Source organism: Durio zibethinus, chromosome 1 (assembly GCF_047325235.1).
Source record: "Durio zibethinus cultivar Kanyao isolate XHJ-2024 chromosome 1, ASM4732523v1, whole genome shotgun sequence".
Classification (NCBI taxonomy): Eukaryota; Viridiplantae; Streptophyta; class Magnoliopsida; order Malvales; family Malvaceae; genus Durio; species Durio zibethinus.
In genome coordinates this window covers 21,618,545-21,690,633 of record NC_143162.1, presented here as the reverse complement: position 1 = coordinate 21,690,633, position 72,089 = coordinate 21,618,545, and positions in this window count along the sequence as shown.

The following is a 72,089-nucleotide window of genomic DNA, read 5'->3' as shown; positions in this document are numbered from 1 at the left end:
ATCCCGTCTCTCTGGCCGACGTAGTGCCCGCCCGCCCGCCGGCTCATTTTGTCGGTTGGCTTACGTATACGAAGTTCATTCCCAGTCTAAGATTGGACCAGACCGAGGGTTACGGTAGCAGGATCGATAGCACGTAGAAGGGGACTCGACTGATCCCCGACTTGTGCATGCCGCCCCTCTGGTCGGTTGAGCGCCCGCACGCTCGTTTCGTGGGTTGACTTAGGCATACGGAGTTCATTCCCAGTCTAAGCATACGGAGTTCATTCCCAGTCTAAGATCGGACCGGACCGAGGGTTGCGACAGCACATGCTGGGCTCAGGCATATGCTGGTGCCGCATTTTTCTTCGTCGGGGCACCATCGTAGGAGCATCGCCAGAGAACCTGAATGGCGGCATTGGGGTTCCGACGATCGGGGGGGCCGGGGGAGGTGTGCGCACATGATGTGTGATGGGTGCTGGTACTTGGCCCTTATATTGGCCCTCTATCCCTCATCAAACCTCAAGAAGTCACACCTCCTTAAAGAGCATTTGAGATTTTACAGGTTTGCTGCCAGTAGCCATTAAAGTGTCTGAAATGGGGACACTTTTTTCAAATGGTCACAAAATCTTGTACACTTCGAGTTTTTAGTTGAATTTTTTTGTGCATGCCAACAAAATACAAGGATCACGTCTACCAAGTTTGGGACCAAAACTCCTGTCGAAAAAACTTTAAAAAATCCCGAAAAGGAAAAAGTTTCAAAAATTGTGAAAAATAGAAAACGAGTCGTCTTGCCATTGAACTTCACGTGATGGCTTAAAGGACCATTGTATGAATTTACAAGCCATAAAAATGACATTGTCACACAGAAATATGAAGATGTGCCAAAACCCACCTACCACCCTATCGATCCACGTCTTGCGTATCCCGTCTCTCTGGCTGGTGTAGTGCCCGCCCGCCCGCTCGTTTCGTCGATTGGCTTAGGCATACGGAGTTCATTCCCACTCTAAGATCAGACCGGACCAAGGGTTACGGTAGTAGGATCGGCAGCACGTAGAGAGGGACCGGCCGATCCTTGGCTTGCGCATCCCGCCCCCTTGGCCGACTGAGCGCCCGCACGCTCATTTCGTGGGTTGACTTAGGCATACGGAGTTCATTCCCAGTCTAAGCATACGAAGTTCATTCCCAGTCTAAGATCAGACCGGACCGAGGGTTGCGGCAGCACATGCTGGGCTCGGGCATGAGCTGGTGCCATATTTTTCTTCGCCAGGGCACCATCGTCGGAGCATCACCGAAAAAGCTGACCGACGACATTGGGGTTTCGGTGATCGGGGGGGTCGGGGGGTGTGTGCGTACATGAAGTGCGATGGGTGCTGGTACTTGGCCCTTATATTGGCCCCCTATCCCTCATCAAACCTCGAGAACTCACACCCCCTTAAAGAGCATTTGAGATTTTACAGGTTGCTGCCAGTAGCCATTAAAGTGTCTGAAATGGGGACACTTTTTTTAAATGGTCACAAAATCTTCTACACTTCGAGTTTCTAGCTGAATTGTTTTGTGCAAGCCAACAAAAATACAAGGATCATGTCTACCGAGTTTGGGATCAAAACTCCTTTCGAAAAAATTTTAAAAAATCACGTATCGCAAATAGTTTCAAAAATTGTGAAAAATAGAAAACTAGTCATCTTGCCATGAAACTTCACGTGAAGGCTTAAGGGACCATTGTATGAATTTACAAGCCATAAAAATGGCATTGGCATGCAGAAATATGAAGATGTGCCTAAACCCACCTACCACCTATCGATCCATGGCTTGCGCATCCCGTCTCTCTGGCCGGCATAGTGACCGCCCGCTCGCCCGCCCGTTCGTTTCGTCGGTTGGCTTAGGCATATGGAGTTCATTCCTAGTCTAAGATTGGACCGAGCCGAGGGTTTGGCAACAGGATCAACAGCACGCAGAGGGGGACCCGACCGATCCCGGGCTTGCGCATCTCGCCCCTCTGGCCGATTGAGCACCCGCAAGCTCGTTTCATGTGTTGACTTAGGCATACGGAGTTCATTCCCAGTCTAAGCATACGGAGTTCATTCCGAGTCTATGATGTACACTTTTTTCAAAGGGATCATTGTATGAATTTGCAAGCCATAAAAATGGCATTGGCACGTAGAAATATGAAGATGTGCCTAAACGCACCTACCACCCTATCGATCCACGGCTTGCGCATCCCTTCTCTCTGGCCGACGTAGTGCCTCCCAGCCCACCTGCCTGCTCGTTTCATCGGTTGGCTTAGGCATACGAAGTTCATTCCCAGTCTAAGATCAGACCGGATCGAGGGTTACGACAGCAGGATCGGCAGCTCGCAGAGAGGGACCCAGTCGATCCCCGACTTGCGCATCCCGCCCCTCTGGCCGATTGAGCACCCGTACGCTCGTTTCGTGGGTTGACTTAGGCATACAGAGTTCATTCCTAGTCTAATATCAGATCGTACCAAGGGATACGATAGCACATGCTTGGCTCGGGCAAGTGCTGGTGTCACATTTTTCTTCATCGGGGCCCATCGCCAGAGAACCTGACCGGCGGCATTGGGGTTCTGATGATCGGGGGGGGCTGCAGGGGTGCGCACATAATGTGTGATGGGTGCTGGTACTTGGCCCTTATATTGGCCCCCTATCCCTCATCAAACCTCGAGAACTCACACCCCCTTAAAGAGCATTTAAGATTTTACAGCTTTGCTGCCAGTAGCTATTAAAGTATCTGAAATGGGGACACTTTTTTCAAATGGTCACAAAATCTTCTACACTTCGAGTTTTTAGCTGAATTGTTTTGTGCATGCCAACAAAAATACAAGGATCACGTCTACCAAGTTTGGGGCCAAAACTACTTTCAAAAAAATTTTAAAAAATCCCGAACCGTAAAAAGTTTCAAAAATCGTGAAAAATAAAAAATGAGTCGTCTTGCCATGAAACTTCACGTGAAGGCTTAAGGGACCATTGCAAGATTTTACAAGCCATAAAAATGGCATTGGCACGCAGAAATATGAAGATGTGCCTAAACCCACCTACCACCCTAACGATCCACGGCTTGCGCATCCCGCCTCTCTGACCGACGTAGTGCCCGCCCGCCCGCTCGTTTCGTCAGTTGGCTTAGGCATATGGAGTTCATTCCTAGTCTAAGATTAGATCAGACCAAGGGTTACGGCAGCAGGATCGACAGCACATAGAGGGGGAACCGACTGATCCCCGGCTTGTGCATCCCGCCCCTCTGGCCGGTTGAGCACCCGTTCGTTCGTTTCATGTGTTGACTTAGGCATACGGAGTTCATTCCCAGTCTAAGCATACAGAGTTCATTCCCAGTCTAAGATCAGGCTGGACCAAGGGTTACGGCAGCACATGCTGGGCTCGGGCATGTGCTGGTGCCGCATTTTTCTTCATCTGGGCACCATCGCCAGATCATCACCGGAGAACCTGACCGATGGCATTGCAGTTTCGACGATCGGGGCGGCCGGGGGGGTGTGCGCACATGATGTGCGATGGGTGCTGGTACTTGGCCCTTATATTGGCCCCCTATCCCTCATCAAACCTCGAGAACTCACACCCCATTAAAGAGCATTTGAGATTTTACAGGTTTGCTGCCAGTAGCCATTAAGGTGTCTGAAATGGGGACACTTTTTTCAAATGGTCACAAAATCTTTGTACACCTCGAGTTTTTAGCTGAATTTTTTTGTCCATGCCAACAAAAATACAAGGATCACATCTACCAAGTTGGGGCTAAAACTCCTTCCAAAAAAATTTTAAAAAATCTCGAACCGTAAAAAGTTTTGAAAATCGTGAAAAATAGAAAACGAGTCATCTTGCCATGAAACTTCACGTGAAGGCTTAAGGGAGAATTGTATGAATTTACAAGCCATAAAAATGGCATTGGCATGCAGAAATATGAAGATGTTCCTAAACCCACCTACCACCCTATCGATCCACGGCTTGCGTATCCCCTCTCTCTGCCGTACGTAGTGCCCGCCCGCCCGTCCGCTTGTTTCGTCAGTTGGCTTAGGCATACGGAGTTCATTACCAGTCTAAGATCGAACTGGACTGAGGGTTGCAGCAGTAGGATCGGCAGCACGCAGAGGGGGCCTTGGCCGATCCCCGGCTTGCGCATCCCACCCCTTTGGCCGACTGAGTACCCGCACTCTCGTTTCGTGGGTTGACTTAGGCATACAGAGTTCATTCCCAGTCTAAGCATACAGAGTTGATTCCCAATCTAAGATCAGACTAGACTGATGGTTGCGGCAGCACATACTGGGCTCGGGCATGTGCTGGTGTAACATTTTTTTTCGCCGGGGCACCATCGTCGGAGCATCGTCGGAGAACTTGACCGACGGCATTGTGGTTTCGACACTCGGGGGGGCCGGGGGGTGTGCGCACATGATGTGCGATGGGTGCTGGTACTTGGCCCTTATATTGGCCCCCTATCCCTCATCAAACCTCAAGAACTCACACACCCTTAAAGAGCGATTGAGATTTTGCAAGTTTGCTGCCAGTAGCCATTAAAGTGTCTGAAATGGGGACACTTTTTTCAAATGGTTACAAAATCTTGTACACTTCGCGTTTTTAGCTGAATTTTTTTGTGCATGCCAAAAAAAATACAAGGATCACGTCTACCAAGTTTGGGGCCAAAAATCCTTCCGAAAAAATTTAAAAAAATTCCTGAACCGTAAAAAGTTTCAAAAATCATGAAAAATAGAAAACGAGTCGTCTTGCCATGAAACATCACGTGAAGGCTTAAGGGACCATTGTATGAATTTACAAGCCATAAGAATGGCATTGCCACGCAGAATTATGAAGATGTACCTAAACCCACCTACCACCCTATCGATCCATCGCTTGCGCATCCCGTCTCTCTGCCGGTGTAGTGTCCGCCTGTCCGCCCGCCTGCTCGTTTCGTTGGTCGGCTTAGGCATATGGAGTTCATTCCCAATCTAAGATCAGACCGAACCAAGGGTTGTGGTAGCAGGATCGACAGCACGTAGAGGGGGACCCAACCGATCCCCGACTTGTGCATCCCGCCCCTCTGGCCAGCTGAGCGCCCGCACGCTCGTTTCGTGGGTTGAATTAGGCATACGGTGTTCATTTCCAGTCTAAGCATACGAAGTTCATTCCCAGTCTAAGATCAGAGCAGACCAAGGGTTGCAACAACACATGCTGGGCTCGGGCATGTGCTGGTGCCGCATTTTCTTCGTCAGGGCACCATCACCGGAGCATCACTGGAGTACCTGACCCACGGTGTTGGGGTTTCGACGATCGGGGGGGCCGGGGGGTGTGCGCAAATGATGTGAGATGGGTGCTGGTACTTGGCCCTTATATTGGCCCCCTATCCCTCATCAAACCTCGAAAACTCACACCCCCTTAAAGAGCTTTTGAGATTCTACAGGTTTGCTGCCAGTAGCCATTAAAGTGTCTTAAATGGGGACACTTTGTTCAAATGGTCACAAAATCTTGTACACTTCATGTTTTTTGCTGAATTTTTTTGTGCATGCCAAAAAAAATACAAGGATCACGTCTACCAAGTTTGGGGCCAAAACGCCTTCTGAAAAAATCTTAAAAATTCTCGAACCATAAAAAGTTTAAAAAATCATGAAAAATAGAAAACGAGTCGTCTTTCCATGAAACTTCACGTGAAGGCTTAAGGGACCATTGTATGAATTTACAAGCCATAAAAATGGCATTGGCATGTAGAAATATGAAGATGTGCCTGAACCCACCTACCCCCTATCAATCCACGGCTTGCGCATCCCGTATCTCTAGCCGACGTAGTGCCTGCCCGCCCCTCGCCCGCTCATTTCGTCGGTTGGCTTAGGCATACGGAGTTCATTCCTAATCTAAGATCGAACCAGACCGAGTGTTACAGCAGCAAGATCGGCAGCATGCAGAGGGGGACCCAACCGGTCCCTGGCTTGTGCATCCAGCCCCTTTGACCGACTGAGCACCCGCGCACTCGTTTCGTGGGCTGACTTAGGCATACGAAGTTCATTCCCAGTCTAAGATCGGACTGGACCAAGGGTTGCGGCAGCACATATTGGGCTCGGGCATGTGCTGGTGCCGCATTTTTCTTCACCGGACCACCATCGCCAGAGCATCGCCAGAGAACCTGACCGGCGGCATTGGGGTTCCGGCGATCGGGGGGGTCGGGGGGGTGTGCGCACATGATGTGCGATGGGTTCTGGTACTTGGCCCTTATATTGTCCCCCTATCACTCACCAAACCTTGAGAACTCACACCCCCTTAAAGAGCATTTGAGATTTTACAGGTTTGCTGCCAGTAGCTTTTAAAGTGTCTGAAATGGCGACACTTTTTTCAAACGATCACAAAATCATGTACACTTCGAGTTTTTAGCTGAATTTTTTTGTGCATGCCAAACAAAATACAAGGATCATGTCTACCAAGTTTGGGGCCAAAACTTCTTCTGAAAAAATTTTAAAAAATCTCGAACCATAAAAAGTTTCAAAAATCATGAAAAATAGAAAACGAGTCGTCTTGCCATGAAACTTCACGTGAAGGCTTAAGGGAGCCTTGTATGAATTTACAAGCCATAAAAATGGCATTGGCACGCAGAAATATGAAGATGTTCCTAAACCCACCTACCACCCTATCGATCCACGGCTTGCGCATCCCCTCTCTCTGGTCTGCGTAGTGCCCGCCCGCCCACCCGCCCACTTGTTTCGTCAGTTGGCTTAGGCATACGGAGTTCATTGCCAATCTAAGATCAGACCAAACCGAGGGTAGCGGTAGCAGGATCGACAACACGTAGAGGGGGACCCGGTCAATCCCTGGCTTGCGCATCCCACCCTTCTGGCCGGCTGAGTGCCCGCACGCTCGTTTCATGGGCTGACTTAGGCATACAGAGTTCATTCCTAGTCTAAGCATACGGAGTTGATTCCCAATCTAAGATCAGACCAGACCGATGGTTACGGCAGCACATGTTGGGCTCGGGCATGTGCTGGTGCAGCATTTTTCTTCGTCGGGGCACCATCACCGGAGCATCGTCGGAGAACCTGACTGGCGGTATTGTGGTTTCAGCGATCGGGGGGGCCGGGGGGGGCTATGCGCACACGATGTGCGATGGGTGCTGATACTTGGCCCTTATATTGGCCCCCTATCCCTCATCAAACCTCAAGAACTCACACCCCTTTAAAGTGCAATTGAGATTTTACAGGTTTGCTGCCAGTAGCCATTAAAGTGTCTGAAATGGGGACACTTTTTTCAAATGGTCATAAAATCTTGTACATTTCGAGTTTTTAGCTGAATTTTTTTGTGCATGCCAACAAAAATACAAGGATCACGTCTACAAAGTTTGGGGCCAAAACTCCTTCCGAAAAAATTTTAAAAAAATCTCGAACCACAAAAAGTTTCAAAAATCATGAAAAATAGAAAATGAGTCGTCTTGCCATGAAATATCACGTGAAGGCTTAAGGGACCATTGTATGAATTTACAAGCCATAAAAATGGCATTGCCACACAAAATTATGAAGATGTACCTAAACCCACCTACCACCTTATCGATCCACGGCTTACGCATCCCGTCTCTCTGGCCGGTGTAGTGTCTGCCCGCCCGCCTGCCCGCCCGCCCGATCGTTTCGTCGGTTGGCTTAGGGATACGGAGTTCATTCCCAGTCTAAGATCAGACCAGACTGAGGGTTATGACAGCAGGATCGACAGCACGTAGAGGGGGACCCGATTGATCCCCGACTTGCGCATCCCCCCCTCTGGCCAGCTGAGCGCCCGTACGCTCGTTTCGTGGTTTGAATTAGGCATACGGTGTTCATTCCCAGTCTAAGCATACGGAGTTCATTCCCAATCGAAGATCAGACCAGATCGAAGGTTGCAACAGCACATGCTGGGCTCGGGCATGTGCTGGTGCCGTATTTTTCTTTGTCGGGGCACCATCGCCGGAGCATCGCCAGAGAACCTGACCGACAGCATTGGGGTTTCGACAATCGGGGGGGTCGGGGGGTGTGCGCACATGATGTGCGATGGGTGCTGGTACTTGGCCCTTATATTGGCCCCCTATCCCTCATCAAACCTCGAGAACTCACACCCCCTTAAAGAGCATTTGAGATTTTATAGGTTTGCTGTCAGTAGCCATTAAAGTGTCTTAAGTGGGGACACTTTGTTCAAATGGTCACAAAATCTTGTACACTTCAAGTTTTTTGCTGAAGTTTTTTTGTGCATGCCAAAAAAAATACAAGGATCACGTCTACCAAGTTTGGGGCTAAAACATCTTCTGTAAAAATCGTAAAAATTCCCGAACCGTAAAAAGTTTTAAAAATCGTGAAAAATAGAAAACGAGTAGTCTTTCCATGAAACTTCACGTGAAGGCTTAAGGGACCATTGTATGAATTTACAAGCCATAAAAATGGCATTGGCATGCAGAAATATGAAGATATGCCTAAACCCACCTGCCACCCTATCGATCCACAGCTTGCGCATCCTGTATCTCTAGCCGGCGTAGTGCCTGCCCACCCCCCGCCCGCTCGTTTCGTCGGTTGGCTTAGGCATACGGAGTTCATTCCCAATCTAAGATCGGACTAGACTGAGTGTTGCGACAGCAAGATCGGTAACATGTAGAGGGGGACCCAGCTGATCCCCGGCTTGTGCATCTAGCCCCTCTGGCCGACTAAGCACCTACACGCTCGTTTCGTGGGTTGACCTAGGCATACGGAGTTCATTCCCAGTCTAAGATCAGATTGGACCAAGGGTTGCGGTAGCACATACTGGGCTCGGGCATGTGCTGGTGCCGCATTTTTCTTCACCGGAGCACCATCACCAGAGCATCACCGGAGAACCTGACCGATGGCATTGGGGTTCCGACGATCGGGGGGGCCGGGGGGTGTGCGCACATGATGTGCGATGGGTGCTGGTACTTGGCCCTTATATTGTCCCCCTATCACTCACCAAACCTCGAGAACTCACACCCCCTTAAAGAGCATTTGAGATTTTATAGGTTTGCTGCCAGTAGCCTTTAATGTGTCCGAAATGGGGACACTTTTTTCAAACGATCACAAAATCATGTACACTTCGAGTTTTTAGCTGAATTTTTTTGTGCATGCCAAAAAAAATACAGGGATCACGTCTACCAAGTTTGGGGGCAAAACTCCTTCCAAACCGTAAAAAGTTTTGAAAATAGTGAAAAATAGAAAACGAGTCGTCTTGCCATGAAACTTCACGTGAAGGCTTAAGGGACCATTGTATGAATTTACAAGTCCCAAAAATGGCATTGGCACATAGAAATAGGAAGATGTGCCTAAACCCACCTACCACCCTATCGATCCACGGCTTGCGCATCCCATCTTTTTGGCCGGTGTAGTGCCTGCCCACCCGCCCACTCGTTTCATCGGTTGGCTTAGGCATACGGAGTTCATTCCCAGTCTAAGATCGGACCGGACCAAGGGTTACGACAGCAGGATTGGCAGCACGCAGAGGGGGAACCCGGTCGATCCTCGGCTTGCCCATCCCGCCCCTCTGGCCGGCTAAGCACCCGTACGCTCATTTCATGGGTTGACTTAGGTATACAGAGTTCATTCCAGTCTAAGCATACGGAGTTCATTCCCAGTCTAAGATCAAACCAAACTGATGGTTACGGTAGCACATGCTAGGCTCGGGCATGTGCTGGTGCCGCATTTTTTCTTCACCGGGGCACCATCGCTGGAGCATCGCTGGAGAACTTGATCGGTGGCATTAGGGTTCCGACGATCAGGGGGGTCGGGGGGGTGTGCGCACATGATGTGCGATGGGTGCTGGTACTTGGCCCTTATATTGGCCCCTTTTCCCTCATCAAGCCTGGAGAACTCACACCCTTTTAAAGAGCATTTGAGATTTTACAGGTTTACTGCCAGTAGCCATTAAATTGTTTGAAATAGGGACACTTTTTTCTAATGGTCACAAAATCTTGTACACTTTGAGTTTTTAGTTGAATTTTTTTGTGCATGCCATTACGTCCACCAAGTTTGAGGCCAAAACTCCTTCCAAAAAAGTTTTAAAAATAGTGAAAAATAGAGAACGAGTCGTCTTGCCATGAAACTTCACGTGAAGGCTTCAAGGACCATTGTATGAATTTACAAGCCACAAAAATGGCTTTGGCACATAGAAATAGGAAGATGTGCCTAAACCCACCTACCACCCTATAGATCCACGGCTTGCACGTCCTATCTTTTTGGCCGGCATAGTGCCTGCCCACCCGCCCACTCGTTTCATCGGTTGGCTTAGGCATAAGGAGTTCATTCCCAGTCTAAGATCGGATCGGACCGAAGGTTACGGTAGCAGGATTGGCAGCACGCAGAGGGGGACCTGATCGATCCCCGACTTGCGCATCCCGGCCCTCTAGCCGGCTGAGCGCCCGTACGCTCGTTTCATGGGTTGACTTAGGCATACGGAGTTCATTCTAGTCTAAGCATACGGAGTTCATTCCCAGTCTAAGATCGGACCGAACCGATGGTTGCGGCAGCACATGCTGGGCTCGGGCATGTGTTGGTGCCACATTTTTCTTCACCGGGGCACCATCGCTGGAGCATCGTGGGAGAACTTGATCGTCGGCATTAGGGTTCCGACGATCAAGGGGGCCGGGGGGTGTACGCACATGATGTGCGATGGGTACTGGTACTTGGCCCTTATATTGGCCCCCTATCCCTCATCAAACCTTGAAAACTCACACCCCCTTAAAGAGCATTTGAGATTTTACAGGTTTGCTGCCAGTAGCCATTAAAGTGTCTGAAATGCGGACACTTTTTTCAAATTGCCACAAAATCTTGTACACCTCGAGTTTTTAGTTGACTTTTTTTGTGCATGCCAACAAAAAAACAATGATCACGTCTACCAAGTTTGGGGCCAAAACTCCTTCCGTAAAAATTTTAAAAAATCTCGAACCGTAAAAAGTTTCAAAAATTATGAAAAATAGAAAACGAGTCGTCTTGCCATGAAACTTCACGTGAAGGCTTAAGGGACCATTGTATGAATTTACAAGCCATAAAAATGGCATTGGCACATAGAAATATGAAGATGTGCCTAAACCCACATACCACCCTATCGATCCACGGCTTGCGTATCCTGTCTCTCTAGCCGGTGTAGTGCCCATCCGTGTGCCTGCCCGCTCGTTTCATCGGTTGGCTTAGGCATACTGAGTTCATTCCCAGTCTAAAATTGGACCGGACTGAGGGTTGCAGCAGCAGAATCGACAGCATGCAGAGGGGGACCTGATCGATCCCTGGCTTTCTCATCTCGCCCCTCTAGCCTGCTGAGTGCCCGCGCGCTCCTTCCGTGGGTTGACTTAGGCATACGGAGTTTATTCCCAATCTAAGCATACAGAGTTCATTCCCAGTCTAAGCATATGGAGTTCATTCCCAGTCTAAGCATACGTAGTTCATTCTCAGTCTAAGATTGGACCGGATCGAGGTTTACGGCAGCACATGCTAGGTTCGGGCATGTGTCGGTGCCGCATTTTTCTTCACCGGGGCACCATCACCGGAGAACCTTACCGGCGGCATTGGGGTCCGGCAATCGGGGGTCGGGGGGCTTTGTGTGCATGATGTGCGATAGGGGCTGGTACTTGGCCCTTATACTGGCCCCCTATCCCTCATCAAACCTCGAGAACTCACACCCCCTTAAAGAGCATTTGAGATTTTACAGGTTTACTGCCAGTAGCCATTAAAGTGTCAGAAATGGGGACACTTTTTTCAAATGGTCACAAAATCCTGTACACTTCAAGTTTCTAGCTGAATTTTTTTGTGCATGCCAATAAAAATACAAGGATCATGTCTACCAAGTTTGGGGCCAAAACTCATTCTGAAAAAATTTTAAAAAATCCTGAACCGTAAAAAGTTTCAAAAATCACGAAAAATAGAAAATGAGTCATCTTGCCATGAAACTTCACGTGAAGGCTTAAGGGACCATTGTATGAATTTACAAGCCATAAAAATGGCATTGGCATGCAGAAATATGAAGATGTGCCTAAACCCACCTACCACCCTATCAATCCACGGCTTGCGCATCCCGTCTTTCTGGCCGACGTAGTGCCCGCCTGCCCGCCCACCGCTCGTTTCATCGGTTGGCTTAGGCATACGGAGTTCATTCCTAGTCTAAGATGAGATCGGATTGAGAGTTACGGTAGCAGGATCGGCAGCACGCAGAAGGGGACTCAGTCGATCCCTGACTTGCGCATCCTGCCCCTTTGGCTGGTTGAGCGCCAACACGCTCGTTCCATGGGTTGACTTAGGCATACGGAGTTCATTCCCAGTCTAAGCATACGAAGTTCATTCCCAGTCTAAGATCAGACCAGACCGAGGGTTGCGGTAGCACATGTTGGGCTCGAGCAAGTGCTGGTGCCAAATTTTTCTTCATCGGGGTACCATCATCGGAGCATCACCGAAGAACCTGACCGACGGTATTGGGGTTCCGACGATCGGGGGGGTCGGGGGGTGTGCGCACATGATTTGCCATGGGTGCTGGTACTTGGCCCTTATATTGGGCCCCTATCCCTCATCAAACCTCGAGTACTCACACCCCCATAAAGAGCATTTGAGATTTTACAGGTTTACTGCCAGTAGCCATTAAAGTGTCTGAAATGCGGACACTTTTTTCAAATGGTCACAAAATCTTGAACACTTCGTGTTTTTAGCTGACTTTTTTTGTGCATGCCGACAAAAATACAAGGATCACGTCTACCATGTTTGGGACCAAAACTCTTTCCGAAAAAATTTTAAAAAATCTTGAACCGTAAAAAGTTTCAAAAATCGTGAAAAATAGAAAACGAGTCGTCTTGCCATGAAACTTCACGTGAAAGCTTGAAGGACCATTGTATGAATTTACAAGCCATAAAAATGGCATTGGCACACAGAAATAAGAAGATGTGCCTAAACCCACCTACCACCCTATCGATCCACGGCTTGCGTATCCCGTCTCTCTGGCCAGCGTAGTGCCCACCCGTCCGCCCGCTCGTTTTGTCGATTGGCTTAGGCATACGGAGTTCACTCCCAGTCTAAGATTGGACTGAACCGAGGGTTGCGACAGCAGCATTGGCAGCAAGTAGAGGGGGACCCAGTCGATCCCCGACTTAGGCATCCTCAGCTTGCGCATGACGCCCTTCTGATCGGTTAAACCCCCGCACGCTTGTTTCGTGGGTTGACTTAGGCATACGGAGTTCATTCTCAGTCTAAGATCGGATCGGACCGAGCGTTGTGGTAGCACATGCTGGGATCGGGCATGTGCTGGTGACGAATTTTTCTTCGTCGGGGTACCATCGCCGAAGGATCACCGGAGAACCTGAGAGACAGCATTGGGGTTCCGACGATCGGGGGGGCCGGACGGGGTGTGTGGATGTGATTTGCCAATGTGCTGGTACTTGGCCCTTATATTGGCCCCCTATCCCTCATCAAACCTCAAGTACTCACACCCCCGTAAAGAGCATTTGAGATTTTACAGGTTTGGTGCCAGTAGCCATTCAAGTGTCTAAAATGCAGACACTTTTTTCAAATGGTCACAAAATCTTGTACCCTTCGTGTTTTTAGCTGACTTTTTTTATGCATGCCAAAAAAAATACAGGGATCACATCTACCATGTTTGGGCGAAAACTCCTTCCAAAAAAATTTTAAAAAATCTCGAACCGTAAAAAGTTTCAAAAATCGTGAAAAATAGAAAACGAGTCGTCTTGCCATGAAACTTCATGTGAAGGCTTAAGGGACCATTGTATGAATTTACAAGCCATAAAAATGGCATTGGCATGCAGAAATAAGAAGATGTGCCTAAACCCACCTACCACCCTATCGATCCACGGCTTGCGTATCCCGTCTCTCTGGCCGGCATAGTGCCCGCCCGTCCGCCCGCTCGTTTCGTCGGTTGGCTTAGGCATACGGAGTTCATTCCCAGTCTAAGATCAGACCGAACCGAGGCTTACGGCAGCAGGATCGACAGGACACAAAGAGGGACCCGGTTGATCCCCGACTTACACATCCCGCCCCCCTGGCCGGTTGAGCGCCCGCATGCTCATTTCGTGGGTTGACTTAGGCATACGGAGTTCATTCCCAGTCTAAGATTGGACCGGACCGATGGTTGGGACAGCACATGCTGGGCTGGGGCTTGTGCCGGTGCCGCATTTTTCTTTGCCGGTGCACCATCGCCGGAGAACTTGACCGGCGACATTGGGGTTCCGACGATCGGGGGGGCCGGGGGGGTGTGCGCACATGATGTGCGATGGGGGCTGGTACTTGGCCCTTATATTGGCCCCCTATCCCTCACCAAACCTCGAGAACTCACACCCCCTTAAAGAGCATTTGAGATTTTACAGGTTTGCTGTCAGTAGCCGTTAAAGTGTCTGAAATAGGGACATTTTTTTCAAATGGTCACAAAATCTTATACAGTTCGAGTTTTTAGCTGAATTTTTTTGTGCATGCCAAAAAAAATACAAGGATCACATCTACCAACTTTGGGGCCAAAAATCCTTCTGAAAAAATTTTAAAAAATCCCAAACCGCAAAAAGTTTCAAAAATCATGAAAAATTGAAAACGAGTCGTCTTGCCATGAAACTTCACATGATGGCTTAAGGGACCATTTTATGAATTTAGAAGCCATAAAAATGGCATTGGCATGCAGAAATATGAAGATGTCCCTAAACCCACCTACCACCCTATCGATCCACGACTTGTGCATCCCGTCTCTCTAGCCGGTATAGCCCCGCCCGCCCGCCCGCTCGTTTCGTCGGTTGGCATAGGCATACGGAGTTCATTCCCGGTCTAAGATCAAACTGAACTGAGGGCTACGATAGCAGGATCGGTAGCACGTAGTGGGGGACCCGGTCGATCCTCGGCTTGCGCATCCCGCCCCTCTGAACGATCGTTTCGTGGGTTGACATAGGCATACAAAGTTCATTCCCAGTCTAAGCATACGGAGTTCATTGCCAGTCTAAGATCGAACCAGACCGAGGGTTACGACAACACATGCTAGACTCAGACATGTGCTGGTGCCATATTTTTCTTCGTCGAGGCACCATCGTCGGAGCATCGCCGGAGAACCTGATCGGCGGCATTGGGGTTCCGATGATCGGGGAGGCCGAGGGGAGTGTACGCACATGATGTGCGATGGGTGCTGGTACTAGGCCCTTATATTGGCCCCATATCCCTCACCAAACCTCGAGAACTCACACCCCTTAAAGAGCATTTGAGATTTTACAGGTTTGCTGCTAGTAGCCATTAAAGTGTCTGAAATGTGGACACTTTTTTCAAATGGTCACAAAATCTTGTACACTTCGAGTTTTTAGCTAAATTTTTTTATGCATGCCAACAAATATACAAGGATCACGTCTACCAAGTTGGGGCCAAAACTCCTTTTGAAAAAATTTTAAAAAATCCCGAACCGCAAAAAGATTTGGAAATCGTGAAAAATAGAAAACGAGTCGTCTTGCCATGAAACTTCACGTGAAGGCTTAAGGGACCATTGTATGAATTTACAAGCCATAAAAATGGCATTGGCATGCAGCAATATGAAGATGTGCCTAAACCCACCTACCACCCTATCGATCCGCGGCTTGCGCAACCCGTCTCTCTAGCTGACGTAGTGCCCGCCCACTCGCCCTCCCGCTCGTTTCGTTGGTTGGCTTAGGCATACGGAGATCATTACCAATCTAAGATCAAACCAGACCGAGGGTTGCGGTAGCAGGATCGGTAGCACGTAGAGGAGGACCCGACCGATCCCCGGCTTGCGCATCCTGCCCCTCTGGCCGGCTGAGCGCCCGCACGCTAATTTCATGGGTTGACTTAGGCATACGGAGTTCATTCCCAGTCTAAGCATACGGAGTTCATTCCCAGTCTAAGATCGGACAGAACCGAGGGTTGCAACAGCAAATGCTAGGCTCGGGCATGTGCTAGTGCCGCATTTTTCTTCATCGGGGCACCATCGTCGGAGCATCGTTGGAGAACCTGACCGACGGCATTGGGGTTCCAGCGATCGGGGGGGCCAGGGGGTCTGCGCAGATGATGGGCAATGGGTGCTGGTATTGGCCCCCTATCCCTCATCAAACCTCGAGAATTCACACCCCCTTAAAGAGTATTTGAGATTTTACAGGTTTGTTGCTAGTAGCCATTAAAGTGTCTGAAATGGGGACACTTTTTTCAAATAGTCCCAAAATCTTGTACACTTTGAGTTTTTAGCTGAATTTTTTTATGCATGCCAAAAAAAATACAAGGATCATGTCTACATTGTTTAGGGCCAAAAATCCTTTCGAAAAAATTTTAAAAAATCCCGAACCGCAAAAAGTTTCAAAAATCATGAAAAATAGAAAACGAGTCGTCTTGCCATGAAACTTCACGTGAAGGCTTAAGGGACCATTGTATGAATTTACAAGCCATAAAAATGGCATTGGCATGTAGAAATATGAAGATGTGCCTAAACCCACCTACCACCCTATCGATCCACGGCTTGTGCATCCCGTTTCTTTGGCTGGCGTAGTGCCCGCCCGCCCTCCCGCCCGCTCGTTTCGTCGGTTCCCTTAGGCATACGGAGTTCATTCCCAGTCTAAGATCGAACCAAATTGAGGGTTGCGATAGCAGGATCGGCAACACACAGAGGGGGACCCGATCGATCCCTGGCTTGCGCATCCCGCCCCTCTGGCTGGCTGAACGCTCGTACGCTCGTTTCGTGGGTTGATTTAGGCATACGGAGTTTATTCCCAATCTAAGCATACGGAGTTCATTCCCAGTCTAAGATCGAACCGGACCGATGGTTGCGGCAGCATATGATGGGCTCGGGCATGTGCTGGTGCCACATTTTCCTTCGCCTGGGCACCATCGTCGGAGCATCGTCGGAGAACCTGACCTGCGACATTGGGGTTTCGACGATCGGGGGGTCGGGGGGGTGTGCGCACATGATGTACGATGGGTGCTGGTACTTGGCCCTTTTATTGGCCCCCTATCCCTCATCAAACCTCAAGAACTCACACCCTCTTAAAGAGCGTTTGAGATTTTATAGGTTTGCTGCCAGTAGCCATTAATGTGTCTGAAATGGGGACACTTTTTTCAAATGGTCACAAAATCTTGTACAATTTGAGTTTCTAGCTGAATGTTTTTGTGCATGCCAACAAAAATACAAGGATCACATCTACCAAGTTTGGGGCCAAAACGCCTTTCGAAAAAATTTTAAAAAATCCCAAACCGTAAAAAGTTTCAAAAATTGTGAAAAATAGAAAACGAGTCGTCTTGCCATGAAACTTCACGTGAAGGCTTAAGGGACTATTGTATGAATGTACAAGCTAGAAAAATGGCATTGTCACGCTGAAATATGAAGATGTGCCTAAACCCACCTACCACCCTATCGATCCATGGCTTGCGCATCCCGTCTCTCTGGCCGGCGTAGTGCCCACCTGCCCACCCACCCATTCGTTTTGTCGGTTGGCTTAGGCATACGTAGTTCATTCCCAGTCTAAGATCAGATTAGACCGAGGGTTGCAGCAGCAGGATCGACAGCACGTAGAGGGGGACCTAGCCGATCCCCGGCTTGCGCATCTCGCCCCTCTGGCCGGCCGAGCGCCCGTATACTCGTTTCATGGGTTGACTTATGCATACGAAGTTCATTCCTAGTCTAAGCATACGGAGTCCATTCTTAGCCTAAGATCAGACCGAACCGAGGGTTGCGGTAGCACATGCTGGGCTCGGGCATGTGCTGGTGCCGTATTTTTCTTCGTCGGGGCACCATCGTCGGAGAACTTGACCGACGGCATTGGGGTTCCGACGATCGAGGGGGCCGGGGGGGTGTACGCACATAATGTACGATGGGTGCTGTTACTTGGCCCTCATATTGGCCCCCTATCCCTCATCAAGCCGCGAGAACTCACACTCCCTTAAAGAGCATTTGAGATTTTACAGGTTTGCTGCCAGTAGCCATTAAAGTGTCTGAAATAGGGACACTTTTTTCAAATGGTCCCAAAATCTTGCCATGAAACTTCACACGAAGGCTTAAGGGACCATTGTATGAATTTACAAGCCATAAAAATGGCATTGGCACATATAAATATGAAGATGTGCATAAACCCACCTACAACCATATCGATCCACGGCTTGCACATCTCGTCTCTCTGGCCGACGTAGTGCCCGTCCGCTCGCCCGCTCGCTCGTTTCGTCGGTTGGCTTAGGCATACGAAGTTCTTTCCCAGTCTAAGATTGGACCGGACTGAGGGTTACGGTAGCAAGATCGGCAGGATGCAGAGGGGGACCCGGCCGATCCCCGGCTTACGCATCCCACCCCCTTGGCCGACTGAGCACACGCACGCTTGTTTCATGGGTTGACTTAGGCATACGGAGTTCATTCCTACTGTAAGATCGGATTGGACCAAGGGTTGCGACAGCACATGCTGGGCTGGGGCATGTGCTGGTGCCGTATTTTTCTTCACCGGGGCACCATCGCCAGTGCTTTACCGGAGAACCTGATCGCCGACATTAGGGTTCGGGCGATCGGGGGGGCCGGGGGGTGTGCACACATGATGCGTGATGGGTGCTGAACTTGGCCCTTATATTGGCCCCCTATCCCTCATCAAACCTCGAGAACTCACACCCCCTTAAAGAGCATTTGAGATTTTACAGGTTTGCTGCCAGTAGCCATTAAAGTGTCTAAAATGGGGACACTTTTTCCAAATGGTCACAAAATCTTGTACACTTTGAGTTTTTAGCTGAATTGTTTTCTGCATGCCAACAAAAATACAAGGATCACGTCTACCAAGTTTGGGGCCAAAACTCCTTCCGAAAAAATTTTAAAAAATCTCGAACCGTAAAAAGTTTCAAAAATCATGAAAAATAGAAAACGAGTCGTCTTACCATGAAACTTCACATGAAGGCTTAAGGGACCACTGTATGAATTTACAAGCCATAAAAATGGCATTGGCATGCAAAAATATGAAGATGTGCCTAAACCCACCTGCCACCCTATCGATCCACGGCTTGCGCATCCCGTCTCTTTGGCCAGCGTAGTACCCGCCTGCCCGCCCGCACGCTCATTTCGTCGGTTGGCTTAGGCACACGGAGTTCATTCCCAGTCTAAGATCAGACTGGATCGAGGGTTACAGCAGCATGATCGGCACCATACAGAAGGGGACCCAGCTGATCCCTGGCCTGTGCATCCCGCCCCTCTGGCAGGCTGAACGGCCGCACGCTCGTTTCGTGGGTTGACTTAGGCATACAGAGTTCATTCCCAGTCTAAGCACACACAATTCATTCCCAGTCTAAGATCGGACCGGACTGAGGGTTACGGTAGCACATGTTGGGCTCGGGCATGTGCTGGTGCCGCATTTTTCTTCACCGAGGCACCATCGCAGGAGCATTGTCAGAGAAACTGACCGACAGCATTGGGGTTCCGACGATCGGGGGGGCCGAGGGGGTGTGCGCACATGATGTGTGATGGGTGCTGGTACTAGGCCCTTATATTGGCCCCCAATCCCTCATCAAACCTCGAGAACTCACACCCCCTTAAAGAGCATTTGAGATTTACAGGTTTGCTGCCAATAGCAATTAAAGTGTCTGAAATGGGGACACTTTTTTCAAATGGTCACAAAATCTAGTGCAGTTTGAGTTTTTAGCTGAATTTTTTGTGCATGCTAAGAAAAATACAAGGATCACGTCTAACAAGTTTGGGGTCGGAACTCCTTCCGAAAAAATTTTAAAAAATCCCGAACCATAAAAAGTTTTGAAAACCATGAAAAATAGAAAATGAGTCGTCTTGCCATGAAACATCACGTGAAGGCTTAAGTGACCATTGTATGAATTTACAAGCCATAAAAATGGCATTGGCACACAGCAATATGAAGATGTGCCTAAACCCACCAACTATCTTATCGATCCACGGCTTGCGCATCCGGTCTCTCTGGCCGGCGTAGTGCCCGCTTGCCCGCCCGCCTGCTCGTTTGGTGGTTGGCTTAGCCATACGAAGTTAATTCCCAGTCTAAGATCAGACCAAACTGAGGGTTGTGACAGCAGGATCGGTAGCACGTGAGGGGGACCCGGCCGATCCACGGCTTGTGCATCCGGCCCCTCTGGCCGACTGAGCGCCCGTACGCTCGTTTCGTGGGTTGACTTAGGCATACGGAGTTCATTCCCAGTCTAAGCATACGGAGTTCATTCCCGGTCTAAGATCAAACCGGACCAAGCGTTACGGCAGCACATGCTGTGCTCAGGCATGTGCTGGTGCCGCATTTTTCTTCCCCTGGACACCATCACCGGAGCATCGTCGGAGAACTTGACCGGCGGCATTGAGGTTCCGACGATCGGGGGGGTCGGGGGGTGTGCGCGCACATGATGTGCGATGGGTGCTAGTACTTGGCCATTATATTGGCCCCTATCCCTCATCAAACCTCGAGAACTCACACTCCCTTAAAGAGCATTTGAGATTTTACAGGTTTGCTGCCAGTAGCCGTTAAAGTGTCTGAAATGGGGGCACTTTTTTCAAATGGTCACAAAATCTTGTACACTTCAACTTTTTAGCTGACTTTTTTGTGCATGCTAAGAAAAATACAAGGATCACGTCTAAGAAGTTTGGGGCTGGAACTCCTTTCGAAAAAATTTTAAAAAATTCCGAACCGTAAAAAGTTTTGAAAATCATGAAAAATAGAAAACGAGTCGTCTTGCCATGAAACTTCACGTGAAGGCTCAAGGGACCATTGTATGAATGTACAAGCCATCAAAATGGCATTGGCACGTAGAAATATGAAGATATGCCAAAACCCACCTACCACCCTATCGATCCACGGCTTGTGCATCCCGTCTCTCTGGCCGGCGTAGTGCCCGCTCACCCACCCACCCACTCGTTTCGTTGGTTGGCTTAGGCATACGGAGTTCATTCCCAGTCTAAGATCAGACCGGGCCGAGGGTTACGGCAGTAGGATCAGTAGTACGCTGAGGGGGACCTGGCCGATCCCTGGCTTGCGCATCCCGCCCTTCTGGCCGATTGAGCGCCCGCACGCTAGTTTCATGGGTTGACTTAGGCATACGGAGTTCATTCCCAGTCTAAGCATACGGAGTTCATTCCCAGTCTAAGATCAGACTGGACCGAGGGTTGCGACAGCACATGCTGGGCTCGGGCGTGTGCTGGTGCTGCATTTTTCTTCGTCGGGGCACGATCCCTGGAGAACCTGACTAGTGGCATTGGGGTTCTGGCGATCGGCGGGCCGGGGGGGTGTGCGCACATGATGTATGATGGGTGCTGGTACTTGGCCCTTATATTGGCCCCCTATCCCTCATAGAACCTCGAGAACTCACACTCCCTTAAAGAGCATTTGAGATTTTACAGGTTTTCTGCCAGTAGCCATTAAAGTGTCTGAAATGGGGACACTTTTTTCAAATGGTCACAAAATCTTGTACACTTCGAGTTTTTAGCTGAATTTTTTTGTGCATGCCAACAAAAATACAAGGATCACGTCCACCAAGTTTGGGGCCAAAACTTCTTCTGAAAAAATTTAAAAAAATCTCAAACCGCAAAAAGTTTTGAAAATCATGAAAAATAGAAAACAAGTCGCCTTGCCATGAAACTTCACGTGAAGGCTGAAGGGACCATTGTCTGAATTTACAAGTGATAAAATGGCATTGGCACATAGAAATATGAAGATGTGCCTAAACCCACCTACCACGCTATCGATCCACGGCTTACGCATCCGGTCTCTGTGGCCAACGTAGTGCCCGCCCGCCCGCTCATTTCGTCGATTGGCTTAGGCATACAGAGTTCATTCCCAGTCTAAGATTAGATCGGACCGAGGGTTACGGTAGTAGGATCAGTAGCACGTAGAGGGGGACCTGGCTGATCCACGGCTTGCGCATCCCGCCCCTCTGGCCGGCTGAGCGCCCGCACGCTTGTTTCGTTGGTTGACTTAGGCATACGGGGTCCCAGTCTAAGCATACGGAGTTCATTCCCAGTCTAAGATTGAACTGGACCGAGGGTCGTAGCAGCACATGCTGGGCTCGGGCATGTGCTGGTGCTGCATTTTTCTTTGTCGGGGCACCATCCCCGGAGAACCTGACTGGCGGTATTGGGGTTCCGGTGATCCGGGGGCCGGGGGGTGTACGCACATGATGTATGATGGGTGCTGGTACTTGGCCCTTATATTGGCCCCCTATCCCTCATCGAACATCGAGAACTCGCATTCCCTTAAAGAGCATTGGAGATTTTACAGGTTTGCTGCCAGTAGCCATTAAAGTGTCTGAAATGGGGACACTTTTTTCAAATGGTCACAAAATCTTGTACACTTCGAGTTTTTAGCTGAATTTTTTTGTGCATGCTAAGAAAAATACAAGGATCACGTCTACCAAGTTTGGGGCCAGAACTCCTTCCGAAAAAATTTTAAAAAATCCCGAACCGCAAAAAGTTTTGAAAATCGTGAAAAATAGAAAACGAGTCATCTTGCCAAGAAACTTCACGTGAAGGCTTAAGGGACCATTGTATGAATTTACAAGCCATAAAAATGGCATTGGCACACAGAAATATGAAGATGTGCCTAAACCCACCTACCATCCTATCGATCCACGACCTGCGCATCCCGTCTCTCTGCCCGGCGTAATGCCCGCCCGCCCGCTCGTTTCGTCAGTTGGCTTAGGCATATGGAGTTCATTCTTAGTCTAAGATCAGACCAGACTGACGGTTGCGGCAGCAAGATTGGCAGCACGCAGAGGGGGACCCGATCGATCCCCGGCTTGCGCATCCCGCCCCTCTGGCTGACTGAGCGCCCGCACGCTCATTTTGTAGGTTGACTTAGGCATATAGAGTTCCTTCCCAGTCTAAGATCAGATTGGACCGAGGGTTGCGGCAGCACATGCTGGGCTCGGGCATGTGTTGCTGCCATATTTTTCTTCCCCGGGGCACCATCGTCGGAGCATCGTCGGAGAACCTGATCGGCGGTATTAGGGTTCCGACGATTGGGGGGCCGGGGGGTGTGCGCACATGATGTGTGATGGGTGCTGGTACCTGGCCCTTGTATTGGCCCCCTATCCCTCACCAAACCTCGAGAACTCACACCCCTTTAAAGAGCATTTGAGATTTTACAGGTTTGTTGCCAGTAGCCATTAAAGTGTCTGAAATGGGGACATTTTTTTCAAATGGTCACAAAATCTTGTACACTTCGAGTTTTTAGATGAATTTTTTTATACGTGCCAACAGAAATACAAGGATCACATCCACCTAGTTTGGGAACAAAACTCCTTTCGAAAAAATTTTAAAAAATCTCAAACCGTAAAAAGTTTTGAAAATCGTAAAAAATAGAAAATGAGTCGTCTTGCCATGAAACTTCACGTGAAGGCTTAAGGGACCATTGTATGAAATTACAAGCCATAAAAATGGCGTTGGCATACAGAAATTTGAAGATGTGCCTAAACCGACCTACCACCTTATCGATCCACGGCTTGCGCGTCGCATCTCTCTGGCCGGCGTACTGCCCGCCCGCCCGCCCGCCCGCTCGTTTCGTCGGTTGGCTTAGGCATACGGAGTTCATTCCCAGTCTAAGATCAGACCAAACCGAGGGTTGTGGCAGCAGGATCGGCAGCATCCAGAGTGGGACCCGGCTGGTCCCGAGCTTTTGCATCCCGCCCCTCTGGCCGGTTGAGCGCCTGCACGTTCGTTTCGTGGGTTGACTTAGGCATAGGGAGTTTATTCCTTGTCTAAGCATACGGAGTTCATTCCCAATCTAAGATCGGACCGGACTGAGGGTTACGACAGCACATGCTGGGCTCAGGCAGGTGCTGGTGTCGCATTTTTCTTCGTCGGGACACCATCGCCGGAGCATCACCGGAGAACCTGACCGGCGGCATTGGGGTCCCGACGATCAGGGGGGCCGGGGGAGTGTGTGCACATGATGTGTGAAGGGTGCTGGCACTTGGCCCTTATATTGGCCCCCTATCCCTCATCAAACCTCGAGAACTCACACCCCCTTAATGAGCATTTGAGATTTTACAGGTTTGCTGCCAGTAGCCATTAAAGTGTCTGAAATGGGGACACTTTTTTCAAATGGCCACAAAATCTTGTACACTTCGAGTTTTCAGCTGAATTTTTTTATGGATGTGAAAAAAAATACAAGGATCACATCTACCAAGCTTGGGGCAAAAACTCCTTTCAAAAAATTTTTAAAAAATCTCGAACCCCGAAAGTTTCAAAAATCATGAAAAATAGAAAATGAGTCGTCTTGGCATGAAACTTCATGTGAAGGCTTAAAGGACCATTGTATGAATTTACAAGCCATAAAAATGGCATTGGCGCACAGAAATATGAAGATGTGCCTAAACCCACCTACCACCTTATCGATCCATGGCTTGCTCATCCCGTCTCTCTGGCCGGCATAGTGCCTGCTCGCCCGCTCGTTTTGTCGGTTGGCTTAGGCATACAGAGTTCATTCCCAGTCTAAGGTTTGATCGGACCGAGCGTTGTGGCAGCAACATCAGTAGCACGCAGAGGGGGACCGGACTGATGCTCGGCTTGTGCATCCCGCCCCTCTGGCCGGCTGAGCGCCCGTACGCTCGTTTCATGAGTTGACTTAGGCATACGAAATTCATTCCCAGTATAAGCATACGGAGTTCATTCCCAATCTAAGATCGGACCAGACCGATGGTTGCGATAGCACATGCTGGGCTCGGGCTTGTGCTGGTGTCACATTTTTCTTCGTCGGGGTACCATCGTCGGAGAACCTGACCGGCGGCATTGGGGTTCCGATGATCGGGGGGTTGTGCACACATGATGTGCGAGTTGTGCTAGTACTTGGCCCTTATATTGGCCCCTTATCCCTCATCAAACCTTGAGAACTCACACCCCCTTCAAAAGCATTTGAGATTTTACAGGTTTGCTGCCAGTAGCCATTAAAGTGTCTGAAATGGGGACACTTTTTTCAAATGGTCACAAAATGTTGTACACTTCGAGTTTTTAGCTGAATTTTTTTGTGCATGCCCACAAAAATACAAGGATCACGTCTACCAAGTTTGGGGCCAAAACTCCTTCCGAAAAAAGTTTAAAAAATCCCGAACCGTACAAAGTTTGGAAAATCGTGAAAAATAAAAAACGAGTCGTCTTACCAAGAAACTTCACGTGAAGGCTTAAGGGACCATTGTATGAATTTACAAGCCCTAAAAATGGCATTGGCACCCAAAAATATGAAGATGTGCCTAAACCCACCTACCACCCTATCGAGCCACGGCTTGCGCATCACATCTCTCTGGCCTGCGTAGTGCCCACCCGCCCGCCCGCCCGCCCGCCCGCCTGCTCATTTCATCGGTTGGCTTAGGCATACGAAGTTCATTCCCAGTCTAAGATTGGACTGGACCAAGTGTTGTGGTAGCAGGATCGATAGCATACAGAAGGGGACCCGACCGATGCTCGGCTTGTGCATCCCGCCCCTCTGGCTGGCTGAGCGCCCGCATGGTCATTTTGTGGGTTGACTTAGGCATACGAAGTTCATTCCCAGTCTAAGATCGAACTGTACCGAGGGTTGCGGCAGCACGTGCTGGGCTCAGGCATGTGCTGGTGTCGCATTTTTCTTCGTCAGAGCATCGTCGGAGAACATGACCGACGGCATTGGGGTTTCGGCGATCGGGGGGGACGGGGGGGTGTGCGCACATGATGTGCGATGGGTGCTGGTACTTGGCCCTTATATTGGCCCCCTATCCCTCATCAAACCTCGAGAACTCACACACCCTTAAAGAGCATTTGAGATTTTACAGGTTTGCTGCCAATTGCCATTAAAGTGTCTGAAATAGGGACACTTTTTTCAAATGGTCACAAAAATCTTATACACTTCGAGTTTTCAAATGAATTTTTTTGTGCATGCCAATAAAAATACAAGGATCACGTCTACCAAGTTTGGCACCAAAACTCCTTCCGAAAAAATTTTAAAAAATCGAGAACCACAAAAATTTCAAAAATCATGAAAAATAGAAAATGAGTCGTCTTGCCATGAAACTTCATGTGAAGGCTTAAGGGACCATTGTATGAATTTACAAGCCATAAAAATGGTAATGGCACGCAGAAATATGAAGATATGCCCAAACCCACCTACCACCCTATCGATCCATGGCTTGTGCATTCAGTCTCTCTGGCCGTCGTAGTGCCCGCCCGCCAGCTCGCCCACTCGTTTCGTCTATTGGCTTAGCCATATGGAGTTCATTCCCAGTCTAAGATCGAACCAGACTAAGGGTTGCGGCAGCAGGATCGGTAGCACGCAGAGGGGGACCAGGCCGATCCCCGACTTGCGCATCCCGCCCCTTTGGCCTGCTGAGTGCTCGCACGATCGTTTCGTGGGTTGACTTACGCATTTGGAGTTCATTCCCAGTCTAAGAACGGACCAGACCGAGGGTTACAGTAGCACATGCTGGGTTCAGACATGTGCTGGAGCCGCATTTTTCTTCGTCGGGGCACCGTTGCCGGTGCATCGCCGGAGAACCTGACTGCAGCATTGGGGTTCCGACGATAGGGGGTCGGGGGGGTGTGCGCACATGATGTGCGATGGGTGCTGGTACTTGGCCCTTATATTGGCCCCCTATCCCTCATCAAACCTCGAGAACTCACACTCCCTTAAAGAGCATTTGAGATTTTACAGGTTTGCTGCCAGTAGCCACTAAAGTGTCTGAAAAGGGGACACTTTTTTCAAATGGTCACAAAATCTTGAACACTTCGAGTTTTTAGCTGAATTTGTTTGTGCATGCCAACAAAAATACAAGGATCATGTCTTCCAAGATTGGGGCCAAAAATCTTTCCGAAAAAATTTTAAAAAATCACGAACATTAAAAAGTTTCAAAAATCATGAAAAATAGAAAACGAGTCGTCTTGCCATGAAACTGCACGTGAAGGCTTAAAGGACCATTGTATGAATTTACAAGCCATAAAAATGGCATTGGCACACAGAAATATGAAGATGTGCCTAAACCCACCAACCACCCTACTGATCCACGGCTTGCGCATCTCGTCTCTCTGGCCGGCGTTGTGCCCGCCCGCTCGCCCGCCCACTCGTTTCGTCGGTTGGCTTAGGCATACAGAGTTCATTCCCAGTCTAAGATCGGATCAGACCAAGGGTTACGGTAGCAGGTTTGGGAGCACGTAGAGGGGGGCCCCGCCGATCCCCGACTTGCGCATCCCGCCCCTTTGGCCGGCTGAGCGCCCGTACGCTCGTTTAGTGGGTTGACTTAGGCATACGGAGTTCATTCCCAGTCTAAGATCAGACTAGACTGAGGGTTGCGATAGCAAATGCTTGGCTCAGGCATGTGCTGGTGCCGTATTTTTCTTCGCCGGGGCACCGTTGCCGGTGCATCGCCGGAGAACCTGACTGGCAGCATTGGGGTTCTGACGATCGGGGGGGCGGAGGGGTGTGCACACAGGATATGCGATGGGTGCTAGTACTTGGCCCTTATATTGGCCCCCTATCTCTCATTAAACCTCGAGAACTCACACCCCCTTAAAGAGCATTTGAGATTTTATAGGTTTGTTGCTAGTAGCCATTAAAGTGTCTGAAATGGGGACACTTTTTTCAAATGGTCACAAAATCTTGTACACTTTGAGTTTTTAGCTGAATTTTTTTGTGCATGCCAACAAAAATACAGGGATCAAGTCTACCATGTTTGGGCCCAAAAATTATTCTGAAAAAATTTTAAAAAATCTCGAACCGCAAAAAGTTTCGAAAATCATGAAAAATAGAAAATGAGTCGTCTTGCCATGAAACTTCACGTGAAGGCTTAAGGCACCATTGTATGAATTTACAAGCCATAAAAATGGCATTGGCATGCAAAAATATGAAGATGTGCTTAATCCCACCTACCACCCTATCGATCCACGGCCTGCGCACCCATCTCTCTGGTTGGCGTAGTGGCCGCCCATCCGTCCGCTAGCTCGTTTCGTCGGTTGGCTTAGGCATACGGAGTTCATTCCCAGTCTAAGCTTGGATTGGACCTAGGGTTGTGGCAGTAGGATCGGCAGCACGCAAAGGGGGACCCGACCGATGCCTGGCTTGCGCATCCCGCCCCTCTGGCCCGTTGAGCACCCGCACGCTCGTTTCATGGGTTGACTTAGGCATACGGAGTTCATTCCCAGTCTAAGCATACGGAGTTCATTCCTAGTCTAAGATCGGACCGGACCGAGGGTTGTGGTAGCACATGCTGGGCTCGGGCATGTGCTGGTGCGGCATTTTTCTTCGCCGGGGCACCATCGTCGGGGCATCATCGGAGAACCTGACCGACGGCATTAGGGTTCCTGTAATCGGGGGGCCTGGGGGCTGTGCGCACATGATGTGCGATGGGTGCTGGTACTTGTTACTTATATTGGCCCCCTATCCCTCATGAAAACTCGAGAACTCACACCCCCTTACAGAGCATTTGAGATTTTACAGGTTTGCTGCCAGTAGCCATTAAAGTGTCTGAAAATTGGGACACTTTTTTCAAATGGTCACAAAATCTTGTACACTTCGAGTTTTTAGCTGAATTGTTTTGTGCATGCCAACAAAAATACAAGGATCACGTCTACCAAGTTTGGGGCGAAAACTCCTTCCGAAAAAAGTTTAAAAAATCCCGAACCGCAAAAAGTTTTCGAAATCGTGAAAAATTGAAAACGAGTAGTCTTGCCATGAAACTTCAGGTGAAGGCTTAAGGGACCATTGTATGAATTTACAAGCCATAAAAATGGCATTGGCACGCAGAAATATGAAGATGTACCTAAACCCACCTACCACCCTATCGATCCACGGCTTGCGCATCCTATCTCTCTGGCCGGCGTAGTGCCCGCCCGCTTGTTTTGTCGGTTGGCTTAGGCATACGTAGTTCATTACCAGTCTAAGATCGGACCGGATTGAGGGTTATAGCAACAGGATCGGCCGCACACGGAGGAGGACCCAGCCAATCCCTTGCTTGATCATCCCGCCCCTCTGACCGGCTGAGCACCCGCACACTCGTTTCGTGGGTTGACTTAGGCATACGGAGTTCATTCCAAGTCTAAGCATATGGAGTTCATTCCCAGTCTAAGATTGGACTGGACCGAGGGTTGTGGCAGCACATGCTGGGCTCGGGCATGTGCTGGTGCCGCATTTCTCTTCGTCGGGGCACCATCGCCTGAGCATCGCCGGAGAACCTATCCGACGAGATTGGGGTTTCGGCAATCGAGGGGCCGGGGGGTGTGCGCACATGATGTGTGATGGGTGCTGGTACTTGGCCCTTATATTTTCCCCCTATCCCTCATCAAACCTCAAGAACTCACACCCCCTTAAAGAGCATTTGAGGTTTTACAGGTTTGCTGCCAGTAGCCATTAAAGTGTCTTAAATGGGGACACTTTTTTCAAATGGTCACAAAATCTTGTACACTTCGAGTTTTTGGCTGAATTTTTTTGTGCATGCCAACAAAAATACAAGGATCACGTCTACCAAGTTTGGGGCTAAAACACCCACAGAAAAAATTTTAAAAAATCTCAAAACGCAAAAAATTTTGAAAATCGTGAAAAATAGAAAACAAGTCATCTTGCCATGAAACTTCAAGTCAAGGCTTAAGGGACCATTGTATGAATTTAAAAGCCATCAAAATATGAAGATGTGCCTAAACCCACCTACCACCCTATCGATCCACGGCTTGCACATCTCGTCTCTCTGGCCGGCATAGTGCTCGCCCGCCCGTCCGCTCGTTTCGTCGGTTGGCTTAGGCATACGGAGTTCATTCCCAGTCTAAGATCAGACCAGACCGAGGGTTGCAGCAGCAGGATCGGTAGCACACAGAGGGGGACCCGATCGATCCTCAGCTTACACATCCCGCCCCGCTGGCCGGCTGAGTGACTGCACGCTCATTTTGTGGGTTGACTTAGGCATACCGAGTTCATTCCCAGTCTAAGCATACGGAGATCATTCCCAGTCTAAGATCGGACCGGACCGAGGGTTGCGGTAGCACAAGCTGGGCTCGAGCATGTGCTGGTGCAACATTTTTCTTCGCTGGGGAACCATCGTCGGAGCATCACAGGAGAACCTGATCGACGACATTGGGGTTCCGACGATCGGGGGGGTGTACGCACATGATGTGCGATAGGTGCTCATACTTGGCCCTTATATTGGCCTCCTATCCCTCATCAAACCTCGAGAACTCACACTCCCTTAAAGAGCATTTGAGATTTTACAGGTTTGCTGCCAGTAGCCATTAAAGTGTCTGAAATGGGGACACTTTTTTTTAAATGGTCACAAGATCTTGTACACTTCGAGTTTTTAGCTGAATTTTTTTGTGCATGCCAACAAAAATACAAGGATGACATCTACCAAGTTTATCCCCAACACTCCTTCCAAAAAAATTTAAAAAAATCTCGAACCGTAAAAAGTTTCAAAAATCGTGAAAAATAGAAAATGAGTCGTCTTGCCATGAAACTTCACGTGAAGGCTTAAGGGACCATTGTATGAATTTACAAGCCATCAAAATGGCATTGGCATGCAGAAATATGAAGATGTGCCTAAACCCACCTATCACTCTATCGATCCACGGCTTGCGCATCCCGTCTCTCTGGTCGACGTAGTGCTCACCTGCCCGCCCGCCCGCTCGTTTTGTCGGTTGGCTTAGGCATACAGAGTTCATTCCCAGTCTAAGATATGACCAGATCGAGGGTTGCGGCAGCAGGATCGGTAGCACACAGAGGGGGACCCGACCGATCCACGGGTTGTGCATCCCGCCCCTCTGGCCTGCTGAGCACCCGCACGATCATTTCATGGGTTGACTTAGGCATATGGAGTTCATTCCCAGAGTTCATTCCCAGTCTAAGATCAGATCAGACTGAGGGTTGCGGTAGCACATGCTGGGCACAGGCATGTGCTGGTGCCGTATTTTTCTTCGTCGGGGCACCATCGCCCGAGAACTTGACGGGCAGCATTGGGGTTCTGGCAATCGGGGGGGCCCGGGGGGTGTGCGCACATGATGCGCGTTGGATGCTGCTACTTGGCCCTTATATTGGCCCCCTATCCCTGATCAAACCTTGAGAACTCACACCCCCTTAAAGAGCATTTGAGATTTTACAGGTTTGCTGCCAGTAGCCATTAAAGTGTTTGAAATGGGGATACTTTTTTCAAATGGTCAGAAAATCTTGTACACTTCGACTCTTTAGCTGAATTTTTTTGTGCATGCCAACAAAAATACAAAGATCACGTCTACCAAGTTTGGGGTCAAAACTCCTTCTAAAAAAATTTTAAAAAATCCCGAACCGTGAAAAGTTTCAAAAATCATGAAAAATAAAAAATGAGTCGTCTTGCCATGAAACTTCAAGTCAAGGCTTAAGGGACCAATGTATGAATTTACAAGCCATAAAAATGGCATTGGCATGAAGAATTATGAAGATGTGCCTAAACCCACCCACCACCCTATCGATCCATGGCTTGCGCATCCCATCTCTCTGGCCGGCGTAGTGCCCGCCCACCCGCTCGTTTCGTCGGTTGGCTTAGGCATACGGAGTTCATTCCCAGTCTAAGATTGGACCAGACTGAGGGTTGTGGTAGCAGGATCGGCAGCACATAGAGGGGGACCCGACCGATCCCTGGCTTGCACATCCTACCCCGCTGGCCGGCTGAGCGCCCGCACGCTCATTTCATGGGTTGACTTAGGCATACGGAGTTCATTCCCAGTCTAAGCATACAGAGATCATTCCCAGTCTAAGATCAGACCAGACTGAGGGTTGTGGCAGCACATGCTAGGCTCGGGAATGTGCTGGTGAAACATTTTTCTTCACCGGGGCACCATCGTCGGAGCATCGCTGGAGAACCTGATCGACGGCATTGGGGTTCTGACTATCAGGGGGTGTGCACACATGATGTGCGATGGGTGCTCGTACTTGGCCCTTATATTGTCCCCCTATCCCTCATGAAACCTCAAAAACTCACACCCCCTTAAAGAGCATTTGAGATTTTACAGGTTTGCTGCCAGTAACCATTAAAGTGTCTGAAATGGGGACACTTTTTTTTAAATGGTCACAAAATCTTGTACACTTTGAGTTTTTAGCTGAATTTTTTTGTGCATGCCAATAAAAATACAAGGATCACATCTACCAAGTTTGTCCCCAAAAATCCTTTCGAAAAAATTTTAAAAAATCCCGAACTGCAAAAAGTTTCAAAAATCGTGAAAAATAAAAAACGAGTCGTCTTGCCATGAAACTTCATGTGAAGGCTTAAGGGACCATTGTATGAATTTACAAGCCATAAAAATGGCATTGGCACGCAGAAATATGAAGATGTGCCTAAACCCACCTACCATCCTATCGATCCACGACTTGCGCATTACGTCTCCCTGGCCGGCGTAGTGCCCGCCCCCCGCCCGCTCGTTTCATCGGTTAGCTTAGGCATACGGAGTTCATTCCCATCTAAGATCGGATCAGACCAAGGGTTGCGATAGCAAGATAGGCAGCACGCAAAAGGGGACCCTGCTAATCCCTGGCTTGCGCATCCTGGCCCTCTGGTCGACTGAGCACCCGCACGCTCGTTTCGTGAGTTGACTTAGGCATACAGAGTTCATTCCCAGTCTAAGCATACGGAGTTCATTCCCAATCTAAGATCGGACCAGACCGAGGGTTACGGTAGGACATGCTGGGCTCGGGCATGTGCTGGTGCCACATTTTTCTTCGTCGGGGCACCATCGCCAGAGCATCACCGGAGAACCTGACGGACGGCATTGGGGTTCCGGCGATCGGGGGGGCCGGGCGGGAGTGTGCGCACATGATGTGTGATGGGTGCTGGTACTTGGCCCTTATATTGGCACCCTATCCCTCATCAAACCTTGAGAACTGACACCCCTTTAAAGAGCATTTGAGATTTTATAGGTTTGCTTCTAGTAGCCACTAAAGTGTCTGAAAATGGGGACACTTTTTTCAAATGGTCACAAAATCTTATACACTTCAAGTTTTTAGCTGAATTTTTTTTTTGCATGCCAACAAAAATACAAGGATCACGTCTACCAAGTTTGGGGCCAAATATCCTTCCAAAAAAATTTTAAAAAATCCCAAACCTCAAAAAGTTTCAAAAATCATGAAAAATAGAAAACAAGTCATCTTGCCATGAAACTTCACGTGAAGGCTTAAGGGACCATTGTATGAATTTACAAGCCATAAAAATGGCATTGGCAAGTAGAAATATGAAAATGTACCTAAACCCACCTACCACTCTATCGATCCACGGCTTGCGCATCCCGTCTCTCTGGCCGGCGTAGTGCCCACCCGCCTGATCGTTTCATCGGTCGGCTTAGGCATACGGAGTTCCTTCCCAATCTAAGATATGACCAGATCGAGGGTTACGGCAGTAGGATTGGTAGCACACAGAGGGGGACCCGATCGATCCAAAGCTTGCGCATCCTGCCCCTCTGGTCGGTTGAGCACCCGCACGCTCGTTTCGTGGGTTGACTTAGGCATACGAAGTTCATTCCTAGTCTAAGCATACGGAGTTCATTCCCAGTCTAAGATCGGATCAGACCAAGGGTTGCAGCAGCACATGCTGGGCTCGACCATGTGCTGGTGCCATATTTTTCTTCACTGGGCACCATCGTCGGAGAACTTGACGGGCGGCATTGGGGTTCCGACGATCGGGGGGCCGGGGGGTGTGCGCACATGCTGTGCGATGGGTGCTGATACTTGGCCCTTATATTGGCCCCCTATCCCTCATCAAACCTCAAGCACTCACACCCCATTAAAGGGCATTTGACATTTTCCAGGTTTGCTGCCAGTAGCCATTAAAGTGTTTGAAATGGGGACATTTTTTTCAAATGGTCACAAAATCTTGTACACTTCGAGGTTTTAGCTGAATTTTTTTTTGCGTGCCAAAAAAAATAAAAGGATCACATCTACCAAGTTTGGGGCCAAAACTCCTTCCAAAAAAATTTTGAAAATCGTGAAAAATAGAAAATGAGTCGTCTTGCCATGAAACTTCAGGTGAAGGCTTAAGGGACCATTGTATGAATTTACAAGTCATAAAAATGGCATTGGCATGCAGAAATATGAAGATGTGCCTAAACCCACCTACCACCCTATTGATCCACGGCTTGCGCATCCCGTCTCTCTGGCCGGCGTAGTGCCCGCCCGCCCACCCGCTCGTTCGTTTCGTTGGTCGACTTAGGCATACGGAGTTCATTCCCAGTTTAAGCATACGGAGTTCATTCCAAGTCTAAGATCAGACCGAACCAAGGGTTGCGGTAGCACATGTTGGGCTCGGGTATGTGCTGGTGTCGCATTTTTCTTTGGGGCACCATCACCGGAGCATCGCGGGAGAACCTGACCGGCGGCATTGGGCTTTCGACCATCGGGGGGGCCGGGGGGTTGTGCGCACATGATGTGCGATGGGTGCTGGAACTTGGCCCTTATATTGGCCCCCTATCCCTCATCAAACCTCGAGAACTCACACCCCCTTAAAGAGCATTTGAGATTTTACAAGTTTGCTGCCAGTAGCAATTAAAGTGTCTGAAATGGCGACACTTTTTTCAAATGGTCACAAAATCTTGTACACTTCGAGTTTTTAGCTGAATTTTTTTGTGCATGCCAACAAAAATACAAGGATAACGTTTACCAAGTTTGGGGCCAAAACTCCTTCCAAAAAATTTTTAAAAGATCCCGAATCGTAAAAGGTTTTAAAAATCGTGAAAAATAGAAAACGAGTCGTCTCGCCATGAAACTTCACGTGAAGGCTTAAGGGACCATTGTATGAATTTACAAGCCATAAAAATGGCATTGGCACGTAGAAATATGAAGATGTGCTTAAACCCACCTACCACCCTATCGATCCGCGGCTTGCCCATCCCGTCTCTCTCGCCGGCGTAGTTCCCGCGTGCCCGCCCGCCCGCTCGTTTCGTCGGTTGGCTTAGGCATATGGAGTTCATTCCCAGTCTAAGATTGGACTGGACCGAGGGTTGTGGTAGCAAGATTGCCAGCACGCAGATGGGGACCCGATCGATCCCCAGCTTGCGCATCCTGCCACTCTGGCCGGTTGAGCGCCCGCATGTTTGTTTCATGGGTTGACTTAGGCATACGGAGTTCATTCCCAGTCTAAGCGTACGGAGTTCATTTCCAGTCTAAGATCGGATTGGACCGAGGGTTACAACAGCACATTCTGGGCTCGGGCATGTGCTGGTGCTACATTTTTCTTCACCGGGGCACTATCATCGGAGAACCTGACCGGCAGTGTTGGGGTTCCGGCGATCCGAGGGGCCGGGGGGTGTGCGCACATGATGTGTGATGGGTGCTGGTACTTGGCCCTTATATTGGCCCCCTACCCCACATCAAACCTCGAGAACTCACACCCCCTTAAAGAGCATTTGAGATCTTATCGGTTTGTTGCCAGTAGCCTTTAAACTGTCTAAAATGGGGACACTTTTTTCAAATGGTCACAAAATCTTGTACGCTTCGAGTTTTTAGCTAAATTTTTTTGTCCATGCCAACAAAAATTCAAGGATCACGTCTACCAAGTTTGGGGCCAAAACTCCTTCTAAAAAAAATTTAAAAAATCTTGAACCGTAAAAAGTTTCAAAAATCATGAAAAATAAAAAATGAGTCGTCTTGCCATGAAACTTCACGTGAAGGCTTAAGGGACCATTGTATGAATTTACAAGCCATAAAAATGGCATTGGCACGTAGAAATATGAAGATGTGCCTAAACCCACTTACCACCCTATCGATCCACGGCTTGCGCTTACCGTCTTTCTGGCCAGCGTAGTGCCCACCCGCCCGCCCGCTCATTTTGTTGGTGGGCTTAGGCATACGAAGTTCATTCCCAATCTAAGATCAGACCAGACCAAGGGTTATGGCAGCAGGATTGACAGCACGCAGAAGGGGACCCGGTCGATCCCCGGCTTGTGCATCCCGCCCCTCTGGCCAGCTGATCGACCGTACGCTCATTTCGTGGGTTGACCTAGGCATACAGAGTTCATTCCCAGTCTAAGATTGAACTAGGGTGAGGGTTGCAGAGTAGGATCAGCAACACGCAGAGGGGGACCCGACCGATCCCCAGCTTGCGCATCCCGTCCGTCTGGCCGGCTGAGCGCCCGCACGCTCGTTTTGTGGGTTGACCTAGGCATACGGAATTCATTCCCAGTCTAAGCATACAGAGTTCATTCCCAGTCTAAGATCAGACTAGACCGAGGGTTACGGCAACATGCAGAGGAAGACCTGACCGATCCCCGACTTGCGCATCCCGCCCCTCTGGCCAGCTGAGCGCCCGCACGCTCGTTTCGTGGGTTGACTTAGGCATACGGAGTTTATTCCCAGTCTAAGCATACGAAATTCATTCCTAGTCTAAGATTGGATCGGACTGAGGGTTGCAGCAGCACATGCTGGGCTCGGGGATGTGCTGGTGCTACATTTTTCTTCGTCGGGGCACCATTGTCGGAGCATCATCGGAGAACCTGATCGGCGGCAGTGGGGTTCTGCCGATCGGGAGGGCCGGGGGGTGTGCGCACATGATGTGTGATGGGTGCTGGTACTTGGCCCTTATATTGGCCCCCTATCCCTCATCAATCCTCGAGAACTCACACTCCCTTAAAGAGCATTTGAGAGCTTACTGATTTGCTGCAAGTAGCCTTTAAAATGTCTGAAATGGGGACACTTTTTTCAAATGGTCTCAAAATCTTGTACACTTCAAGTTTTTAGCTGAATTTTATTGTCCATGCCAACAAAATACAAGTATCATGTCTACCAAGTTTGGACCCAAAACTCCTTTCGAAAAAATTTAAAAAAATCTCAAACCGTAAAAAGTTTCAAAAATCGTGAAAAATAGAAAACGAGTCGTCTTGCCATGAAACTTCACGTGAATGCTTAAGGGACCATTGTATGAATTTACAAGCCATAAAAATGGCTTTGGCACGTAGAAATATGAAGATGTGCCTAAACCCACCTACCACCCTATCGATCCACAGCTTGCGCATCCCGTCTCTCTGGCCGACGTAGTGCCCACCCGCCTGCCCGCCCGCTCGTTTCGTCGATTGGCTTAGGCGTACGGAGTTCAATCCCAGTCCAAGATTGGACCAGACCGAGGGTTGCGGCAGTAGGATTGGTAGCATGCAAAGAGGGACTCGACCGATCCCCGGCTTGCGCATCCCACCCCTCTGGCCAGCTGATCGACCGCACGCTCGTTTCGTGGGTTGACCTAGGCATACGGAGTTCATTCCCAGTCTAAGCATACGGAGTTCATTCCCAGTCTAAGATTGGACCGAACCGAGGGTTGCGGTAGTAGGATCGGCAACACACAAAGGGGGACCCGACCGATCCTCGGCTTGCGCATCCCGCCCCTCTGGTCGGCTGAGCGCCCGCACGCTCGTTCCATGCGTTGACCTAGGCAAACGGAGTTCATTCCCGGTCTAAGCATACAGAGTTCATTCCCAGGCTAAGATCAGATCAGACCGAGGGTTGCAACAGCACATGCTGGGCTCAGGCATGTGCTGGTGCCGCATTTTTCTTCGTCGGGGCAACATCGTCGGAGCATCGCCGGAGAACCTGACCGACGGCATTGAGGTTCCGGTGATCGGGGGGGCCGGGGGGAGTGTGCGCACATGATGTGCAATGGGTGCTGGTACTTGACCCTTATATTGGCCCCCTCTCCATCATCAAACCTCGAGAACTCACACCCCCTTAATGTGCATTTGAGATTTTACAGGTTTGCTACCAGTAGCCATTAAAGTGTCTGAAATGGGGACACTTTTTTCGAATGGTCACAAAGCCTTATACACTTCGAGTTTTTAGCTGAATTTTTTTGTGCATGCCAACAAAAATACAAGGATCACATCTACCAAGTTTTGAACCAAAACTCCTTTCGAAAAAATTTTAAAAAAATTCCGAACTGCAAAAAGTTTCAAAAATCGTGAAAAATAGAAAATGAGTTCTCTTACCATGAAACTTCACGTGAAGGCTTAAGGGACCATTGTATGAATTTACAAGCCATAAAAATGCCATTCGCATATAGAAATATGAAGATGTGCCTAAACCCACCTATCACCCTATCGGTCCACGGCTTGCGCATCCCGTCTCTGGCCGGCATAGTGCCCACCCGCTCGTTTCATCGGTTGGCTTAGGCATACGTAGTTCATTCCCAGTCTAAGATCAGACCGGATCAAGGGTTGTGGCAGCAGGATAGGCAGCATGCCGAGGGGGACCCGACCGATCCCCGGCTTGCGCATCCCGCCCCTCTCACCGGCTGAGCACCCGCACGCTCGTTTCGTGGGTTGACTTACGCATACGGAGTTCATTCCCAATCTAAGATCGGACCAGACTGAGGGTTTCGACTGCACATGCTGGGCTCAGGCATGTGCTGGTGTCGTATTTTTCTTCGTCGGGGCACCATCACCGGGCATCGTCAGAGAACCTGGCCGACGGCATTGCGGTTCCGACGATCGGGGGGGCCGGGGGGTGTGCGCACATGATGTGCGATGGGTACTGGTACTTGGCCCTTATATTGGCCCTCTATCTCTCATCAAACCTTGAGAACTCACAGCCCCTTAAAGAGCATTTGAGATTTTACAGGTTTGCTGCTAGTAGCCATTAAAGTGTCTGAAATGGGGACACTTTTTTCAAATGGTCACAAAATCTTGTATAGTTCGAGTTTATAGCTGAATTTTTTTGTGCATGCCAACAAAAATACAAGGATCACGTCTACCAAGTTTGGGGCCAAAAAACCTTCCGAAAAAATTTCAAAAAATCCCGAATCGTAAAAACTTTTGAAAATCGTGAAAAATAGAAAACAAGTCGTCTTGCCATGAAACTTCACCTGAAGGCTTAAGGGACCACTTTGGCCGGCTGAGCACCCACACGCTCATTTCGTGTGTTGACTTAGGCATACGGAGTTCATTGCCAGTCTAAGCATACGGAGTTCATTCCCAGTCTAAGATCAGACCATACCGAGGGTTGTGGCAGCACATGCTGGGCTCGGGCATGTGCTGGTATCGCATTTTTCTTCGGCGGGGCACCATTACCGGAGCATCACCGGAGAACCTAACCGACGGCATTGGGGTTCCGGCGATCGGGGGGCTGGGGGGTGTGCGCAGATGATGTGCGATGGGTGTGGGTACTTGGCCCTTATTTTGGCCCCCTATCCCTCGTCAAACCTCGAGAACTCACACCCCCTTAAAGAGCATTTGAGATTTTACAGGTTTGCTGCGAGTAGCCATGAAAGTTTCTAAAATGGGGACACTTGTTTCAAATGGTCAAAAAATCTTGTACACTTCGAGTTTTTAGCTGAATTTTTTTGTGCATGCCAATAAAAATACAAGGATCATGTCTACCTGGTTTGGGGCCAAAACTCATTCCGAAAAAATTTTAAAAAATCTTGAACCAAAAAAAGTTTTAAAAATTGTGAAAAATGGAAAACGAGTCGTCTTGCCATGAAACTTCACGTGAAGGCTGAAGGAACAATTGTATGAATTTACAAGCCATAAAAATGGCATTGGCATGCAGAAATATGAAGATGTGCCTAAACCCACCTATCACCCTATCATCCACGGCTTGTTCATCCCGTCTCTCTGGTCGGCGTAGTGCCCGCCCGCCTGCCCGCCCGCTCGTTTTGTCGGTTGGCTTAGGCATACGGAGTTCATTCTCAATCTAAGATCAGACCGGACCAAGGGTTGTGGCAGTAGGATCGGCAGCACGCAGAGGGGGACTCGGTCGATCCCCGACTTATGCATCCCGCCCCTCTGGCCGGTTGAGGCCCGCACGCTCATTTCGTGAGTTGACTTAGGCATACGGAGTTCATTCCCAGTCTAAGATCGGATCGGACCGAGGGTTGCGGCAGACATGCTGGGCTCGAGCATGTGCTGGTGCCACATTTTTCTTCGTCAGGGCACCATCGCCGGAGAACCTGACCGGCAGCATTGAGGTTCCGATGATTGGGGGGGCCGGGGCGGTGTGCGCACATGATGTGCGATGGGTGCTGGTACTTGGCCCTTATATTGGTCCCCTATCCCTCATCAAACCTTGAGAGCTCACACCCCCTTAAAGAACATTTGAGATTTTACAGGTTTGCTGCCAGTAGCCATTAAAGTGTCTGAAATGGGGACACTTTTTTCAAATGGTCACAAAATATTGTACACTTCGAGTTTCTAGCTGAATTTTTTTGTGCATGCCAATAAAAATACAAGGATCACGTCTACCAAGTTTGGGGCCAAAACCCCTTCTAAAAATATTTAAAAAAATCCCAAACCGTAAAAAGTTTCGAAAATCATGAAAAATAGAAAATGAGTCGTCTTGCCATGAAACTTCACGTGAAGGCTTAAGGGACCATTGTATGAATTTACAAGCCATAAAAATGGCATTGGCATGCAGAAATATGAAGATGTGCCAAAACCCACCTACCACCCTATCGATCCACGGCTTGGGCATCCCGTCTCTCTGGCCGGCGTAGTGCTCGCCCGCCAGGCTGCCCGTCCGCTCATTTCGTCGGTTGGCTTAGGCATACAGAGTTCATTCCCAATCTAAGATCAGATCGGACCAAGGGTTGCAGTAGCAAGATCAGCAGCACATAGAGGGGGACCCGACCGATCCCCAGCTTGTGCATCCCACCACTCTGGCTGGCTGAGCGCCCGTACGCTCATTTCGTGGGTTGACTTAGGCATACGAAGTTCATTCCCAATCTAAGCATACGAAGTTCATTCTCAGTCTAAGATCGGACCGGACCGAGGGTTGCGATAGCACAAGCTGGGCTCGGGCTTGTGCTGGTGCCGTATTTTTCTTCGTCGGGGCACCATCGTCGGAGAACCTGACTGATGGCATTGGTGTTCCGACGATTGGGGGGCCGAGGGGGGGTGTGCACACATGATATGCGATGGGTGCTGGTACTTGGCCCTTATATTGGCCCCCTATCCCTCATCAAACCTCGATAACTCACACCCCCTTAAAGAACATTTGAGATTTTACAGGTTTGCTGCCAGTAGCCATTAAAGTGTCTGAAATGGGGACACTTTTTTCAAATGGTCACAAAATCTTGTAAACTTCGAGTTTTTAGCTGAATGTTTTTGTGCATGCAAAAAAAATACAAGGATCACGTCTACCAAGTTTATGGCCAAAACTCCTTCCAAAAAAATTTTAAAAAATCCTGAACCGTAAAAAGTTTCGACAATCATGAAAAATAAAAAATGAGTCGTCTTGCCATGAAGCTTCACGTGAAGGCTTAAGGGACCATTGTATGAATTTACAAGCCATAAAAATGGCATTGGCACGCAGAAATATGAAGATGTGCCTAAACCCACCTACCACTCTATCGATCCACGGCTTGCGCATCCCGTCTCTCTGGCCGGCATAGTGCCCGCCCGTCCGCCCGCTCGTTTCGTCGGTTGGCTTAGGCATATGGAGTTTATTCCCAGTCTAAGATCAGACCGGACCGAGGGTTGTGACAGCAGGATTGGCAGCACGCAGAGGGGGACCCACACGCTCATTTCATGGGTTGAGTTACGCATACGGAGTTCATTCCCAGTCTAAGATCGGACTGGACCGAGGGTTGCGGCAGCACATGTTGGGCTCGGGCATGTGCTGGTGTCGCATTTTTCTTCATCGGGGCACCATCGCTTGAGCATCACCGGAGAACGTAACCGGCGGCATTGGGATTCCGACGATCGGGGGGGCCGGGGGGTGTGCGCACATGATGTACGATGGGTGCTGGTACTTGGCCCTTATATTGGCCCCCTATCCCTCATCAAACCTCGGGAACTCACACCCCCTAAAGAGCATTTGAGAATTTACAGGTTTGCTACCAGTAGCCATTAAAGTGTCTGAAATGGGGACACTTTTTTCAAATGGTCACAAAATCTTGTACACTTCGAGTTTTTAGCTGAATATTTTTATGCATGCCAAGAAAAATACAAGGATCACGTCTACCAAGTTTGGGGCCAAAACTCCATCCGAAAAAATTTTAAAAAATCCTGAACCGCAAGAAGTTTTAAAAATCATGAAAAATAGAAAATGTGTCGTCTTGCCATGAAACTTCACGTGAAGGCTTAAGGGACCATTGTAAGAATTTACAAGCCATAAAAATGGCATTGGCACGCAGAAATATGAAGATGTACCAAAACCCACCTACCGCCCTATCGATCCAAGGATTGCGCATCCCGTCTCTTTAGCCGGCGTAGTGCCTGCCCACCCGCCCGCTTGTTTCGTCGGTTGGCTTAGGCATACGGATTTCATTCCCAATCTCAGATCAGACCACACCAAGGGTTGCGGCAGCAAGATCGACAGCACGCAGAAGTGGACCCGGCCGATCCCCGGCTTGCGTATCCCGCCCCCCTGGCCGGCTGAGCGCCGACACGCTCGTTTCGTGGGTTGACTTAGGCATAAGAAGTTCATTCCCAGTCTAAGATCGGACCAGACCGAGGGTTGCGACAGCACATGCTGTGCTCGGGCCTATACTGGTGCCACATTTTTCTTCGTCGGGGCACAATCGCCGGAGCATCCTAGGAGAACTTGACCGGCGGCATTAGGGTTCCAACGATCAAGGGGCCGGGGGGGTGCGCACAACATGTGCGGTGGGTGCTGGTACTTGGGCCTTATATTGGCCCCTATCCCTCATCAAACCTTGTGAACTCACACCCCCTTAAAGAGCAATTGAGATTTTACAGGTTTGCTGCCAATAGCCATTAAAGTGTCTGAAATGGGCACACTTTTTTCAAATGGTCACAAAATCTTGTACACTTCGAGTTTTTAGCTGAATTTTTTTGTGCATTCCAACAAAAATACAAGGATCATGTCTACCAAGTTTGGGACCAAAACTCCTTCCGAAAAAATTTTAAAAAATTTCGAACCGCAAAATGTTTCAAAAATCATGAAAAATAGAAAACAAGTTGTCTTGCCATGAAACTTCACGTGAAGGCTTAGGGGACCATTGTATGAATTTAAAGCCATAAAAATGGCATTGGTGTGCAGAAATATGAAGATGTGCCTAAACCCACCTACCGCCCTATCGAACCAAGGCTTGCGCATCCCGTCTCTCTAGGCGGCGTAGTGCCCGCCCGTCCATCCGCCCGCTCGTTTCATCAGTTAGCTTAGGCATACGGAGTTCATTCCCAGTCTAAGATCGGACCGCACCAAGGGTTGAGGTAGCAGGATCAGCAGCATGCAGAAGGGGACATGGCCGATCCCCGGCTTACGCAACCCGCCCCTCTGGCCGGCTGAGCGCCCACACGCTCGTTTCGTGGGTTGACATAGGCATACGAAGTTCATTCCCAGTCTAAGCATACGGAGTTCATTCCCAGTATAAGATCGAAATGGACAGAGGATTGCGGTAGCACATGCTGGGCTCGGGCATGTGTTGGTGCCAAATTTTTCTTCACCAGGGCACCATCGTCGGAGCATCACCGGAGAACCTGATCGGCAGTATTGGGGTTCTGGTGATCGGGGGGGGCAGACGGGGGTGTGCGCACATGATGTGCGATGGGTGCTGGTAGTTGGCCTTTATATTGGCCCCCTATCCCTCATCAAACCTCGAGAACTCACACCCCCTTAAAGAGCATTTGAGATTTTACAGGTTTGCTACCAGTAGCCATTAAAGTGTCTGAAAATGGGGTCACTTTTTTCAAATGGTCACAAAATCTTGTACACTCCGAGTTGTTTGCTGAATTTTTTTATGCATGCCAAAAAAAATACAAGGATCACGTCTTCCAGGTTTGGAGCCAAAACTCCATCCGAAAAAATTTTAAAAAATCCTGAACCGTAAAAAGTTTCAAAAATCATTAAAAATAAAAAAATGAGTTGTCTTGCCATGAAACTTCACGTGAAGGCTTAAGGGACCATTGTATGAATTTACAAGCCATAAAAATGACATTGGCACCTAGAAATATGAAGATGTGCCTAAACACACCTACCACCCTATCCATCCACGGCTTGCGCATCTTGTCTCTCTGGTCGACGCAGTGCCTGCCTGCCCGCCCGCCCGCTCGTTTCGTCGGTTGGCTTAGGTATACAGAGTTCATTCCCAGTCTAAGATTAGACCCGACCAAGGGTTATGGCAGCACGCAGAGGGGGACTCGATCGATCCCCGGCTTGCGCATCTTACCCCTCTGGCCGGCTGAGCGCCCGCATGCTTGTTTCGTGGGTTGACTTAGGCATACGGAGTTCATTCCCAGCCTAAGATCGGACCGGACCGAAGGTTGCGGCACCACATACTGGGCTCAGGCATGTGCTGGTGCCACATTTTTCTTCGTCGGGGCACCACCGTCAGAGCATCATCGGAGAACCTGACCGACGGTATTGGGGTCCGGCAATCGGGGGGCCGAGGGGTGTGCGCACATGATGTGCGATGGGTGCTGGTACTTGGCCCTTATATTGGCCCCCTATCCCTCATCAAACCTCGAGAACTCACACCCCCTTAAAGGGCATTTAAGATTTTACAGGTTTGCTGCCAGTAGCCATTAAAGTGTATGAAATGGGGACACTTTTTTCAAATGGTCACAAAATCTTGTACACTTCGAGTTTTTAGCTGAATTTTTTTGTTAATGCCAACAAAAATACAAGGATAACGTCTACCAAGTTTGGGATCAAAACTCCTTCCGTAAAAATTTTAAAAAATCCTGAATCGTAAAAAGTTTAAAAAATCATGAAAAATAGAAAACGACTCGTCTTGCCAAGAAACTTCACCTGAAGGCTTAAGGGACCATTGTATGAATTTACAAGCCATAAAAATGGCATTGGCACATAGAAATATGAAGATGTGCCAAAACCCACATTCCACCCTATCGATCCACCGCATGCGCATCTCGTCTCTCTCGCCGATGTAGTGCCCACCCGCCCACCCGCCCACTCGTTTCATCGGTTGGCTTAGGCATATGGAGTTCATTCCCAGTCTAAGATTGGATCAGACCAAGGGTTGTGGCAGCAGGATCAGCATCACGTAGAGGGGGACCCAACCGATCCCCGGCTTGCGCATCCCACCCCTCTGGCCGACTGAGCGCCCGCACGCTCGTTTCGTGGGTTGACTTTGTAATACGAAGTTCATTCCCAGTCTAAGCATACGGAGTTCATTCCCAATTTAAGATTAGACCGGACCGAGGGTTACGGCAGCACATACTGGGCTCGAGCATGTGCTAGTGCCGCATTTCTCTTCTCCGGGGCACCATCGTCGGAGCATCACCGGAGAACCTGACCGATGGCATTGGGTTTCCGACGATCGGAGGGGTCGGGGGGGTGTGCGCACATGATGTGTGAGGGGTGCTGGTACTTGGCCCTTATATTGGCCCCGTATCACTCATCAAACCTTGAGAACTCACACTCCCTTAAAGAGCATTTGAGATTTTACAGGTTTGCTGCCAGTAGCCATTAAAGTGTCTGAAATGAGGACACTTTATTCAAATGGTCACAAAATCTTGTACACTTCGAGTTTTTAGCTGAATTTTTTTGTGCATACCAACAAAAATACAAGGATCACGTCTACCAAGTTTGGGGCCAAAAATCCTTCCGAAAAAATTTTAAAAAATCCCGAACCGTAAAAAGTTTCAAAAATCATGAAAAAATAGAAAACGAGTCGGCTTGCTATGAAACTTCACATGAAGGCTTAAGGGACCATTGTATGAATTTACAAGCCATAAAAATGGCATTGGCATGCAGAAATATGAAGATGTGCCTAAACCCACCAACCACGCTATCGATCCACGGCTTGCGCATCACATCTCTCTGTCCAGCGTAATGCCTGCCCACCCCTCGCCTGCCGCTCGTTTCATCGGTTGGCTTAGGTATACGGAGTTCATTCCCAGTCTAAGATCAGACCGGACTGAGGGTTGCAGCAGTAGGATCGACAGCACACAGAGGGGGACCTGATCGATCCCCAGCTTGCGCATCCTGCCCCTCTGGTCTGCTAAGCGCCCGCACGCTCATTTCGTGGGTTGACTTAGGCATACGGAGATCATTCCCAGTCTAAGCATACGGAGTTCATTCCTAATTTAAGATTAGACTGGATCGAGGGTTGCGGCAGCACATACTGGGCTCGGGCATGTGCTAGTGCCGCATTTCTCTTCTCCGGGGCACCATCGCCGGAGCATCACCAGAGAACCTGACCGACGGCATTGGGTTTCTGACAATCGGGAGGGCCGGGGGTGTATGCGCACATGATGTGTGAGGGGTGCTGGTACTTGGCCCTTATATTGGCCCCATATCCCTCATCAAACCTCGAGAACTCACACTCCCTTAAAGAGCATTTGAGATTGTACAGGTTTGCTGCCAGTAGCAATTAAAGTGTTTGAAATGAGGACACCTTATTCAAATGGTCACAAAATCTTTTACACTTCGAGTTTTTAGCTGAATTTTTTTTGTGCATGCCAACAAAAATACAAGGATCACGTCTACCAAGTTTGGGGCCAAAACTCCTTCCGAAAAAATTTTAAAAAATCCCGAACCACAAAAAGTTTCAAAAATCATGAAAAATAGAAAACGAGTCAGCTTGCCATGAAACTTCACGTGAAGGCTTAAGGGACCATAGTATGACTTTACAAGCCATAAAATGGCATTGGCATGGAGAAATATGTAGATGTGCCTAAACCCACCTACCACTCTATCTATCCACGGCTTGCACATCACATCTCTCTGGTTGGCGTAGTGCCCGCCCGCCCGCTCGTTTCGTCGGTTGGCTTAGGCATACGGAGTTCATTCCCAGTCTAAGATCAGACCCAACTAAGGGTTGCAGTAGCAAGATCGACAGCACGTACAGGGGGACCCGGTCGATCCCCGGCTTGCGCATCCCACCCCTCTGGTCGGCTGAGCACCCGCACGCTCGTTTCATGGGTTGACTTAGGCATACGGAGATCATTCCCAGTCTAAGCATACGGAGTTCATTCCCAGTCTAAAATCGGATCGGACCGAGGGTTGCGGCAGCACATACTGGGCTCGGGCATGTGTTGGTGCCACATTTTTCTTCGTCGGGGCACCATCGCTAGAGCATCATCGGAGAACCTGACCAATGGCAATGGGGTTCCAACGATCAAGGGTGCCGGGGGGGTGTGTGCACATGATGTGTGATGGGTGCTGGTACTTGGCCCTTATATTGGCCCCCTATCCCTCATCAAACCTCAAGAACTCACACCCCCTTAAAGAGCATTTGAGATTTTACGTTAAGGCTTAAGGGAAATATCGTGAAAAAGTTCAAAAATCGTGAAAAATAGAAAACTAGTTGTCTTGCGATGAAACTTCACATGAAGGCTTAAGGGACCATTGTATGAATTTACAAGCCATATAAATGGCATTGGCACGTAGAAATATGAAGATGTGCCTAACCCAACCTACCACTCTATCAATCCATGGCATGCGCATCCCGTCTCTCTGGCCGACGTAGTGCCTGCTCGTTTCATCGGTTGGCTTAGGCATACTGAGCGTTGTGGCTGCAGGATCGGTAGCATGTAGAGGCATACTCGGTCGATCCCTGACTTCCGCATGCCACCCCTCTGGTTGGCTGAGTGCGCACACGCTCGTTTCATGGGTGGACTTAGGTATACAGAGTTCATTCCCAGTCTAAGATCGGATCGGACCGAGGGTTACGGCAGCACATGCTGGGCTCGGGCATGTGCTGGTGCCGTATTTTTCTTCCCTGGGGCACCACCATCGGAGCATCATCGGAGAACCTGATCGGTGGCATTGGGGTTCTGACGATCGGAGGGTCGGGGTGGGTGTGCGCACATTATGTGCGATGGGTGCTGGTGTTGGCCCTTATATTGGCCCCCTATCCCTCATCAAACCTCAAGAATTTTAAAAACACCTTCCAGAAAAATTTTAAAAAATCCCAAACTACAAAAAGTTTCAAAAATCGTGAAAAATAGAAAACGAGTCGTCTTGCCATGAAACTTCACGTGAAGGCTTAAGGGACCATTGTATGAATTTACAAGCCATAAAAATGGCATTTGCACATAAAAATATGAAGATATGCCTAAACTCACCTACCACCCTATCGATCCACGGCTTGCGCATCCCGTCTCTCTTGCTGGCGTAGTGTCCGCCCGCCCGCCCGCTCGTTTAGTCTGTTGGCTTAGGCATACGGAGTTCATTCCCAGTCTAAGATCAAATTGAATCGAGGGTTGCGGTACAGGATCGACAGCACATAGAGTGGGACTCGGTCGATCCCCAGCTTGCGCATCCTGCCCGTCTGGTCGGCTGAGCGCCTGCACGCTCGTTTCATGGGTTGACTTAGGCATACAGAGTTCATTCCTAGTCTAAGCAAACGGAGTTCATTCCCAGTCTAAGATCGAATCGGGTCGAGGGTTGCGGCAGCACATGCTGGGCTCGGGCATGTGCTGGTGAAGTATTTTTCTTCATCGGGGCACCATTGCCAGAGAACCTAACCGACGGCATTAGAGTTCCGACGATCGGGGTGGCCGGGGGGTGTGCGCACATGATGTGCGTTGAGTGCTGGTACTTGGCCCTTATATTTGCCTCCTATCCCTCATCAAACCTCGAGAACTCACACACCCTTAAAGAGCATTTGAGATTTTATAGGTTTGCTGCTAGTAGCCATTAAAGTGTCTAAAATGGGGACACTTTTTTCAAATGGTTACAAAATCTTGTACACTTCGAGTTTTTACCTGAATATTTTTTGCATGCCAACAAAAATACAAGGATCACGTTTACAAAGTTTGGCGCCAAAATTCCTTTCGAAAAATTTTTAAAAATTCCCAAACTGCAAAAATTTCAAAAATCATGAAAAATAGAAAACGAGTCGTCTTGCCATGAAACTTCACGTGAAGGCTTAAGGGACCATTGTATGAATTTACAAGCCATAAAAATGGCATTGGCACATAGAAATATGAAGATGCGCCTAAACCCACCTACCACCCTATCGATACACGGCTTGCGCTTCCCGTCTCTCTGGCTGACGTAGTGCCCGCCCGCCCGCCCGCTCGTTTCCTCGATTGGGTTAGGCATACGGAGTTCATTCCCAGTCTAAGATTGAACTGAACCGAGGGTTACGGCAGCAAGATCGACAGCACACAGAGCGGGACTCGGTTGATCCCCGGCTTGCACATCCCGCCCCTCTGGTCGGTTGAGCGCCTGCTCGCTCGTTTCGTGGGTTGACTTAGGCATACGGAGCTCATTCCCAGTCTAAGCATACAGAGTTCATTCCCAGTCTAAGATCGGATCAGGCTGAAGGTTTTGACAGCACATGCTGGGCTCGGGCATGTGCTGGTGCCGCATTTTTCTTCATCGAGGCACCATCACCGGAGAACCTGACCGGTGGCATTGGGGTTTCGACGATCGGGGGGGCCGGGGGGGTGTGCGCACATGATGTGCGATGGGTGCTGGTACTTGGCCCTTATATTGGCCCCCTATCCCTCATCAAACCTCAAGAACTCACACCCCCTTAAAGAGCATTTGAGATTTTACAGGTTTGCTGCCAGTAGCCATTAAAGTGTCTGAAATGGGGACACTTTTTTCAAATGGACACAAAATCTTGTACACTTCGAGTTTTTACCTGAATATTTTTTTGCATGCCAATAAAAATACAAGGATCACGTCTACCAGGTTTGGGGCCAAAACTCCTTCTGAAAAAATTTAAAAAAATCTTGAACTGCAAAAAGTTTCAAAAATCGTGAAAAAACGAGTCATCTTGCCATGAAACTTCACGTGAAGGCTTAAGGGACCATTGTATAAATTTACAAGCCATAAAAAAGGCATTGGCATGAAGAAATATGAAGATGTGCCTAAACCCACCTACCACCCTATCGATCCATGGCTTGCGCATCCCGTCTCTCTGGCCGACATAGTGCCCGCCCGTCCGTCCGCCTACTCGTTTCGTCGGTTGGCTTAGGCATACGGAGTTCATTCCTAGTCTAAGATCGGACCAGACCGAGGGTTGTGGTAGCAGGATCGGCAACACACAGAGGGGGACCCGATCGATCCTCGGCTTGCGCATCCTGCCCCTCTGTCCGCCTGAGCGCCTGCATGCTCGTTTCTTGGGTTGACTTAGGCATATGGAGTTTATTTCCAGTCTAAGCATACGGAGTTCATTCCCAGTCTAAGATCGGATTGGACTGAGGGTTGTGGCAGCACATGCTGGGCTCGGGCATGTGCTGGTGCCGTATTTTTCTTCACCGGGGAACCATCGCCGGAGCATCACCGGAGAACCTGACCGACGGCATTGGGGTTCTGGCGATCCGGGGGGCCGGAGGGGTGTGTGCGCACATGATGTGCGATGGGTGCTGGTATTTGGCCCTTATATTGGCCCCCTATCCCTCATCAAATGTTGAGAACTCACACCCCCTTAATGAGCATTTGAGATTTTATAGGTTTGTTGCCAGTAGCCATTAAAGTATCCGAAATGGGGACACTTTTTTCAAATGGTCACAAAATCTTGTACACTTCGAGTTTTTAGCTGAATTTTTTTGTGCATGCCGAAAAAAATACAAGGATCACGTCTACCAAGTTTGGGGAGAAAAATCCTTCCGAAAGAATTTTAAAAAATCCTGAACCGCAAAAATTTTTGAAAATCGTGAAAAATAGAAAACGAGTCGTCTTGCCATGAAACCTCACGTGAAGGCTTAAGGGACCAGTGTATGAATTTACAAGCCATAAAAATGGAATTGGCATGCAAAAATATGAAGATGTGCCTAAACCCACCTACCACCCTATCGATCCACGACTTGCGCATCCCGTCTCTCTGGCCGACATAGTGCCCGCCTGCCTGCCCGTCCGTCCGCCCGCTCGTTTCGTCGGTTGGCTTAGGCATGCGGAGTTCATTCCCAGTGTAAGATCAGACCGGACTGAGGGTTACGGCAGTAGATTCTTCAGCACACAGAGGGGGACCCGGCCGATCCCTGGCTTGCACATCCTGCCCCTCTGGCCAGCTGAGTGCCCGCACGCTCGTTTCGTGGGTTCACTTAGGCATACAGAGTTCATTCCCAGTCTAAGCATACGAAGTTCATTCCCAGTCTAAGATCAGACCGGAGTGAGGGTTGGGGCAGCACATGCTAGGCTAGGGCATGTGTTGGTGCCACATTTTTCTTCGTCGGGGCACCATCGTCAGAGCATCACCGGAGAACCTGACCGCCGGGATTAAGGTTTCGGCGATCGGGGGGGCCGGGGGGGTGTGCACACATGATGTATGGTGGGTGCTGGTACTTGGCCCTTATATTGGCCCCCTATCCCTCATCAAACCTTGAGAACTCACACCCCCTTAAAGAGCATTTGAGATTTTACAGGTTTGCTGCCAGTAGCCATTAAAGTGTCTGAAATGGGGACACTTTTTTCAAATGGTCACAAAATCTTGTACACTTCGAGTTTTTAGCTTAATTTTTTTATGCATGCCAACAAAAATACAAGGATCACGTCTACCAAGTTTGGGGCCAAAACTCCTTCTGAAAAAATTTTAAAAAATCCAGATCAGCAAAAAGTTTCATAAATCGTGAAAAATAGAAAACGAGTCGTCTTGCCATGAAACTTCACGTGAAGGCTTAAGTGACCATTGTATGAATTTACAAGCCATAAAAATGGCATTGACATGCAGAAATATGAAGATGTCCCTATACCCACCTACCACCCTATCGATCCAAGGCCTGCGCATCCCGTGTCTCTAGCCGACGTAGTGCTCGCCCGCCCGTTCGCCCGCTTGTTTCGTCGGTTGGCTTAGGCATACGGAGTTCATTCCCAGTCTAAGATCGGATCGGACCAAGGGTTGTGACAGTAAGATCGGCAGCACACAGAGGGGGACCCACCGATCCTCGGCTTGCGCATCCCGCCCCTATGGTCGACTGAGAGCCTGCACGCTCGTTTCGTGGGTTGACTTAGGCATACGGAGTTAATTTCCAGTCTAAGCATATGGAGTTCATTCCCAGTCTAAGATCAGACCAGACCGAGGGTTGCGGCAGCACATGCTGGGTGTCACAGACTAAGCTTTTCTCTCAACAAGCACTAGCCTGTGTGGCACTTGAATGGACGCTTCCACCCAAGTCAGCCTTCAATAGATCGAGATCTGAACAAATAACCATAAACCATGGTTAGTCTCAAGGATTCACAATAAGGCACAATATAGCGAGGTCAATCTCAAGCATACACGCAACAAGGCACATTCACATCGAGAAAGAAAGAAACACATCGAGGCAACAATCGGGCATTCAATCGGGATGAATTATATTATAAACGGGAATCATACATCGGGACCTCCCACCATCACCAGGGCCAGGGGGCAGCCCTTGGTGGGTGGCCTAAGCTCGCATAGCACCCGGTGAGACAGCCCAACACTACGCTGCCGGCTCACCCCCCTAAAGAGCCTTAGAACTTTTAGAGCTATGCTACCAGTAACCGTTACAATGTTTGAAATGGGGACACTTTTCCTAGTACAAGTGATCTACCCGACCATGGCCCTATACATGGGTGGCTCATGGCAACCTAAGTCCCGGTCATGGCCCTATACAAGGGTGGCTCATGACATCCTCCCCCACCTATTCTATCGACGTCCTCGTCGACTTGCTGGCTTGAAACTCTTCGATCTTCCTTTGAAATCTTTGGAGGTCGTGTTCTCTCTCCCAGCTGGTTTCTTCTAGTCTTAAGCCCTCCCACTTCACTAAGTATTCCCGAATTGGTCTTCGAGATATCTTGGTTTCCCTGTCGGCTAAGATCTCTTCGACTCGATGCTCTGAGGGTGGCTTCATGGTGATGGCAGCTCTGGTTGGCTCTCTTCGGCTAATATCTATAGGATCTGCATGGAAAGGCTTCAGGTTGCTTACATGAAAAACTAGGTGCACCTTCATCCACTTCGGTGGGTCAATTTTGTAAGAAGCATTGCCCACCTTGGAAATGACCCTTACTGGACCTTCATATTTACGCACCAGTCTACGATCTCTCTTTCTTAAGAACCTGGTTTGTTCTGGAACTAGTCGGACCAAAACCAAGTCACCAACTTGGAATTGCTGAGCTCTGCGATTCTTGTCTGCCCATTTCTTCATCCGCTTTGATGCCTTCTCCAAGTAAGCTTGTGCAATCTCTGTGTTTTGTTCCCACTCCTTGCTGAAGTTAAAAGCTCTTGGATTCTTTCCTCCATATTGTTCCAAGGAAGTGTGGGGTAGCCTTGGTAGTTGTCTAGTGACCACCTCAAATGGGCTCTTGGTAGTGGAAGAGCTCTTGTTGGAATTGAAGCATAGTTGAGCAACGTCCAACAGTGAAGGCCAGTCCTTTTGGTTGGCTTGGACAAAGTGTCTCAAATACTCCTTCAACATTCCATTGAAGCGTTCCGTTTGGCCATCGGTCTGAGGATGGTAGCTCGAAGAGATGTTGAGTTGGGACCCCAAAATCTTGAAAAGTTCCCTCCAAAAGGACCCCGTGAATCTTGGATCTCTATCACTGATGATGTTCTGAGGGAGGCCCCAATATTTGACCATATGTTTGAACAATAGTCGAGCTGTGTCTTCTGCTGTACAATACTTGTGAGCGGGGATGAATGTGGCATACTTGGAGAACCGATCAATTACCACCAAGATAGTTCCAAGATCCCCAACCTTGGGTAGGTTAGAAATGAAATCGAGGGAGATGCTTTCCCATGGTTTGGTGGGTACCGGTAATGGTTCCAGCATGCTCGCAGGTTTTCTCTTTTTGACTTTACCCTGTTGGCAAATGAGGCAAGTCTTCGTGTAGTCCATCACATCTTGTCGCATATGGGGCCAATAGTATCCTTGTTTCAATAACGCTAAAGTACGTTGCCAGCCTGGGTGTCCCACCCATAGGGTGTCATGGCATTCCCTCATCAGCATCTGTCTCAGCCCTCCTGCTCTCGGCACAAACACTCGAGGCCCCTTGGTCCACAAGACACCATTTTCTTGCCAGAAGTATTTGGATTTCCCTTCTTCCACTAGCTTCAAGATGGCACAGGCTTGCGGGTCCTTCCCTAGATGATCTCCAATCAACTTATGAATGTCGGTAGTGGCTCTACTGGTTGCCATTGGGGCCATTCTTTCTGAGGGCTGCCAACTCTGATCGCCTGCTCAATGCATCCGCCACTTGTTTGGTCTTTCCAGCGGTATGCTCAAGGTGAAAGTCAAACTCCGCTAAAAATTCCTGCCACCTAGCTTGTTTCGCTGTAAGCCTTGGTTGGGTGAGAAAGTGGCTAACGGCTGCATTGTCCGTCTTCACGACAAAGTGTGAACCCAACAAGTAATGTCGCCAAGCCCTCAAGCAATGAACCACCGCCAGGAGCTTTTTTTCTTGGGCCGTATATTTTCTCTTTGCTTCGCTTAGCTTCCTACTTTCAAATGCTATCGGGTGATGTTGTTGTAAAAGCACACCTCCAATAGCAAAATCTGATGCATCCGTCTGAACTTCAAAAGGCTTTTCAATATCGGGGAGAGCTAAGATGGGATCTTTCATAATAGCATCTTTCAATCTCTCAAAGGCCTCTTGGCACTCGTTGGTCCAACACCATTTGTGCTCCTTCTTCAATAACTCCGTGAGGGCTGTGGTCTTGTGAGAGTACCCTTCCACAAACCTTCTATAATAGTTGGCTAGTCCCAAAAATGAGCGAAGTTCACTAACATTCTTTGGTGTAGTCCACACTTTAATGGCCCTAACCTTTTCCATGTCCATTCGAATGTGGCCACGTTCGACAATGTGACCGAGGAAGTGGATTTGGGTTTGAGCAAACGCGCATTTCTCCCTTTTTACATATAACTGGTGGTCCCGCAGCCTTTCAAAAACCCGGCATAGGTGTTCTTGATGTTCTTCCAAGGTGGAGCTGTACACCACTATATCGTCTAAATGAATGACTACAAATTTGTCAAGGTAGTCATGGAACACCTAATTCATCAACGTACAAAATGTGGCAGGAGCATTGGTTAGTCCAAAGGGCATAACAAGAAATTCAAATGCGCCATACCGTATTACACAAGTGGTCTTTGGCTCATCTCCCTCAATGATTCTGACCTGATGGTATCTAGATCTCAGGTCCAGTTTGGAGAAGTACTTAGCCCGGCTCAATTGATCAAATAAGTCGGCTATAAGCGGGATAGGATATTTGTTTCTTACGGTGACTTTGTTCAGGGCCCTATAGTCGACACATAAGCGCAAACTCCCATCATGCTTCTTCTGGAATAGCACTGGCGCTCCGAAAGGGGCCTTTGATGGTCGGATGAACCCCGGCCTTTAGAAGCTCATCTAACTGTTTTCTCAGCTCGACCAACTCTGGCGGGGCCATGCGATAAGGAGCTTTAGCAAGGGGTTTTACTCCTGGGAGGAGCTCAATTTCGTGGTCCACTGCTCGTCAAGGGGGTAGAACCTTAGGCAGTATCTCTGGCATCACCTCTCCGAATTCTTCTAACACTTTCTTTACGCCATCGGGTATTGGTTCTACTTCCGACCCTTCTTTGTAGATCGGCATGGCCACAAATGAGGGTTCCCCTCTCTTTACCCCTTTCTTGAATTGCAAAACTGAAATCATTTTCTTTCCACTCTTTGGCAAGATATTGGCTGGCACCACACATGGGTGCTCTCCTAAGAACAACAAGCAGCTAGCCGCAGGGATAGGGATCGCCTGAGCCAACGTCATGAAGTCCAATCTGAGAACTACATCAAAGTCATCCATAGGGGAGACTGCGAAGTCTACTTTCCCTTCCCATGGCCCCAATCGGGTTGTCACACTTTTTGAGCTTCCACTGATTGCCAAGGCTGGCGAATTGACCGCCTTTATTCACCCACAGTCCCTACTAATCTGAAGACCACACCTCTTTGCTTCTTCTGGTGTGATGAACGTGTCGGTCGCACCCGTGTCCACCATGGTGTTGGTGGCTTTCCCATTGATCGTCAAGTTCACGTACATCAAGCCTCTACTTTGCTCTTTCTTTATAGTGTTTAATTGGGTGCGGAGGGCACTGAGGAACCTTATTGAGCCCATCCTGGCTGGCTCCTCTTCAGCTTCTTCAACGCTCTCTGGCGCTTTCATGGACTCTTGGGATGAGGTCCTTAAGGCATTCAGGGCTCCTCAGTACGGGCATTCAGCCACTCGATGCGGTCCCTTGCAAAGAAAGCAAGCTAGCGGTTGTCTGGGCCTAAAAATCCCCGTGTTGTTTGTCTTGGGCTGGGTGCTATCTCGCCCAAAGGACCTCCTGTCTGATCCCCCACTGAAGGGTCGATCCAACCTAGTGATCTTTCCCCCATTCCCAAGGTTAAAGCTACTGCCCGTTGATGGAGGATTTTTCCGTTTTAAGGAGCCATCATTGTAATCATGAAGGCGTTCCGCTGCAGCCATGGCCATGGCCACATCTTGCACTTTCTGCCTTTGTAGCTCTGTCCTCGCCCACGGCTTGAGGCCCTCAAGAAAATAGAACATCTTGTCCTTTTCGGACATGTCCCGAATATCTAGCATCAAGGTAGAAAAGTTCCTTACGAACTCTCACACCGTTCCGGTTTACACCAACTCTCGAAGTCTCTTTCGAGCCATGTACTCCACATTCTCCGAAAAAAATTGGTTTTTCAGCTCTCACTTCAGATTCGTCCAAGTCTTGATCAGGCACTCGTCATCGACAAACTTGGAGCGCCACCACAACTTGGCATCCCTTACGAGGTACATCGATGCCATTGTCACCTTGTCTTCCTCTGAATCGGTGTGTATAGCTCGAAAGTATTGTTCCATGTCGAACAAGAAATTCTCAAGTTCCTTAGCATCCCTTGCCCCCTCATAGCATCGAGGCTCCGGCACCTTGGGTCTTTGTCCCCTGTCCATCGAGCTCGAACCCGATCTGGCCACAGCCAATTGTAGGATGCTCACCTGAGCCCTGAGCTCCTCAAACTCCTTTTGGAGAATGATCAAGGCATCTCTAGCCTCTTCGCTCACATTGTGGAGAGTATCGGACAACTCCCGTTGGGTTGTCTCGATCTCCCTCACTCGATCTTTTGTCACCATATGAGTTTTCATAGCGGCCACCGCGGCCTCTAGTTCCTTAATTCTCTGCTGATGATCCGGTCCACCACTTGTGGCCATCTCATCCATTTCTCTAGCACTTCTCAACCGTGCTCTGATACCACGTGTCACGGACTAAGCTTTTCTCTCAACAAGTACTAGCCCGTGTGGCACTTGAATGGACGCTTCCACCCAAGTCAGCCTTCAATAGATCAAGATCTGAACAAATAACCATAAACCATGGTTAGTCTCAAGCATTCACAATAAGGCACAATATAGCGAGGTCAATCTCAAGCATACACACAACAAGGCACATTCACATCGAGAAAGAAAGAAACACATCGAGGCAACAATCGGGCATTCAATCGGGATGAATTATATTATAAACGAGAATCATACATCGGGACCTCCCACCATCACCAGGGCCAGGGGGGCAGCCCTTGGTGGGTGGCCTAAGCTCGCATAGCACCCGGTGAGACAGCGCAACACTACGCTGCCGGCTCACCCCCCCTAAAGAGCCTTAGAACTTTTAGAGCTATGCTACCAGTAACCGTTACAATGTTTGAAATGGGGACACTTTTCCTAGTACAAGTTATCTACCCGACCATAGCCCTATACATGGGTGGCTCATGGCAACCTAAGTCCCGGTCATGGCCCTATACAAGGGTGGCTCATGACACTGGGCTTGAGCATGTGCTAGTGTCACATTTTTCTTCGCCGGCGCACCATCGCTGGAGCATCGCTGGAGAACCTGACCGGTGGCATTGGGGTTCCAGCAATCGGGGGGCCGGGGGGGGGTTGTGCGCACATGATGTACGATGGGTGCTGGTACTTGGAGCTTATATTGGCCCCCTATCCCTCATCAAACCTCGAGAATTCACACCCCCTTAAAGAGCATTTGAGATTTTACAGGTTTGTTGCCAGTAGCAATTAGAGTGTCTGAAATGGGGACACTTTTTTCAAATGGTCACAAAATCTTATACACTTTGAGTTTTTAGCTGAATTTTTTTGTGCATGCCAACCAAAATACAAGGATCATGTCTACCAAGTTTGGGGCCAAAACTCTTTCCGAAAAAATTTTAAAAAATCCCAAACCGTAAAAAGTTTCAAAAATTGTGAAAAATAGAAAACGAGTCGTCTTGCCATGAAACTTCACGTGAAGGCTTAAGGGACCATTGTATGAATTTACAAGCCATAAAAATGGCATTGTCATGCAGAAATATGAAGATGTGCCTAAACCCACCTACCACCTTATCGACCCACAGCTTGCGCATCCCATCTCTCTGGCCGGCGTAGTGCCTGCCCGCTCGTTTCGTCGATTGGCTTAGGCATACGAAATTCATTCCCAGTCTAAGATCAGATCAGACTGAGGGTTACGGTAGCAGGATCAATAGCACGCAGCGAGGGACCCGGTCGATCCCCGGCTTACGCATCCTGCCCCTCTGGCCGGCTGAGCACCCACACACTCATTTCATGGGTTGACTTAGGCATACAGAGTTCATTCCCAATCTAAGCATATGGAGTTCATTCCCAGTCTAAGATCAGATTGGACCGAGGGTTGCGACAGCACATGCTGGGCTCGGGCATGTGCTGGTGCCACATTTTTTTTCGCCAGGGCACCATCACCGAAGCATCGTCGGAGAACCTGATCGACGAGATTTGGGTTCTGGTGATCGGAGGGGCCGGGGGGTGTGCGCACATGATGTGCGATGGGTGCTGGTACTTGGCCTTTATATTGGCCCCCTATCCCTCATCAAACCTCGAAAACTCGCACCCCTTTAAAGAGCATTTGAGATTTTACAGGTTTGCTGCCAGTAGCCATTAAAGTGTCTGAAATGGGGACACCTTTTTCAAATGGTCAGAAAATCTTGTACACTTCGAGTTTTTAGCTGAATTTTTTTTGCAAGCCAACAAAAATACAAGGATCAGGTCTACCAAGTTTGGGGCCAAAACTCCTTCCGAAAAAGCCAACATGATGTGCCCGCCCGCCCGCTCGTTTCATCGATTGGCTTAGGCATACGGAGTTCATTCCCAGTCTAAGATCGTACTGGACTGAGGGTTGCGGCAGCAGGATTGGCAGCACACAGAGGGGGACCCGGCCGATCCCTGGCTTGCGCATCCCGCCCCTCTGGCCGGCTGAGTGCCCGCACGCTCGTTTTGTGGGTTGACTTAGGCATACGAAGTTCATTCCTAGTCTAAGATCGGACCAGACCGAGGGTTGTGGCAACACATGCTGGGCTAGGCATGTGCTGGTGCCACATTTTTCTTCGTCGAGGCACCACCATCGGAGCATTACCGGAGAACCTGACTGGCGGCATTGGGGTTCCGGCGATCGGGGGGCCGGGGGGTGTGCGCACATGATGTGCGATGGGTGCTGGTACTTGGCCCTTATATTGGCCCCTTATCCCTCATCAAACCTCGAGAACTCAAACCCCTTATAGAGTATTTGAGATTTTACAGGTTTGCTGCCAGTACCCATTAAAGTGTCTGAAATGGGGACACTTTTTTCGAATGGTCACAAAAATTTGTACACTTCGAGTTTTTAGCTGAATTTTTTTATGCATGCCAATAAAAATAGAAGGATCACGTCTACCAGGTTTGGGGCCAAAAATCCTTCTGAAAAAATTTTGAAAAATCCCGAATCACAAAAAGTTTTAAAAATCATGAAAAATAGAAAACGAGTCATCTTGCCATGAAACTTCACGTGAAGGCTTAAGGGACCATTGTATGAATTTACAAGCGATAAAAATGGCATTGGCACGTAGAAATATGAAGATGTGCCTAAACCCACTTACCATTCCATCGATCCACGGCTTGCGCATCCCGTTTCTCTGGCTAGCGTAGTGCCCGCCCGCCCGCCTGCCTGCTTGTTTCATCAGTTGGCTTAGGCATACGGAGTTCATTCCCAGTCTAAGATCAGACCAGACCGAGGGTTATGGCAGCAAGATCGGCAGCATGCGGAGGGGTACTTGGCCGATCCCCGACTTGCGCGTCCTGCCCCTCTGGCCGGCTGAGCGCCCGCACGATCGTTTCGTGGGTTGAGTTAGGCATATGGAGTTCATTCTCAGTCTAAGCATACGAAGTTCATTTCGAGTCTAAGATCGGATCGGACAAAGGGTTACGGCACCACATACTGGGCTTGGGCATGTGCTGGTGCCACATTTTTCTTCGTCGGGGCACCATCGCCTGAGCATCGCCAGAAAACCTGACCGGTGGCATTGGGGTTCCAATGATCAGGGGGGCCGGGGGGTGTGCGCACATGATGTGCGATGGGTGCTGGTACTTGGCCCTTATATTGGCCCCCTATCCCTCATCAAACCTAGAGAACTCACACCCCCTTAAAGAGTATTTGACATTTTACAGGTTTGCTGCCAGTAGCCATTAAAGTGTCTGAAATGGGGACACTTTTTTCAAATGGTCACAAAAATCTTGTACAGTTCAAGTTTTTAGCTGAATTTTTTTATGCATGCCAACAAAAATACAAAGATCACGTCTACCATGTTTGGGCCAAAACTTCTTCCGAAAAAATTTTAAAAAATCTTGAACCGTAAAAAGTTTAAAAAATCATAAAAATTAGGAAACGAGTCATCTAGCCATGAAACTTCACGTGAAGGCTTAAGGGACCATTGTATGCATTTACAAGCCATAAAAATGGCATTGGCACCTAAAAATATGAATATGTGCCCAAACCCACCGCTTCCGCATCTCGTCTCTTTGGCCAGCGTAGTGCCCGCCCGCTCGTTTCGTCAGTTGGTTTAGGCATACGGAGATCATTCCAAGTTTAAGATTGGACCAAACCGAGGGTTGCGGCAGTAGGATCGGCAGCACGCAGAGGGGGAGTCGGCCGATCCCTGGCTTGCGCATCCTACCCCTCTGGCCGGCTGAGCGCCCGCACGCTTCTTTCGTGGGTTGACTTAGGCATACGGAGTTCATTCCCAATCTAAGATCGGACCGGACCGAGGTTTGCGACAGCACATGCTGGGCTCGGGCATGTGCTTGTGCCGCATTTTTCTTCGCCAGGGCACCATCGTCGGTGCATCGTCAGGGAACCTGACCGGTGGAATTGGGGTTCCGACGATCAGGGGGCTGGGGGGGTGTGCGCACATGATGTGCGATGGGTGCTGGTACTTGGCCCTTATATTGGCCCCCTATCCATCATCAAACCTTGAGAACTCACACCCCCTTAAAGAGCATTTGAGATTTTACAGGTTTGCTGCCAGTAGCAATTAAAGTGTCTCAAATGGGGACACTTTTTTCAAATGGTCACAAAATCTTGAACACTTTGAGTTTTTAGCTGAATTTTTTTGTGAATGCCAAGAAAAATACAAGGATCACGTCTACCAAGTTTGTTGTCAAAACTCCTTCCGAAAAAATTTTAAAAAATCTCGAACTGCAAAAAGTTTTAAAAATCGTGAAAAATAGAAAACGAGTTGTCTTGCCATGAAACTTCACGTGAAGGCTTAAGGGACCATTGTATGAATTTACAAGCCATAAAAATGGCATTGGAATGCAGAAATATGAAGATGTGCCTAAACCCACCAACCACCCTATCGATCCATGGCTTGTCCATCCCGTCTCTCTGGCCGGCATAGTGCCCGCCCGCTCGTTTCGTCGATTGGCTTAGGCATATAGAGTTCATTCCCAGTCTAAGATCGGACCAGACCAAGGGTTACGACAGTGGGGTTGGCAGCACGCAGAGGGGGACCTGGTGAATCCCCGACTTGCGCATCCCGCCCCTCTGGCCGGTTGAGCGCCCGCACGCTCGTTCCGTGGGTTGACTTAGGCATACGGAGTTCATTCCCAGTCTAAGCGTACGGAGTTCATTCCCAGTCTATGATCAGACCAAACCGAGGGTTGCGGCAGCACATGCTGGGCTGGGGCATTTGCTGGCACCGCATTTTTCTTCGCCGAGGTACCATCGTCGGAGCATCGTCGGAGAACCTGATCCACGACATTGGGATTCCGGCGATCGGGGGGGCCGGGGGGTGTGCACACATGATATGCAATGGGTGCCGGTACTTGGCCCTTATATTGGCCCCCTATCCCTCATCAAACCTCGAGAACCCACACCCCCTTAAAGAGCATTTGAGATTTTACAGGTTTGCTGCCAGTAGCCATTAAAGTGTCTGAAATGGGGACACTTTTTTGAAATGGTCACAAAATATTGTACGCTTTGAGTTTTTACCTGAATTATTTTGTGCATGCCAACAAAAATACAAGGATCACGTCTACAAAGTTTGGGGCCAAAACTCATTCCGAAAAAATTTTAAAAAATCACGAACCGTAAAAAGTTTTAAAAATAGTGAAAAATAGAAAACGAGTCGTCTTGCCATTAAACTTCACGTGAAGGCTTGAGGGACCATTGTATGAATTTACAAGCCATAAAAATGGCATTGGCACATAGAAATATGAAGATGTGCCTAAACGCACCTACCACCCTATCGATCCACGGCTTGCGCATCCTGTCTCTATGACCGGTGTAGTGCTTGCCCGCCCGCCTGCCCGTTCATTTTGTCATTGGGCTTAGGCATACGGAGTTCATTCCCAGTCTAAGATCAGACCAAAATAAGGGTTGCGGCAGCAGGATCAGTAGCACGTAGAGGGGGACCTGGCTGATCCCTGGCTTGCGTATCCTACCCCTCTGGTCGGCTGAGCGCTCGCACGCTTGTTTCATGGATTGACTTAGGCATACGGAGTTCATTCCCAGTCTAAGCATACGGAGTTAAGATCGGACCAGACCGAGGGTTGCGGCAGCACATGCTGTGCTTGGGCATGTGCTGGTACCATATTTTTCTTCGTTGGGGCACCATCATAGGAGCAATGCCGGAGAACCTGACCGACGGCATTGGGGTTCCGACGATCGGGGGGGCCGGGGGGTGTGTGCGCAGATGATGTGCGATGGGTGTTGGTACTTGGCCCTTATATTGGCCCCCTATCCCTCATCAAACCTTGAGAACCCACACCCCCTTAAAGACCATTTGAGATTTTACAGGTTTACTGCCAGTAGCATTAAAGTGTCTGAAAAGGGGACACTTTTTTCAAATGGTCACAAAATCTTGTACACTTCAAGTTTTTAGCTGAATTTTTTTGTGCATGCCAAAAAAAAAACAAGGATCACGTCTACCAAGTTTGGGGCCAAAAATCCTTTCGAAAGAATTTTGAAAAATCCCGAACCGCAAAAAGTTTCAAAAATCGTGAAAGATAGAAAACGAGTCGTCTTGCCATGAAACTTCACGTGAAGGCTTAAGGGACCATTGTATGAATTTACAAGCCATAAAAATGGCTTTGGCATGTAAAAATATGTAGATGTGCCTAAACCCACCTACCACCCTATCGATCCACGGCTTGCGCATCCCGTCTCTCTGGCCGGCGTAGTCCCCGCCCGCCCGCCTGCTCGTTTCGTTAGTTGGCTTAGGCATACGGAGTTCATTCCCAGTCTAAGATCAGACCGGATAGAGGGTTGCAGTAGCAGGATCAGCAGCACGCAGAGGGGGACCCGACCGATCCCTGGCTTGCGCATCCCGCCCCTCTGGCCGACTGAGCGCCTGCACGTTCGTTTCGTGGGTTGACTTAGGCATACGGAGTTCATTAACAGTCTAAACATACAGAGTTCATTCCTAGTCTAAGATCGGACCAGACCAAGGGTTGCGGTAGCACATGCTGGGCTCGAGCATGTGCTGGTGCTGCATTTTTCTTCACCGGGGCACTAGCGTCGGAGCATCGTCGGAGAACCTGACCGGCGGCATTGGGGTTCCGACGATCGGAGGGGGTCGGGGGGGTGTGCGTACATGATGTGTGATGGGTGCTGGTACTTGGCCCTTATATTGGCCCCCTATCCCTCATCAAACCTTGAGAACTCACACCCCTTTAAAGAGCATTTGAGATTTTACAGGTTGGCTGCCAGTAGCAATTAAAGTGTCTGAAATGCGGACACTTTTTTCAAATCCTCACAAAATTTTGTACACTTCGAGTTTTTAGCTGAATTTTTTTGTGCATGCCAACAAAAATACAAGGATCATGTCTACCATGTTTGGGGCCAAAACTCCTTCCGAAAAAATTTTAAAAAATCTCGAACCACAAAAAGTGCCAAAAATTATGAAAAATAGAAAACGAGTGGTCTTGCCATGAAACTTCACGTGATGGCTTAAGGGACCATTGTATGAATTTACAAGCCATAAAAATGGCATTGGCACATAGAAATATGAAGATGTGCCTAAACCCACCTACCACCTTATCGATCCATGGCTTGCGCATCCCGTCTCTCTGGCCGGCGTAGTGCACGCCCGCCCGTCCACCTGCTCGTTTCGTCGGTTGGCTTAGGCATACAGAGTTCATTCCCAATCTAAGATAGGTCCAGACCGAGGGTTGGGGCAGCAGGATCGACAGCACGCAAAGGTGGACCCGGTCGATCCCCGGCTTGCGCATACCGCCCCTCTGGCCGGCTGAGCGCCCGCACGCTCGTTTCATGGGTTGACTTAGTTATACAAAGTTCATTCCCAGTCTAAGAATACGGAGTTCATTCCCAGTCTGAGATTAGACTGGACCAAGGGTTGCGGCAGCACATGCTAGGCTCGGGCATGTGCTGGTGCCATATTTTTCTTCGCCGGGGCACCATCGTCTGAAAACCTGACCGATGACATTGGGGTTCCGGTGATCGGGGGGGCCGAGGGGGGTGTGCGCCCATGATGTGTGATGGGTGCTGGTACTTGGCCCTTATATTGGCCCCCTTTCCCTCATCAAACCTTGAGAACCCACACCCCCTTAAAGAGCATTTGAGATTTTACAGGTTTGCTACCAGTAGCCATTAAAGTGTCTGAAATGGGGACACTTTTTTCAAATGGTCACAAAATATTGTACACTTCGAGTTTTTACCTGAATTTTTTATGCATGCCAAAAAAAATACAAGGATCACGTCTACAAAGTTTGGGGCCAAAACTCATTCCGAAAAAATTTTAAAAAATCTGGAACCGTAAAAAGTTTTAAAAATAGTTAAAAATAGAAAACGAGTCGTCTTGCCATGAAACTTCACGTGAAGGCTTAAGGGACCATTGTATGAATTTACAAGCCATAAAAATGGCATTGGCACGTAGAAATATGAAGATGTGCCTAAACGCACTTACCACCCTATCGATCCACGGCTTGCGCATCCTGTCTCTCTAGTCGGCGTAGTGCCCGCCCACCCTCCCGCCCGTTCATTTTGTCAGTTGGCTTAGGCATACAGAGTTCATTCCCAGTCTAAGATTGGACCAGATGAAGGATTACGGTAGCAAGAATGGCAGCATACAGATGGGGACCCGGTCGATCCCTGGCTTGCGCATCCCGCCCCTCTGGCCGACTGAGCACCCGCAAGCTCGTTTCATGGGTTGACTTAGGCATACAGATTTCATTCCCAGTTTAAGCATACGGAGTTCATTCCCAATCTAAGATCGGACCAGACTGAGGGTTGCGGCAGCACATGCTGTGCTTGGGCATGTGCTGGTGCCACATTTTTCTTCGTCGGGGCACCTGACCGGCGGCATTGGGGTTCTGGCGATCGGGGGGGCCGGGGGTGCGTGCGCACATGATGTGCGATGGGTGCTGGTACATGGCCCTTATATTGGCCCCTTATCCCTCATCTAATCTTGAGAACTCACACCCCCTTAAAAAGCATTTGAGATTTTATAGGTTTGCTGCCTGTAGCCATTAAAGTGTCTGAAATGGGAACACTTTTATCAAATGGTCACAAAATCTTGTACACTTTGAGTTTTTAGGTGAATTTTTTATGGATGCCAACAAAAATACAAGCATCATGTCTACCAAGTTTGGGGCCAAAACTCCTTCCGAAAAAATTTTAAAAAATCTGGAACCACAAAAAGTGCCAAAAATTATGAAAAATAGAAAACGAGTGGTCTTGCCATGAAACTTCACGTGATGGCTTAAGGGACCATTGTATGAATTTACAAGCCATAAAAATGGCATTGGCACATAGAAATATGAAGATGTGCCTAAACCCACCTACCACCTTATCGATCCATGGCTTGCGCATCCCGTCTCTCTGGCCGGCGTAGTGCACGCCCGCCCGTCCACCTGCTCGTTTCGTCGGTTGGCTTAGGCATACAGAGTTCATTCCCAATCTAAGATAGGTCCAGACCGAGGGTTGGGGCAGCAGGATCGACAGCACGCAAAGGTGGACCCGGTCGATCCCCGGCTTGCGCATACCGCCCCTCTGGCCGGCTGAGCGCCCGCACGCTCGTTTCATGGGTTGACTTAGTTATACAAAGTTCATTCCCAGTCTAAGAATACGGAGTTCATTCCCAGTCTGAGATTAGACTGGACCAAGGGTTGCGGCAGCACATGCTGGGCTCGGGCATGTGCTGGTGCCATATTTTTCTTCGCCGGGGCACCATCGTCTGAAAACCTGACCGATGACATTGGGGTTCCGGTGATCGGGGGGGCCGAGGGGGGTGTGCGCCCATGATGTGTGATGGGTGCTGGTACTTGGCCCTTATATTGGCCCCCTTTCCCTCATCAAACCTTGAGAACCCACACCCCCTTAAAGAGCATTTGAGATTTTACAGGTTTGCTGCCAGTAGCCATTAAAGTGTCTGAAATGGGGACATTTTTTTCAAATGGTCACAAAATATTGTACACTTCGAGTTTTTACCTGAATTTTTTATGCATGCCAAAAAAAATACAAGGATCACGTCTACAAAGTTTGGGGCCAAAACTCATTCCGAAAAAATTTTAAAAAATCTGGAACCGTAAAAAGTTTTAAAAATAGTTAAAAATAGAAAACGAGTCGTCTTGCCATGAAACTTCACGTGAAGGCTTAAGGGACCATTGTATGAATTTACAAGCCATAAAAATGGCATTGGCACGTAGAAATATGAAGATGTGCCTAAACGCACTTACCACCCTATCGATCCACGGCTTGCGCATCCTGTCTCTCTAGTCGGCGTAGTGCCCGCCCACCCTCCCGCCCGTTCATTTTGTCAGTTGGCTTAGGCATACAGAGTTCATTCCCAGTCTAAGATTGGACCAGATGAAGGATTACGGTAGCAAGAATGGCAGCATACAGATGGGGACCCGGTCGATCCCTGGCTTGCGCATCCCGCCCCTCTGGCCGACTGAGCACCCGCAAGCTCGTTTCATGGGTTGACTTAGGCATACAGATTTCATTCCCAGTTTAAGCATACGGAGTTCATTCCCAATCTAAGATCGGACCAGACTGAGGGTTGCGGCAGCACATGCTGTGCTTGGGCATGTGCTGGTGCCACATTTTTCTTCGTCGGGGCACCTGACCGGCGGCATTGGGGTTCTGGCGATCGGGGGGGCCGGGGGTGCGTGCGCACATGATGTGCGATGGGTGCTGGTACATGGCCCTTATATTGGCCCCTTATCCCTCATCTAATCTTGAGAACTCACACCCCCTTAAAGAGCATTTGAGATTTTATATGTTTGCTGCCTGTAGCCATTAAAGTGTCTGAAATGGGAACACTTTTATCAAATGGTCACAAAATCTTGTACACTTTGAGTTTTTAGGTGAATTTTTTATGGATGCCAACAAAAATACAAGCATCATGTCTACCAAGTTTGGGGCCAAAACTCCTTCCAAAAAATTTTTAAAAATTCTGGAACCACAAAAAGTTTCAAAAATTGTGAAAAATAGAAAACGAGTCTTCTTGCCATGAAACTTCACATGAAGGCTTAAGTTACCATTGTATGAATTTACAAGCCATAAAAATGGTATTGGCACGCAGAAATATGAAGATGTGCCTAAAACCACCTACCACCCTATCGATCCACGGCTTGCGCATTCCGTCTCTCTGGCCGGCATAGTGCCCGCCCGCCCGTCTGCTCGTTTCGTTGGTTGGCTTAGGCATAGGGAGTTTATTCCCAGTCTAAGATTAGACCGGCCTGAGGGTTGTGGTAGCATGATCGATAGCACGTAGAGGGGGACCTGACTGATCCTCGGCTTGCGCATCCTGCCCCTCTGGCCGGTTGAGCACCCGCACGCTCGTTTCGTGGGCTAACTTAGGCATACGGAGTTCATTCCCAGTTCTAAGATTGGACCAGACAAAGGGTTACGGTAGCACATGCTTGGCTTGGGCTTGTGCTGGTGCCACATTTTTCTTCGCGACGGAACCATCGCCAGAGCATCGTCGGAGAACCTGACCGGCGGCATTGGGGTTCAAGAAATCGGGGGGGCTAGGGCGGGTGTGCGCACATGATGTGCGATGGCTGCTGGTACTTGGCCCTTATATTGGCCCCCTATCCCTCATCAAAAATCAAGAGCTCACACCCTCTTGAAGAGCATTTTAGATTTTACGGGTTTGCTGCCAGTAGCCATTAAAGTGTCTGAAATGGGGACATTTTTTTCAAATGGTCACAAAATCTTGTACACTTCAAGTTTTTAATTGTATTTTTTTGTGCATGCCAATAAAAATACAAGGATCATGTCTACCAAGTTTGGGGCCAAAACTCCTTCCGAAAAAGTTTTAAAAAATCTCGAACCGTAAAAAGTTTCAAAAATTGTGAAAAATAGAAAACGAGTCGTCTTGCCATAAACATCACGTGAAGGCTTAAGGGACCATTGTATGAATTTACAAGCCATAAAAATGGCATTGGCACGTAGAAATATAAAGATGTGCCTAAACCCACCTACCACCTTATCGATCCACGGCATGCGCATCCCGTCTCTCTGGTCGGCGTAGTGCCCGCCCGCCCGCTCGTTTTGTCAGTTGGCTTAGGCATACGGAGTTCATTCCCAGTCTAAGATTGGATCGAACCGAGGGCTGCAGCAGCAGGATTGACAGCACGCAGAGGGGGACACGATCGATCCCCGGCTTGCGCAGCCCACCCCTTTGGCCTACTGAGCGCCCGCACGCTCGTTTTGTGGGTTGACTTAAGCATACAGAGTTCATTCCCAGTCTAAGATCGAACTGGACCGAGGGTTACGGTAGCACATGCTGGGCTCAAGCATGTGCTGGTGCCGCATTTTTCTTCATCGGGGCACCATCGTCGGAGCATCGCCGGAGAACCTGACCGGCGGCATTGGGGTTCCGACGATCGGGGGCCCAGAGGGGGTGTGCGCACAAGATGTGCGATGGGTGCTGGTATTTGGCCCTTATATTGGCCCCCTATCCCTCATCAAACCTCGAGAACTCACACCCCCTTAAAGAGCATTTGAGATTTTATAGGTTTGCTGCCAGTAGCCATTAAAGTGTCTGAAATGGGGACATTTTTTTCAAATGGTCACAAAATCTTGTACACTTCGAGTTTTTAGCTGAGTTTTTTTATGAATGCCAACAAAAATACAAGGATCACGTCTACCAAGTTTGGGGCCAAAACCCATTCTGAAAAAATTTTAAAAAACCTTGAACCGTAAAAAGCTTCAAAAATCATGAAAAATAGAAAACGAGTCGTCTTGCCATGAAACTTCACGTGAAGGCTTAAGGGACCATTGTTTGAATTTACATGCCATCAAAAAGGAATTGGCATGCAGAAATATGAAGATGTGCCTAAACCCACCTACCACCCTATTGATCCACGACTTGCGCATCCCGTCTCTTTGGGCGGCGTAGTGCCCGTCTGCCCGCCCGCCCACTCATTTCATCGGTTGGCTTAGGCGTAGGAGTTCATTTCCAGTCTAAGCATACGAAGTTCATTGCCAGTCTAAGATTGGACCAGACCGAGGGTTGTGGCAGCACATACTGGGCTCGGGCATGTGCTGGTGCCGTATTTTTCTTCACCGGGGCACTATCGTCGGAGCATCGTCGGAGAACCTGACCGGCGACATTGGGGTTTCGGTGATCAGGGGGGCCGGGGGGTGTGTGCACACGATGTGCGATGGGTGCTGGTACTTGGCCCTTATATTGGTCCCCTATCCCTCATCAAACCTTGAGAACTCACACCCCCTTAAAGAGCATTTGAGATTTTACAGGTTTGCTGCCAGTAGCCATTAAAGTGTCTGGAATGGGGATACTTTTTTCAAATGGTCACAAAATCTTGTACACTTTGAGTTTTTAGCTGAATTTTTTTGTGCATTCCAACAAAAATACAAGGATCACGTCTACTAAGTTTGGGGCCAAAACTCCTTCCGCAAAAATTTTAAAATATCTTGAACTGAAAAAAGTTTCAAAAATCATGAAAAATAGAAAACGAGTCGTCTTGCCATGAAACTTCACGTGAAGGCTTAAGGGACCATTGTATGAATTTACAAGCCATAAAAATGGCATTGGCAGACAGAAATATGAAGATGTGCCTAAACCCACCTACCACCCTATGGATCCACGGCTTGCGCATCTCATCTCTCTGGCCAGCATAGTGCCCGCCTGCCTGCCCGCCCGCTCGTTTCGTCGGTTGGCTTAGGCATACGGAGTTCATTCCTAGTCTAAGATTGGACCGAACTGAGGGTTTCAGTAGCAGGATCGGCAGCACGTAGAGGTGGACCCGACCGATCCCCGACTTGCACGTCCCACCCCTCTGGCCGGCTGAACGCCCGCATGCTCATTTCGTGGGTTGAGTTAGGCATATGGAGTTCATTCCCAGTCTAAGCATATGGAGTTCATTGCCAGCCTAAGTTTGGACCGGACCGAGGGTTGTGACAGCACATGCTGGGCTCGGGCATGTGCTGGTGCTGTATTTTTCTTCATCGGGGCACCATCACTAGAGCATCACTGGTGAACCTGACCGGCGGCATTGGGGTTCGACGATCGCGGCGGTCGGGGGGTGTGCGCACATGATGTGCGATGGGTGAGGGAACTTGGCCCTTATATTGGCCCCCTATCCCTCATCAAACCTCGAGAACTCACACCCCCTTAAAGAGCATTTTGAGATTTTATAGGTTTGCTGCTAGTAGCCATTAAAGTGTCTGAAATGGGGACACTTTTTTCAAATGGTCACAAAATCTTGTACACTTTGAGTTTTTGGCTGAATTTTTTTGTGCACGCCAACAAAAATACAAGGATCATGTCTACCAAGTTTGGGACCAAAAATCCATCCAAAAAAATTTTTAAAAATCCCAAACCGCAAAAGGTTTTGAAAATCGTGAAAAATAGAAAATGAGTCGTCTTGCCATGAAACTTCATGTGAAGGCTTAAGGGACCATTGTATGAATTTACAAGCCATAAAAATGGCATTGGCACATAGAAATATGAAGATGTGCCTAAACCCACCTACCACCCTATCGATCCACGGCTTGCGCATCCCATCTCTCTGGTCGATGTAGTGCCCGCCCGCTCGTTTCGTCAGTTGGATTAGGCATACGGAGTTCATTCCCAGTCTAAGATCAAACCGGACTGAGGGTTGCAACAACAGATCGGTAGCATGTAGAGGGGGACCCGATCGATCCCCGGCTTACGCATCCCGCCCCTCTAGCCGATCGAGCACCCGTACGCTCGTTCTGTAGGTTGAATTAGGCATACAGAGTTCATTCCCTGTCTAAGATCGGACCGGACAGAGGGTTACGACAGCACATACTGGGCTCCAGCATGTGTTGCTGCCATCTTTTTCTTAATCGGGGCACCGTCACCGGAGCATCGTCGGAGAACCTAACCGACGGCATTGGGGTTCCGATGATCGGGGGGGCCGGGGGGGTGTGCGCACATGATGTGCAATGCGTGCTAGTACTTGGCCCTTATATTGGCCCCCTATCCCTCATCAAACCTCGAGAACTCACACCCCCTTAAAGAGCATTTGAGATTTTACAGATTTGCTGCCAGTAGCCATTAAAGTGTCTGAAATGGGGACACTTTTTTCAAATGGTCATAAAATATTGTACACTTTGAGTTTTCAACTGATTTTTTTTATGCATGCCAACAAAAATACAAGGATCATGGCTACAATGTTTGGAGCCAAAACTCCTTCCGAAAAAATTTTAAAAAATCCCAAACCGTAAAAAGTTTCAAAAATCGTGAAAAATAGAAAACGAGTAGTCTTCCCATGAAACTTCACGTGAAGGCTTAAGGGACCATTGTATGAATTTACAAGCCATAAAAATGGCATTGGCATGCAGAAATATGAAGATGTGCCTAAACCCACCTACCACCTTATCGATCCACGGCTTACGCATCCCGTCTCTCTGGCCGGCGTAGTGCCCACCAGTCCGCTCATTTCGTCGGTTGGCTTAGGCATACGGAGTTCATTCCCAGTCTAAGATCGGACTGAAAGGAGGTTTGCGGCTGCTGGATCGACAGCACGCAGAGGGGGACTCGGTCAATCCCCGGCTTGCGCATCCCGCCCCTCTAGCCGACTGAGCACCTGCACGCTCGTTTCGAGGGTTGACTTAGGCATACAGAGTTCATTCCCAGTCTAAGCATACGAAGTTCATTCCCAGTGTAAGATCGGATCGGACCGAGGGTTGTGC